The sequence below is a fragment of the Rutidosis leptorrhynchoides genome, chromosome 3, assembly GCF_046630445.1.
Source record: "Rutidosis leptorrhynchoides isolate AG116_Rl617_1_P2 chromosome 3, CSIRO_AGI_Rlap_v1, whole genome shotgun sequence".
NCBI lineage: Eukaryota > Viridiplantae > Streptophyta > Magnoliopsida > Asterales > Asteraceae > Rutidosis > Rutidosis leptorrhynchoides.
This window is the reverse complement of record NC_092335.1, coordinates 184,833,859-184,905,947: the sequence shown is the minus strand read 5'-3', so window position 1 is coordinate 184,905,947 and position 72,089 is coordinate 184,833,859. Positions and strand designations below refer to the sequence as shown.

At 34.7% G+C, this 72,089-nt stretch overlaps 1 protein-coding gene across 1 annotated transcript; it reads left to right on the top strand.

Annotated features, from left to right (window-relative positions):
* Positions 1-16,209: 16,209 nt before the first annotated feature.
* On the top strand, positions 16,210-26,914 carry LOC139897083 (uncharacterized). Its single transcript, XM_071879729.1, has 14 exons — positions 16,210-16,526; positions 16,902-17,063; positions 17,156-17,221; positions 17,318-17,461; positions 17,596-17,709; positions 22,983-23,084; positions 23,185-23,370; positions 23,459-23,548; positions 23,626-23,760; positions 23,899-24,021; positions 24,121-24,206; positions 24,320-24,932; positions 25,027-25,104; positions 25,571-26,914. Exons 1-14 carry the CDS (start codon positions 16,284-16,286, stop codon positions 26,609-26,611), a joined length of 3,183 nt encoding a protein of 1,060 aa, XP_071735830.1. The 5' UTR covers positions 16,210-16,283; the 3' UTR covers positions 26,612-26,914.
* Positions 26,915-72,089: the final 45,175 nt, after the last annotated feature.

Sequence of the window (72,089 nt, the reverse complement as noted above, 5' to 3'; positions counted from 1 at the left end):
TTCTATGTTCTTGAAGTTATAAAGCTAACTTTTGTTCAAGATAAATGAGATCAAAGTTAACTAGTAACACTTGACCAATTTTAACCAACAAACATGAAATTAAAGTGCATAAAATGAAGTGATAAACTAAGTAAACAAGTAAAAGGTTCATGGTTTGTTCATACTTTTAAAGATTCAACCAAGGTTTGATCTTTAAGTAAAGTAAACTTTAAGTTTACTTCAAGAACTACAAGTATGAGTTACAACACAAGAACTTTCTTTCTTTAACAAGTATTGGAGATCATAAACTAAGAAGTTTATGTCTTGTGTGTTCTTGTTAGAACAAGATAGATGAAGAATCAAACTAATAAGTTTGCTTCTTAGAAGGTCATAAGTAAATAACAAAAACAACTAGTAATTACAAGTATTTAAACATTAAGCAAGAACAAGTAAACAACACAACAATTGATGATGATGTTTAAGGGTGTGAATGCCACGGTTTTGGCAAGAAGAAAAGAAGGAAGAGATGCTCAAGTTACTTACCAAAACTAGAGAGAAAAGAGAGAAAATGAAAGTAAGTCTTGTGTGTGTTTTTGAGAGAGGAATGCAAGTGTATGAGTGATGAGAAAAATGAACAAAATCACTCCATATGGAGCCCCCTAGCCCACGGTTCAGCTGCAACAAAAGAGGGAGGGCTTGGTTCATTGGTCACTAGCATGAAAGCCTTACAAAAGTTGGTTAAAAGTGGTGATTACATGGGGATTACATGCAAACTAGATTCCATGAGCCATAACTTAACTAGTTACAATTTAAATACTACTTACAAGTGGAAGGGTGGGCTAGTTGGTCCACTTAAAAGGTAGGGTGGGCTCATAAGCCCAATATCATGAGTCCATTTCACTAATAAAGCCCAAGTACAAATAATTAACAAATAAATCCAATTAAAGCCCAAGTAATTAACAAGTAATCTTTGTTAATTAAAATGATTATTAAAACTAATCATGAATGTAAATAATATCCTAAAAATATTATTCGTGAAGTTTCGTGTGTCACAAAGACGTTTCGGGCACTTAAAAGTCAAGTACGGGCAATCAAGGCAACATGTAAATGTAATAACATACATTTGTTTAATCACACGTATTAATAATAATAATTATTAATAAATAAATGTTGGAAAATCCAGGGTCGTTACATTACCCACCTGTTAAAGAAAATTACGTCCCGAATTTTTTAAGGAGTGTCCAATAATGGTACCGTATTCGAATAAGAAGGAGCGTATCATAGTTCCGTGAGACCCGTGGGCTCAGAAGTAAGTTATTTTCCTTGAAAGGTACTTCGATGTATGAAGGTGAGGATAGGTACATGCCGTTAATTAAGTCTCTTGTCCTAAGAGATCAACAAATTAATTTCGTTTCTGATTAACATGAGTATGTCATCTGAATGTACATCCACAAAAGGAAAGATGGTGTGTTTAGCCTTACAGGCATCTTCAGTGAGCTGGATGCGTGAAATGCATCATGAATGTTTCTAAACTCATTTAAAACATTGAGCGTTTATGTCGTAATAATAATCTGACAGGTAGGATGGAAAACATGGTGATCACAACCATGCGTTTTGAAGTCTGGATAGTGTTAGCCACGGATTGTACTAATCCCTTGATTTTGAAAGGAGGCCAGAGGCATAAATAACTCGATATTTAAGAACGTTTCATTTGAATAAGTGAATTGAAACTTTAGCTGAAAGTGACCAATCGGACTTGCAAGCCATAATTATTTATAGTGTCTTCAGAACGGTCTGAACGAACAATGAGGGATATCACCTAGTTTACCATACTGCAGGTGAACCTAACCTTGGATGAAATGAAAGCACAATTCCATAATGTAACTTCATCCTTTCAGTTATATGTTGAAGTTAGGGTTAACGTTAACTAGAGCAACATACAGTTGCAACCAATGAAGGAAGAAAATATATAGAGTATCCACATCAGTGTCGTAAATGTTTTAAGCAGTCCCCTCCCAAGGGGTAACAGGATTCATAGGTTCTCAAAGTTTCTTATGTTACATTTCCGAAAGAAAGTAGCACGTAAGGCGTGGTCGTTGAACGAGGGTGAACTCTTCGAGCGGTTCGTTCTGAATTTATCCGTGTACTTAAGGGGATGTGCGGATGAGATGATACGTGAACCCTTGGTCCTAACAAATGGTTTACTCCGAGTGAAAAGAATCTCCAAAAATGATTTTTGTGTCTCAACATACTGATTCATAGAGATGAAGTTTACGAGGGTGTTGTGTTTAGCCGTGAAATTTTGAGAGTAGGAACTCACCTAGTGCCTGTACTACGATGGGGTGACTACTGAGTGTACCCTGGAAAACTGGTTTATCGGCCTGCGTTTTTATCATGTCTAACTTTAAAAAGAACATTTTATGGGTGCTGAGATTTTCTTAACAAATTTTATAAAACCGCCATCCAAAGTGGCTCAAGAGTTTTTTTTAACAAGATCTTAATAGTAAGTTTCATCCCTATCAGGGGGCGAGAAAAAGTGTGATCCATACGTGGTGTAGTCTAATACGAAAACCTTTAATAAAATCAACCAAGGGAGTGTTGAAGATCAAACCTTTGAACGCTTGTTGTGACAACGTAAACGGAACGAAGTTCCTAGTAAATTTAGATGTAGGTACAACGTGTACCATTTTGCACCAAAACCATTTGACTTAAGTTGAATAACTCGGTAAAGGACCGGGTTTTAAATAATTCGCAGATATAACTTAGTATCAAAATAAGTAAGTATAAATTTATACACATATGATTTTACAAATCGTATAAGTGACCGAAAAGTTTTTAGTATTTTCATTGTCTGTAAATCTTGTGAGGACCGCACAATTAAACAACGTGTAAAGATTTTTGATAAACATAGTTTTTCGTATTTCAAAGGTTACGAGTTGAAAAGATTTGAGTGAAAAAGCTTGGAATCCTTGGGTGACCAGTTACTAGGTAATGAAAACTAATGATATAAATGCAGTTTTGGTAATTATCAGGATACAAGTCTTTGGGCCAAAAATATTTACGTGCGAAGCCGTTGCTAAAAAGTGAGGTACGAAGGATAGAACACGAGGATGAGAAGTTAATCGCTTCTTGAATTTGCAAAATGCCAAACAGGTCGTGACTAATAATGAAGTCAGAATACCGATGGTGTTAATGTTACTAAATGAGAGTTTCTTGGAATGAGTTAGGACTTAGAGTTATGTAAGGAAGAGCATTGTTCTAACTGGTGTGGTGAAATAAATCCATGGGGTAACGCAATAGTTTTGAATGGTTTATGTGGATGTCCGAAGGCCTTGCATGACGTGGTAGTCAGTGACTTTATCACATATACATGAATCTCTCGATTTCGACGGTTATAAAGCCTTTATGATGACTTGGATACGGATAAGCAACAAAAATTTTATATAATAAGCAACGAAGGTTTTATAAAAATCGTTTATGGTGACAATGTAAGAGAAGGAATGAAGTTCTTAGTAAATTAGGGTTATGTACAACACGTACCGTTCAAAGTATAATATCCTTTGAATAAAAGATTTGATTTGTAAAAGTGAAGGTGAAGTTTCATATGTACTTGTCAAAAATAATTACTCATTTACTTTATTTTATATAACAGATACGATTTCAAAAAAAAAAAATTTTGCATGAATGGCAAACAAAATAAATTTATTTTTATAAACCTTTGAGAGGATAGCACAGTAAAATAATGTGTGTAAAGTTTTGGCAAACAAAATTTCATATTTCGGAGGTTACAAGTTGGAAAAGATTGATGAGAATCGAGTAAAAGACTTTTGAAAATTTCGAGTGATATTTGAGGTAATAAAAACCATTGAATTTATATGTGTTTGACGACTATTAGTAGGGCATAAGTCCTTTGACCAAAAATGCTTAAGTGTGAAGTTGTTGCTTATAAGTGAGATACGAATGGGAGGGTATGAGGATAAGAGTTAACCTCTCATTGATTTTAGGAAAATTTCAAACTGGTACGACTAATATCGAAGTAAGAAGGATGATGTTGTGGTTATCGTCGAATAAGAAGTTCCTCGTAATAAGTTAGAATTTAGAGTTGCGTAAGAATGAGTATCAAATGAGATTCTCGGGAAATCTTCAATATAGAATTTGAATTGTTGAAGTGACGGAATACAATTCCTTTAAGTATCGTTGTGCCAGTTTGTCCATTGTATCGGTTTCTTTCATGGCTAGAAAGTGAGCAGTTTGGCGAGATGGTCAGTAATAACCCAGATAGTGCCCTAACCGCATACCATCTCTGGTAGTTTAGTGATGAATTTCTTCCCATTTCCATTGTGGGATTTCGGGTGGTTGTCATGTAACTAATAAGGTTCAGTTTTCGGGCCATCTCTCTTCCCAATAGTTTCACCATTCTTGCGAGGTATACAAATAAATTCTTCCCATTATGAATAAATTCCGCTTTCATCCTTGAAAGTCAGTTCGTTCCAACTATTTCATCAAAGCTTCCTAGCTCGATGAGTATTAGGTAAATCTTAAAGTTCATCCCAAATCAAATCTTACTGTACTACTGTGAAAAATTCTATCAATCTTCTCAAATAACATATGCCGGTACGTAGGTAACTAATCCTTTTCAACTACCACATTAAAACTCCCAAGTTTAGTTAATATGATGTCATCTCCAAATGACCCACCTGTTAATTCTTAAAGTACTACCTTAAATTATTCCTCTATGTTTCTCAACTTACTATTTGCTTGTCCTATAGAATATTTAACCCTCATGGTTGGTATTGGCTTATTAGTCATAACACTAAGGTTCTAGTCTTAAGGTTTCTATCGCTCCAGTATTAAACAACCTTAAGACAATGACACGTTGTGATGAAACGTACCCCAACTAAAATCAGGATCCATTCAAGTCTCCATAACGATTGTTTTACCGTAGGTAATTTTTAAAGTTTTTCCTATATGAGAACTTTTCCTCAAATATCCAGGGTGTCGGTACCTATAACAAATTTTCGGGTTTTCAATTCTGCAAACAAGGCCCTTCTTGTACAGTATATAGGCTACGTGGTTATTCTTTCCCTATTTTTAACAGGCTATAATGCGTATGCTCAAATGATTCCTAACAAAATTTTCCCTGGATCACCCCATATTCCTTATGTAGTAACATTGGAACTTCTGCATGATTTACTTCAATATAATCATGCTGGCCTGGCGTCATTATATTGTAATAAATTGTACGTTCATTCCAATATCAATCCATATGGTTAATGTAACGTGATCACTTCCAATTATACATAATTTCATCTAACGGTGCTTTATCTGTGCCATCAAAATAGAATCGACATACCTAATCTCGCAGTTTCTCGATGTGGGTGCATAGGTTCCGTAGACCATGTATTAATGCTTAAGTGTCCCAAAGTTTCTTCAAAGGTTCGGATTCAGGTAACGTTGTTAGGTTCCTTCTAAATATTCAATCCGGGTCTTACGTCGGGTTGTACGTGTAGCAAGTAGTAATACGATGTGTTTGAGCATCAGTAGAAGGTACTATGACCTTGTGAAAGGAGATGTCCTCCCGACTTATCCAATGTCTAGGGGTGGTAGGGACTTAAGTGCAGAAGTGTCGTTAGATCGTTGAGCAGTCGTGAAGAATGAAAGAGTTAAGTGACGGTCATGAGAGCGTACAGTGTATGTGTCAACTGAACAATCTTCTAGATTGCGTGAAGTAATGTTTCGATCTCTGGAACGGTGGAATAGTAGTAACAGGTGGATTGCACTACTAGTTCTTAGGGTTAGACGAGTGGGAAAGTAGTTCAGGAAAACATCTGAACCGGGAAGGATAATTTCTCCAAGTCGGTATAACGAATAGTAGATAGGTAGCAAGAGCGTAATCAGGCATAACAACTACAGCGGCCTAGATCATTTACAGTAGCACGTGGCATGGCAATAGTAACAGTATTATACCGAGGTAACATGCTAAAGGCAGATAGTAGCATGTAGTAATATAACACAGTAGCATGCAATCGAAAGCGAATAATAGCATGCAGTAGTGAAATCACATAGTAGCATACAGCATATAGCAGTAAAAGTAAGCAGCAGCATGCAGTAAGTTCAGCGGAAACAAGGAAACTAGCAAGTTGTAGATTAGTCTTATTAGTGAATCCTACTCGGGTCGGTCTTAGACTCACTAATGCAACCTAATTCCCTACAACCAACGCTCTGATACCAAATGTGATGCCCCGAACTAAATCAACATGTTTGGACCATCAACAACAGGATCATTACAAGGTTAAGTACTATATGCGATTTTAAAAAGAGTTTGCGCATTCATTAATAAAAGTGATGTCATAACTAACATCAAATGTTTTACAACCCAAAAGAATGCCTCACTAAGTAGAAGCAAATAATAAGTGTATGTGACCCCAAATGGTAGTTACAATCATGGTTCCAAAGTACTAAAGTTTGAATGCAAGGTAAAGTAGTTCATGCGGTGACAACTCTAAGCAGCGGGTGTCTACAGCACAACTAGTACACAGCGGAAGCTAACCTCAAACACCTGAGAAATACATGCTTAAAAATGTCAACACAAAGGTTGGCGAGCTATAGTTTAAGTATAACAGTAATGTAAGTAGGCCACGAGATTTCAGTGCTACAGAGAGCGTTTCAAATAGTAATCCAAATCAGTATGTTTAAGTATATGCTCAACCGTGGGCACCCGGTAACTAACTTAACGTTTAATAATATATCACCCCCTGAAAGTACACTTGGTAAGTGCGTATGTTTACGAAGTATTAAACACTCGTTAAATGCTAGCGCTACTAGCCCGAGTGGGGATGTCAAACCCTATGGATCCATATCTAAGATTCGCGTTCACCGGTTCAAAAATCAATGACTAAACGTTACCGAGATAAAGGGAATGTTTCTGCCGTTATATAACTCACACATATATAAGTTTAAGTACTCGTGCCTAGTATGTAAAACATAAAATATGCATGTATTCTCAGTTCCCAAAATAAGTTAAAGTAAAAAGGGAATGCTATAAATCACAATGATAATGTAGTCGTAAAGTTGGTTCGGAAAAGGTGTGCAAGTAATCGGTCCGAAAGTCCTCAACCTAAGTCAAATAGTACTAAGTCAGTAAATCATCTTAATAGGTTTAAAAGTATGTAAATAAGGTCTTAAGGGTCATCATCATTCATCATCAAACATAAGGCGTAAAGTAAGTTTCATTCATGAAAGTAGTTTAAAACAAAGGCTGACTTCGATCAGTCACCACGGCCTCTACCCTTACTGAATTAAGGTGAGACCAGTAGCCATGGCTCCGCATATGAGTCTGTTAAGTGTGGTAAAATTTACAGAAGCAAACTCGTCTTCGTTTGACCGTGGCGACGGTCTAAGTGCGAGTAGGTCAGAAATTTCTGCACAACGTTAAAGGACATAGTGACGATCGGAGGGCCATAAATCCTAAACCGTAACTCGGATTAAGACGAGTCCTATATGAAAAGTTATCTACTCGAAAAGATCTATTTGAAAATAATAATCATAACAGCCCAGGTCTACTGGTATGTTACAGAAACAGAAAAACAGTAAGCAGGAGACAGAAAATAGGAAAATAATGGATTCCGGTGAGTTTGGTGCTTGATGTTCATCATGGTTCTCATCCTTGATGCCTATAGCTTCAAGTGTACAACTCATTGACGTGTTTACATCATCTTGACCATGGTTTGACCATCATAACCCAAGTACAAGTCTAAGTAAAGTTATTAAGTTAAATCATAAGTACTAACACTTGAATCTTTACTTTAGTGAAACCATAAGTTACAAAACTTTGATTATCAACTAGTAAAGTGTATGTAACCTTTAAAGCTCTTGTTTATGACAAAAATAAGAAGACCATAAGCTATATAACTTAGATCTTACAAAAGTATTTGAAGTTATAACTAGTAAGTTAAACTTCTATGTTCTTGAAGTTATAAAGTTAACTTTTGTTCAAGATAAATGAGATCAAAGTTAACTAGTAACACTTGGCCAATTTTAACCAACAAACATGAAATTAAAGTGCATAAAATGAAGTGATAAACTAAGTAAACAAGTAAAAGGTTCATGTTTTGTTCATACTTTTAAAGACTCAACCAAGGTTTGATCTTTAAGTAAAGTAAACTTTAAGTTTACTTCAAGAACTACAAGTATGAGTTACAACACAAGAACTTTCTTTCTTTAACAAGTATTGGAGATCATAAACTAAGAAGTTTATGTCTTGTGTGTTCTTGTTAGAACAAGATAGATGAAGAATCAAACTAATAAGTTTGCTTCTTAGAAGGTCATAAGTAAATAACAAAAACAACTAGTAATTACAAGTATTTAAACATTAAGCAAGAACAAGTAAACAACACAACAATTGATGATGATGTTTAAAGGTGTGAATGCCACGGTTTTGGCAAGAAGAAAAGAAGGAAGAGATGCTCAAGTTACTTACCAAAACTAGAGAGAAAAGAGAGAAAATGAAAGCAAGTCTTGTGTGTGTTTTTGAGAGAGGAATGCAAGTGTATGAGTGATGAGAAAAATGAACAAAATCACTCCATATGGAGCCCCCAGCCCACGGTTCAGCTGCAACAAAAGAGGGAGGGCTTGGTTCATTGGTCACTAGCATGAAAGCCTTACAAAAGTGGGTTAAAAGTGGTGATTACATGGGGATTACATGCAAACTAGATTCCATGAGCCATAACTTAACTAGTTACAATTTAAATACTACTTACAAGTGGAAGGGTGGGCTAGTTGGTCCACTTAAAAGGTAGGGTGGGCTCATAAGCCCAATATCATGAGTCCATTTCACTAATAAAGCCCAAGTACAAATAATTAACAAATAAATCCAATTAAAGCTCAAGTAATTAACAAGTAACCTTTGTTAATTAAAATATTATTAAAACTAATCATGAATGCAAATAATATCCTAAAAATATTATTCGTGAAGTTTCGTGTGTCACAAAGACGTTTCGGGCACTTAAAAGTCAAGTACGGGCAATCAAGGCAACATGTAAATGTAATAACATACATTTGTTTAATCACACGTATTAATAATAATAATTATTAATAAATAAATGTTGGAAAATCCAGGGTCGTTACAATTATGAACATAATGCAAACTATTATTATAAATATTATCATCAAAATAAGTATTATTATTAAGTAATATGATTATTAATAATATCATTATTAATGAGATTTCTATTATTATTATAAGTACTAGTATTAACAAAATCATTATTCGTATTAATATTATTAAAGTTATTATTATTATTAGTAAATCATTATTATTATCAAAACTATTTTTTTTAAACAAATAAATATTCGGTGCATAAAATATACTTATTACGTATACTATAATTATAATAATATTTTACATAACTATATATATAAAACCTATTAATATTATTTATATAAATACTTACATATAACAAACTATTGATTTTTAAATATAACACTAAACAATTATATATATAAATATGAATATATTAATATAACTATATAAATATTAATCATTATGAATATATACACAAATTAAACATACATAATATATAAATTAAAGATATAATAAATTTATACATATATTGTTCGATTTCAACTATGAATATTAATAAATATACAAATGATATAGATTCGTGAATCCGAGGCCAACCCTGCATTGTTCAGTTTGTCTAATGTCGTCATATGTATTTTTACTACAAAATACATTAGGTGAGTTTCATTATTCCCTTTTTAAATATTTTCGCAATATATATTTTTGGGACTGAGAATACATGCGCTGTTTTTTATAAATGTTTTACGAAATAGACACAAGTAATCGAAACTACATTATATGGTTGAAGGATCGAAATTGAATATGCCCCTTGTTATTAAGTCTGGTAATCTAAGAATTAGGGAACAGACACCCTAATTGACGCGAACTCTAAAGATAGATCTATCGGGCCCAACAAGCCCCATCCAAAGTACCGGATGCTTTAGTACTTCGAAATTTATATCATGTCCGAAGGAGGATCCCGGAATGATGGGGATATTCTTATATGCATATTGTGAATGTCGGTTACCAGGTGTTCAATCCATATGAATGATATTTTTGTCTCTATGCATGGGACGTATGTTTATGAGAAATGGAAATATGAAATCTTGTGGTCTATTAAAATGATGGAAATGATTATTTATGTTAAACTAATGAACTCACCAACCTTTTGGTTGACACTTTAAAGCATGTTTATTCTCAGGTACGAAAGAAATCTTCCGCTGTGAAATTGCTCATTTTAAAGATATTACTTGGAGTCATTCATGACATATTTCAAAAGACGTTGCATTCGAGTTGTTGAGTTCATCAAGATTATTATTAAGTCAATTATAGTTAGATATATTATAAAATGATATGCATGTCGTCAATTTTTGATGTAACGAAAGATTGTCTTTTCAAAAACGAATGCAATGTTTGTAAAATGTATCATATAGAGGTCAAGTACCTCGCGATGTAATCAACTATTGTGAATCATTTACAATCGATATGGACTTCGTCCGGATGGATTAGGACGGGGTATGACAACAGGATTGCCACTAGGCGCTTTAACTAGCGATTCTTTCCCTGAACTACCCGCGATAGTATTAACGTTTGCCTGCGTACTACTTGACAAGGCATTTTGCAAATCATTAACCAACGCATCATCATTAACGGAACTTCCTGTTTGTTTCATGTTAGCTGCCATTTTCAACGATCAAATCAGCTAATACGCTTCAGCGACTTCCTGTAAATCATCGGAACAATACACGATTTTAATTAAACCAAGCAATTGATTGTTTGACAGCACAAAATAAAAAATTTCAAGTTTAATTTGTAAAACGTGTCCCACGGATGGCGCCAATTGATCAATCCTATATCAAGTTATTACTTGATTAAGGATTGAGTGCAATGAGATTATGGAGGATGAGATGTTTGATGATTATTTTGGGCCCCGATGATCGTCTTTCACCTTAAAAACCAGGTGATCAACCACCCCGACCCGGTCTTGATTGTCAATTAGCATAATTCACCTTAGCGCAATGTAGAAATCCCTTGGGCAAAATCACAAGTGAAAATCACAAAGGCTCGAGTAAATGGCAGAGAATCAATAACCTATAAATGAGAGACCAAACTCTCTATTTATAGTATTCGAAATATCCGCGGTCTGCGGTTTACTTAACTATCCGCAGAAACTTAGCGGAATAAACCGCAGTCTTTTATTAACGCAGAAGCTGATCCGCAATCTTTACTTTTCAGCGAACATTCCATAACTTTGGATTGTAGTTCGCACAATTCTGCTTTTTGGTTATAGCAAATAAAATATACATATACAATGCTATGTATATGATCAAATACTATATAAGCTTGATTTTCATAGAAAAATGGAGATCTTAACCGATACACAAATGAGGAAAAACGGACGGCTCGAAACAAATAAACGTCACAAGTCGACTATGACTCAAATCGAGCCAAATCACTACCACGCCATAAAATCATAAAAGGGACAATCATAACACACTAAACAATCGATAAAGTACAATCGAAAATGTAAACTACTAATCTAAAAGCAATCCAGCTAAAAACGAACGAACAAAGCACAAAGCACAAGTGTTTTGTAAACACATTAATCTTTGAAAAAATTACGCCGTTGGTCACTAATGTTTACTCCAAATTTCATATTAACCACTAATGTTTGTTTTGAACATGGTTGATCACCCAAGTTTGTAAAAGCTTCATTGTTGATCACCCATTCAAAATTCTGTCATAAAAAGCCCGTTAGTTAGTTCACATGTTTTACACGTGAGGGTATAATCATCCAATCGCTTTCAATTTTGGTTTACCACGTTTGAAACCCTACGCTGGCCACTTTTTCTACCCATTCTTTTAGTCGACTGAGTAAACCCTAAACTCGTATCTGATGGCGAATCGAGAAGATGAAGACAACGATTATCAAGAGTATGATATATCATAAACAAAAGGTAAGATTATAATTTGTTTAGCCGTTAATTTCTACAGCTGATTTCACCATATTTGAATTTTAGATCAATGAATTTAAAACGTCAAACCTAAAATTGTATTTTTTTTGCAGTTGGACAACTTCAGTTAGTAGACGAAGATACTGATTGTGAAGATAATTATTACACTTTTGAGGAAGATAAGCACATGGAAGATGTTGATGTGGATATGCAAGAATTTGATTTCAACATTGATACAGATGTGGAGTTCATGGGCACTGCAAAACAAATTGTAATTATACAAAATGACCAACAATTTGTGAATTTATAAGTGTGTAACAATGATGATTTCGAGAGTGGGTCAGATTATGATGATGATATTGATGGATTGAGAAAAAAGAAAATTAAAGAGCTTAAGAAACAACTAAAACAACAGCAGGTTAGCAATACTTGTTTTTCACTTGGTCAAGAATTTGGTTCCAAAGCTGATGTTACAGAGTACTTTAAGGTTCATGCTGTTGAGACTAGGAGACAGCTTGTTTTAACACATAATGACAAAAAACGGATTAAGGGTAGATGTTTAGGAGTGCCAAAGAAAAAATTGTTGGTTAGTGATGTCGGGTCTGTTAAGTTAGATGATAAAGATAAGGCACATTCAAGTAGAGAATGTTTGGTAAGTGATGTTGTTAAAGACAAAGGTGATACCAATAAAGAAAAGGGAAAATTTCAATGTCCATGGGTTTTACACGTCTCCAAAGAAGAAAATTCAGAAACATGGATTGTGAGAACTTTAAAGGATGAACATGAATGTGGAGAATCTAGATTTATCAAACAATGTACCTACGACTACCTAGCTACACAACTTGTTGAACAACTACCATCTGATCCCATAATGCCAACTAAAGCAGTCAAACATCAGCTCGAATCAAAATTTGATGTGAATGTCTCAAAAAGCAAAGCATATAGAGCATTAAAAAAAGCACTTGCAGATATTCAAGGGGATTATCAAAATCAGTATGGGAAATTGAGGGATTACTTGGAAGAATTGAAGAGGTCAAATCCTGGTACAACCACCAGAGTTGAAACTGAACAGTGTGACCCAACGTTACCAACTAGAGTTTTTAAGCGTGTATACATCTGTTTGGGACCATTGAAGAAGGGTTTCCAAGCTTTAGGAAGGGATTTAATTGGGTTAGATGGTGCATTCATGAAACAACCTGCTGTAGGTCAATTGCTAACTGCTGTTGCCTTAGATTCTAATAATGGCATATATCCGGTTGCTTATGCTTTGGTCGAACAAGAACATTTCAACTCATGGGACTGGTTCTTAGAATGTTTGGGTGATGATTTAGGTCTTGACATTCGTTCAAACTTCACTTTCATAAGTGATAGACAAAAGGTATGCGATATTAATTCATACTTTACTTTCATAGATATTGCAAGTTTGATAAAATTATTGATTTCATCATATTTGACAGGGTTTAATTAAAGCAATTGAAACTCGGTTCCCATCTGCTGAGCATAGATATTGCTTGAGGCATTTACATGAAAATATGAAGAAGAAGAAGTGGAATGGACTAGCATATAAACAACATCTTTGGAAGTGTGCAACTGCAACCACAGTTCCTGAGTTTGAAAAGTGTATGAGTGAGTTGAAAGAGTTTAATGATAGTTGCTACAAGTACTTGGTAGACATTTCTCCGCATAGCTGGGCAAGAAGCCACTTTACAGGTAATTTTTTTTATTTTTTAATTTTTTTTGTATTTTACTATTTGCAGGTTTAAAAGTAATCAGTCTGCAGGTTTAATTAATTAATTTTTTTTATTTATTTATTTTTTTTTTCAGGTAGGGCTATAACTGATGTGCTACTAAACAACATGTGTGAAATACTTAACAGATGGCTAGTTGAAGGAAGGGATAAACCTATCATAACATCATTAGAGTATGTCAGAGAATACCTGATGAAAAGAATAGTGACAGTGATCAATAAAATTTCAAATTGTGAAGGTCCATTAACTCCAACAGCAACTAAGGTGTTTGAAAAAATTAAAAGAGATGCTGGTAAATGTACTGTCTTGTGGAGTGGTAGTCATAAATACCAAGTGAATGGTCCACACAATGATCAATGCGTGGTTGACATGGAACACAAAGTGTGTGCATGTAGGAGATGGGAGCTCACTGGCATGCCTTGTATGCATGCAGTTGCTGTATTAAACATAATGGAATATGAAGGAGAAAAAATTGGTGCATTAGAATCATGGGTCAATCCTGTTCATTGGTTATCCATATGGAAAAAGACTTACAATTATACAATTGATCCATTGAATGGAAGCTCCAAGTGGCCAAAGTCAACAATACCAACCACCCTCCTACCACCTAATAAAGTTGCTACCACTGGTCGACCTAAAAAGAACAGGATTAAGGGTTTTGATGAGAATGAAAGTTTGAACCAAGGTGGAAAATTGTCTAAGAAAGGTAAGAGTAATAGATGTGGTAAGTGTAGAGGATTTGGGCATAATGTAAGGAGATGCCCAAACCAGGGTACTGTTGGTGGTTCTAAAAGAAAGTAAGAATCAAGTGAAAGTGGTGCTAAGAAGAAAGCTAAGGAGTGATTGATGGAAGTGGAAGTGGAAGTGGAAGTTTTTTTTTTTTTTTTTTTTTTTGAAGTACTGTTATGTATGTATGCAATGATGGTGAACAATTAGTTTAAGTCTTTTTTTTGCTGTTTTTGGTATGTATGTATGCAATGAAGGTGAACAATCACTTTAAGTCTGTTATTTGGTGATTGTGCTTTGCATACACTTTTTGGTGAACAATCATTTTAAGTAATGATATATGGTAATGTTTATCTTTATTTGAGTTTGTATTCAAGTTGCATACTTTATTGACCATACTGAAAGATGCATACTTTAAGACCATGTTTTGACCTCATAACCACCTCATGACCTTTATTGGCCATATTGAAAGACCATTTTGACTGAATTTCATACCCATTTTGACAAACATGTTAAAGTCTTATTTTGGTGTTATGTATGCAATGTTAATACCTGCTGTTAAGAACATGTGTTACAAACTTCATACTAACTTTAACAAACTGCATACTATAAGACCATTTTGACTGCATACTAACTTTACAAACTGCATACTAACCTTAACAGACTACTAACATAAACATATCATTATAAGAAAACAAATAACAGATCATTTCAATGCAATAAGAAAACAAATAACTGCCATTTCATTGCAATAAGATACTTGATACAACCTTGACTAAAAGCATACAACATGGTTCATCAATACAACATGGTTCAAACACCACAAACTGCACTATAATTTTTTTTTTTCCCACAGTGCTTCATACAAACAACTTGAACAAACAAAAAATACAAATCATAATTAACCCAATTATAATTAACTTCATCTTCTTAACTTCTTTTTCCAATCTGTTCTTAGCCCTCAATAATCCGGGTATTATGGCGACAGCTCGATCACCCATTGGAGGATCTGCCCAATCAATAAAGCTTCGATTACATAACTGCAAAAAAAATACAGATAAAAGCAATTAGTGCTCGTTTTGGGTACAATTGCACGATTTAACAAAAATAGGGTTAGGAAAAATTACCTTGTTGGGGCACGAATAAAACCTTCTACCAGGATTTGTGTCGGTCCAAGTTGTAACCTTTACTGCTCGTGCTCCACACCAACAATCGGCCATTAAAATTTTGATGGGGTGTTACGAATTGAACTAGGGTTCTATGTGTGAGATACTGTGCGTGAGAAAGGGGAATTAGATCTTGACGAGGCAGATGACAAACTTCGTATAAATAAGAGAAAAATTGAAAGCGATTGGACGATTATACCCTCATGTGTAAAACACGTGATCTAACTAACGGGCTTTTTATGACAGAATTTTGAATGGATGATCAACAATGAAACTTTTACAAACTTGAGTGATCAATCATGTTCAAAACAAACATTAGTGGTTAATATGAAATTTGGAGACAGCGTAATTTTTTCTTAATCTTTTACCATTCCCCATGTTCATGTATACTAAAACCCAAATTGTTGGTTTCATAAACAATGTATAACGACAATCAAAACACGTATAAAACGACTCACTTTTAGCATATAAGAACAACCACAGCGTGCGGCCCACAAACCCCTTTATTCTCACTTTCCCTCCGACCGCCATCCCGTTTCAAAATCCCCCAATTTTTTTATTCCCCTAAAATTAAAAACCACTCTCTAAAATTAACAAACAGCTCACCCTCGACCCTTTACACCCAAACACACCACCCCCGTAACCGGCGATGAGATTTTTCAGCAAAGCAAGTTCCGATGAATCACCGGCCTCATCGTCAGCAGCATCTCCTTCATCTCTTAATTCCACCGCCGGTCCGGCGAGAGCTATCCGTCTTGTTTACTGTGACGAAAAAGGAAAGTTCCAGATGGATCCAGAAGCCGTTTCTATTCTTCAACTTGTTAAAGAACCTGTAGGTGTTGTTTCGGTCTGCGGTCGTGCTCGTCAGGGCAAGAGTTTTATACTGAATCAGGTAGTTTTTGTGCTTTAATTGTGTACGGAAGGGTTAGGGTTTATTAAATTTATAATCTACGGTGTAACTGACAGTTAATTATGTGCGTGTTACGTTAATCGTATACCGAAGGACTAGGGTTACAGCTGTGATCATTTCATAACACGCTGCTTAGTTTGAGTACAATGCTATATAGAATATCATTAATTTAAAGCTTGGTGCACACTTTAGATAGTCATTTTGAAGAGCTAGGGTTTTAGGTGTTATCATTGCTAATGAACTTATTTATTTTGAATATGATGCCATGTATTATTAATGATGATTCATTTTGATTGGTGGAAATGGAATAGATATATGTTTGTGTTTATATTAATGTTTGTTAGTTTTTCGTTATAGCTTCTCGGAAGGAGTAGTGGGTTTCAAGTGGCATCGACTCATCGTCCATGTACGAAAGGGCTTTGGATGTGGAGTACTCCTATAAAGACCACAGCTCTCGATGGAACAGAATACAACCTTTTACTCTTAGATAGTGAAGGGATAGATGCATACGATCAAACGGTTGGCTTTCAGTTCTGCGAGTTTTAGTATAACAAACGTCAGCTGTCTCTTTACTTATTTTTCTCACATTATTTTACATTGGCATATAACAGGGGACATACAGCACACAAATCTTCTCCCTAGCTATCCTGTTGTCAAGCATGTTTATATACAACCAGGTTGATGCATGATGATTTTTTTTCCTCCCCAAATCGACTACCAATTCGTTGGTATTTCACTATTTTTTTTTTTTATTAATCTAATTGTTATGTCAGATGGGAGGTATTGACGAGGCTGCACTTGACCGCCTCTCTCTTGTAACTGAAATGACTAAGCATATACGTGTGAGAGCCTCAGGTGGAAAGACTTCAGCTACTGAGCTTGGCCAGTTCTCACCTGTTTTTGTCTGGCTTTTAAGGGTAAGTTCCCATGGGATTATTTTTTATTCTTGTTATGTACATTAGGGGTCACTATAGTTCAATAATTACACGTATTTGTTTACAGTCACTAACTACTATTGTTTTGGATTCTCTTACAATATTCCGACTTGCAGGACTTCTATTTGGACTTAGCTGAGGATAACAGGAAAATAACACCTCGTGACTACCTAGAGATTGCTTTGAGGCCTGTTCATGGTGGTGTAAGAGATGTTGCTGCCAAGAATGAGGTTACCCAATAAACTCAAAAAACCATAACTAATAATAGAAGTATCATATTTTCTTGTCCTAAACAATAATAAATTTAGTGAAATGAACTATTACGATATACATATTGCGTGTAGCATGTTTTGTTGCAAACGTTTTTTTAACTATTGTTGGACCAATCTTGACATAAAGTAATAGTTAGAGGTTTATTTTGTGAAATTATATCTCAAATGGATTTGAGGAGGTGGAACGTGTGAACGGATAACAAGGGGGCTAGCCGTCATAGTTTTCAATTTTGCTTCTTCCTTGACTATTCTAATTTATTCTAGACTTGATTATCCTAGATTATTCTAGACTTGCTTAATGGACAAGTTTAATCAACTATAAATAGGGATAGTTGCTTTATGTAATAACATGATTGCAATAAGAGTTTTTCTATAATTGGAGAAGGATTTCCAATAAGTTCTTGTTCTTAAATTTTACTATTCTGTCTTATAATCTGGTACCAAATTTCTTCAATTGGTATTAGAGCTAAGTTACAAAAGGGATCGTGTTGTTGATCAAAAGGACTAGATGAATCACCAGATTCTAAGACAGAAAAATACGAGCGTCGATCGAAGACCAGATTCATGGGGGATATTATCAATACCTTGGATGCAATCAAGGATACCAGCCATCTTACGTTCCAGTGCCCTATCCTAACTGCGACCAATTATCCCATCTGGTCGCTTAGGATCAAAGCGATTTTTAAGGCACATGGAATCTGGGAATCAATTGAACCTGGAACTGATGTCGATCACAAAAAGGATAATGCTGCAATCGCTTATCTGTATCAGTCTTTACCTGAAGACTTGATTCTTCAAGTTGCAGGTTGCACCCATGCGAAGGAAATCTGGGATGCAATCAAGACCCGTCACCTTGGAGTTGAACGAGTAATGGAGGCTAGGCTTCAAACTCTTAAAGCTGAATTTGAAGCAGCAAGGATGAAAGATAGCGAAAAAATTGATGATTTTGCAGCAAAATTTTCTGGAATTGCCTCAAAATCATCTGCACTTGAAACCGTCATTGAGGAAACCACGTTGGTGAGAAAAATATTAACTGTCATACCAGAAAAATTCTTAAATATGGCTGCCACTATCGAACAACTGGTTGATCTCAAAACGGTGAAATTCCAAGAAGTTGTAGGTAGGCTAAAAGCTTACGAAGAACGAACCAGTCTAAAGACTACAAATAACAGCCATGACCAACTTCTGTTGTCCTATGAAGGATGAGACTCAAGAAAGAAAAGGGAAAACAGCTTTGGTCGAGGTCGAGGGAATGGCCAAGACACCCGGGTTAGGGGCCGAGGTCGTGGACAGTTTGGTGGTTGAGGAAGGGGTTCAGGCCGCGGACAAAACTTTTTTGCTGGTAGACAAACAACTGAAAACTTAACTAAAGATCGATCCAAGGTGCAGTGTTTTCGATGTGATGCATTTGGACACTTCTCATCGGATTGTCCAACACGAAAGAAAAGAGAACAAGCAAATTTGACTCAAGCTAGATCAACCGAACTACCAGTGCCTAATGATGACAGACCTGCACTATTGATATCCGTAGCCAATCAAAGAAGCGAGAAGGAAGTAATTCATCTAAGTGAAAAGAAGGTTTTTCCAGCAAAGTATGAGTCACATGATGGTGGAGAAAACATGTGGTACTTAGATACTGGAGCAACAAACCACATGACAGGAAACAAAGGACTGTTTTCAAAACTTGATACGGATATTGGTGGTACAGTGAGATTTGGGGATAACTCGTGTGTAGATATAGAAGGAAGAGGATCTATTCTTTTAACATGTAAGAATGGTGAGCAACGTTTGTTGACCGACATACTTTATATCCGATACTTAAAGACTAACATATTTAGTCTTGGGCAAGCTGAAGAAGGGGGTTATGTAATCTTGATCAAACATGGTTTCTTGTATATGTTTGAGGTAGATGGATCGCTGCTAATGAAGGTTCAAAGGTCTCCTAATCGGCTATATAAAATTAATCTCGAGGTTGGGACACCAATCTGTTTACATGCCAAGATTGATGATCCAGCATGGTTGTGGCATGCCCGTCTCGGTCATGTGAACTTTGATACAATAAAGCGGCTAGGGACCAACAATCTAGTTGATGGAGTGCCGGTTATTGATCACCCTACACAGATGTGCGAAGCATGTTTAGCAGGGAAACATTCACGACAAAGTTTTCCTGTCCAGACGACTTTTAGAGCCCAAAATCCACTAGAACAGGTTTATGCAGACCTGTTCGGACCCATATCCCCTGCCACCAAAGCGGGAAACAAGTATATTCTGCTAATTGTTGATGATCACAGCAGGTTTATGTGGTCTTTCATGTTAAAAACCAAAGGAGAGGCGTTTGAGCAATTCAAGAAATTCAAGGCGATTGCTGAAAATCAATATGGAAGGAAAATAAATGTCCTTAGAACTGATCGGGGAGGAGAATTTACATCCAACGAGTTCAATCAGTACTGTGATTATGCTGGAATCACAAGACAGTTGACTGCACCTTACACGCCACAGCAGAATGGTATCGTTGAAAGGCGAAATCGAACAGTGATGAGCACAACAAGGAGTATTCTTAAAGCAATGGATATGCCACAAAGTTTCTGGGCTGAAGCAGTACATCACTCGGTTTATGTTCTAAACAGGTTGTCCATAAAGATTCTGAAAAATCAAACACCATATGAGGCTTTAAAAGGAAGAAGACCAAATCTTGATCATTTACGGGTGTTTGGATGTTTTGGATATGTGAAAGTACCTTCAGATCAATTAAAAAAACTTGATGACAGAAGTATTCCTATGGTTTATTTAGGAACTGAACCAGGAACTAAGGCACATCGTATGTGTGATCCCGAGAAGATGAAAATAGTAATCAGTCGAGATGTGGAATTTGATGAAGCACGCAAATGGGATTGGCATTCCGGAGTAGAATACAATCAAGAACCTAATCACAAAGGAGAATTCGTGATACATATAAACCCCGGTGAAGTTGTCTCAGCTGATCAAAATTCCGAAAATGGGCTTACTGAACCAGACAGCCCAAGTAGCTCATATAGCCCACAAAGCAGCAACTCCTCAAGTCAAGGAAGATCGACCAATGAGGAAAGCATAACCCATTCTGATGTTAGCAGTCTTGAAACAACAGTAAAACAACGAGGACCTATGCTGTCTCGTCTCCCGACAGATACAGTCAATGAGTCAGATCCATCTATGGCAGAAGAGGAGACATATGATGATACACCACCACGAAGTTGGAAAAATCAAAATGATATATATGATTTTCTTCTTACTGAAGGAGAACCAACAAATTTCAAGGAAGCTACAAGACATAAAGAATGGAAGCAAGCTATGGAAGGTGAAATAGCTTCCATTGAAAGGAATAATACTTGGAGTTAATGGATCTACCCTCAAGGACAACGACCTATTGGACTAAAATGGGTATACAAAATTAAAAAGGATGCAAAAGGAAATGTCACACGACATAAAGCACGGCTAGTTGCCAAAGGCTACATCCAGACACATGGTGTAGACTTTGACGAGGTATTCGCACCCGTAGCTAGACTTGAGACTGTTAGACTTATTCTAGCTTTGGCAGCCCAAAGAGGGTGGGATGTTCATCACCTAGATGTTAAAACAGCATTTCTACACGGTGACCTCAAGGAAGAAGTCTTCGTATCTCAACCGAAATGTTTTGTGATAAAGGGGAAGGAACAAAAGGTGTACAGACTGTCAAAGGCTCTCTATGGCCTGAAGCAAGCCCCACGTGCTTGGAATACAAAATTAGATGGAGTTCTAAAGGAATATGGATTTCAAAGGTGTAAGCTTGAACAAGCTGTATACATAAAAAGAACACAAGAAGGATCACTTTTGGTAGGAATTTATGTTGATGATTTGATTGTAACAGGTAATAACCCGGAGAAAATTAAACAATTCAAAAGGCAAATGGAAGATAAATTCGAGATGAGTGATCTGGGCTTACTTTTTTATTATCTCGGACTCGAAGTAATACAAGGCATAGATGGAATAAAAATTCATCAATCAAGATATGCTAAAAGAATCTTAGAGGAAGCAGGAATGTGGGAGTGCAATTCCACCAAATATCCAACGGGACCAGGTCTGAAGTTGATGAAAGATGATGGCAGCACATGTGTTGATGCAACTGAATACCGAAAAACAATTGGATGCCTTCGGTATTTAACTCATACACGGCCAGATCTTGCATACTCGGTGGGATATGCAAGTAGGTATATGCAAACTCCTAAAACTACTCATCTTCAAGCTGTTAAGCAAATTCTCAGGTACTTGAAAGGTACAGTAGACCTGGGTATTCACTATCGAAGGAATGGTAGCAATAACCTACTTGGATTTAGCGACAGCAGCTTCTCGGTGGACCCAGATGATGGAAAGAGTACTACTGGATTAGTGTTCTACTTTGATGATGGACCTATTGCTTGGAATTCACAAAAACAACAAATAGTGGCCTTATCATCTTGCGAAGCAGAATTTATGGCTGCTACTGCAGCAGCTTGTCAAGCAATATGGTTAAGGGGACTCTTAGCTGAAATAACTGGAAGAAAAGAAGAACAAGTTGTGATCAAAGTTGATAATAAGTCAGCAATATCATTGATGAAAAATCCGGTATTTCATGGAAGAAGTAAGCATATCAACACACGGTATCATTTCATTCGAGAGTGTGTTGAAAACGAGAAGATTAAAGTTGAACACATCAGTGGAGATCAACAACGGGCTGATATTCTTACAAAAGCATTGCCGAAGTTAAAGTTTGCTGAAATGAGAGAGATTTTTGGGGTTCAAAGGATTGAAGACTCAAAGAAATAAATGATGACTCAAGGTCAAGATTGGGGGGTGATTGTTGGACCAATCTCGACATAAAGTAATAGTTAGAGGTTTATTTTGTGAAATTATATCTCAAATGGATTTGAGGAGGTGGAACGTGTGAACGGATAACAAGTGGGCTAGCCGTCATAGTTTTCAATTTTGCTTCTTCCTTGACTATTTTAATTTATTCTAGACTTGATTATCCTAGATTATTCTAGACTTGCTTAATGGACAAGTTTAATCAACTATAAATAGGGATAGTTGCTTTATGTAATAACATGATTGTAATAAGAGTTTTTCTATAATTGGAGAAGGATTTCCAATAAGTTCTTGTTCTTAAATTTTACTATTCTGTCTTATAATCTGGTACCAATTTTCTTCAACTATCTTATGATTCACCTAATATTTTCTAGATTCGAGAATCCATCCGAGCTCTTTTCCCGGACAGAGACTGTTTTACTCTTGTTAGACCTTTGAATGATGAAAATGAGCTCCAACGACTCGATCAGATCTCGGTAGGTGATCCCTTTTGCTTATCAGTATTCTAAGTTTCTGCAGAAGTAACTTTTTGCTTAATTAATGCTTTTATATGTTGATTTTGTATGTGATGCGTAGTTGGACAAGATGAGGCCAGAGTTTAAATCTGGACTGGAGGCTTTAACAAGGTTTGTGTTCGAGAGGACTAGACCAAAGCAAGTCGGGGCCACGGTTATGACTGGACCAATCTTTGCTCGTATCACTCAGTCTTTTATAGATGCACTTAATAATGGTGCGGTGCCTACTATAACCTCTTCATGGCAGGTTAGTTTTTTAAGCAATACCATTTCCTTTTTATCATTATTGGCTTGATGTTAGTATAAAATTAGGTCTTAACTACTTATTTTTATAGAGTGTTGAAGAAGCAGAGTGTGAACGAGCATATGATTCAGCAACTGAACTCTATGTGTCCATCTTTGACCGTACAAAGCCACCTGAGGAAGTATGATTAGTTACCTTTTGTCATTTTATTAACTAGTGGATGACTGTTTAGATAATCTGACCTTCAATTCATCGTAGGCTGCTATGCTAGAAGCACACGAAGAGGCTGTTCAAAAGGCGGTGGCAACTTTTAATGATATTGCTGTCGGAACTGGCTCTGCAAGGCAAAAATATGAAAAGCGCCTTCGTTTGTTTTTGAAGAAGGCTTTTGAGGTAGTTTTTGTGCCATGCTCTTTTAATTTTGTAATTTTCTGGTCAATACCACGTATATCAATGAAAGGATACGTATAATTTATTTTGGAATTTCTGCTTAGGATTCAATTTTGTGCTTACTGGCTTAAGTTATTGCAGGATTTTAAAAGGAATGCTTTTAGGGAGGCTTACTTGCAGTGTTCGAATGCCATACAGAGCATGGAGAAGGAACTAAGAACTACTTGTCAGGCTTCTTCAACAAAGTTAGATGATGTTCTTAAGGTACTGTTACACTGTTTCTCTTTTAATGAATGGAAAATGTTATGATTTTTGTTACTAGAAGGTTGAGATAACAGTTCATTGTTAACTTATGTTGTTCAGGTTCTTGATCGGCTTGTATCAAAATATGAAGCAACCTCACATGGTCCGGAAAAGTGGCAGAAACTAACTATATTCTTACGCCAAAGGTTTGTTTTTTATAGTAAAAAAAGCGGTGGAAGCCAATCCTCTATCTTGTCAAGGATCAAACTAACTATTCTTTGATTTTTAACATTAAGTTTTTGTTTTTAAACCTTTATAGTTTGGAAGGACCAATCCTCGTTCTTGTCAAGAAACAAATTGATCATATCGTGTCAGAGAAAAGTTCCCTCCATTTAAAATGCCGCTCAATTGAAGATAAAATGGGTCTCCTCAGCAAACAGTTAGAAGCCAGCGACAACTACAAATCTGATTACTTAAAGCGCTACGAAGATGCTATAAATGACAAAAATAAGCTCACACAAGATTATATGAACCGTATAACAAATCTTCAGAAAAACTCTAGCTCATTGGATGAAAGATGTTCTAGCTTATCAAAGACAGTTGAAGCCACTAAACACGAATCTCTTGAGTGGAAAAGAAAATATGAACTTTCTTTATCGAAGCAGAAAGCTATGGAAGACCAGGCTGGTTCAGAAGTAGCAAATTTGAAGTCGAGAACCAGTGCAGCTGAAGCTCGGTTAGCCGCTGCACGAGAACAAACCATGTCGGCTCAAGAGGAGGCGGAAGAATGGAAACGTAAATATGATGTTGCTGTTAGAGAAGCTAAGAGTACGCTTGAGAAGGCTGCTGCTGTGCAAGACCTATCGAGTAAACAAACGCAACAACGGGAAGATGTTCTTAGAGCAGAATTTGCTGGTACATTGTCTGATAAGGTGTTGTATATTTTCAGTCCCACGTGGTTTTGTTATTGTTCTTTTGTTCTTGGTTTGAATCGTGATTTTTATTTCCTCGTAACTAACATTGCAGGAGGCTGAGTTAAAAGACAGGGCATCTAAGCTTGAAAATGCTGAGCAGCGTCTAACGACTTTGAGCTTGCAACTGAAGGTGAGATTTTTCACTCATGCTCTACTAGAAGTGGCAGAATGGTTAAGATGGGTAACAGGTGAAAATGGGCGATTTTTAGTATGTGACCGTGTGGTAACAGGTCCTGCTTGCTTGACCCAAAATCATATCCACTTTATTTGCAATTTAATACTGTCAGATGGTATTGCACAACAAAATTTATATTATTTTTTCAAAGATCTAGTTTTCAAAATAAACTGATAAAGTATTATTCTTTACAAATGCTTTTTCGGTGACTTAAGGATCCTTTAGAGGGAACACATAATCCGTATTGATTTATCTTTAGGTAAATGGGTCAAAATTTCCACTCTTATCTGTTAACAAACATGCTTTAAAATTGCCACTACTTGTAACAAACATCAAACTTCATTTCCCATTACATTCAAGATATGCTACACGTTTGTGAATATTGTGCTGACTAATGACGCTTACAATAATATATTTCCAGACTGCAGAGTCAAAGATAAATAATTACGATGTGGATATATCTTCTTTGAGAAGTCAAATTAAGGAGCTTGTGGAAAGGTTAGAAAGTGCAAACGCCAAAGCTCAATCTTACGAAAGAGAAGCCAAAATTCTTGAGCAAGAAAAACTTCATTTAGAACAGAAATACCGATCCGAGTTTGACCGATTTGAAGAAGTCCAAACAAGATGTAAACACGCTGAACAGGAAACCAAAAGAGCAACTCAGTTAGCCGACACTGCCCGGGCAGAAGCTGTTACTGCCCAAAAAGAAAAAAATGAGATCCAACGCTTAGCTGGCGAACGGTTAACCGAAATCACTCGTGCCGAGAGACGAATCGAGAATCTGGAAAGGCAAACGAAAGATTTAGCCGAAGAAGTGGAAACGTATCGGTTAGCTGAAAAAGATGCGGTTTCTAAAGTCAAAATGTTGGAGTCTAGGGTCGGTGAAAGGGAGAAAGAGATTGAAAAGTTGTTAGAATCAAACAACGAACAACGGGCTAGTACTGTACAAGTCCTTGAAGCCCTTGTGGAGACAGAACGGGCAGCTCGGGCAGAAGCTAGTAATCGTGCTGAAGCACTTTCACTTCAGCTGCAAGCTACTCAAGGGAAGCTTGACTTGCTTCAGCAACAAATGACAACTGTCCGTCTTAACGAATCTGCATTGGATGGTAAGCTGAAAACTGCTTCTCATGGAAAACGGGTCAGGGTTGAAGAAACGGGTACGGATACTGTTCAAGATATGGATGTTGACGAAAGAGGAAGTAGGCTGAATAAGAGGACTAGGAGTGCAACGAGCCCGTTGAAGAATTTCGTTACAGAAGATGGTGGTTCTGGGTTTAGAGATGATGAAGATAACAGCCAAGGTCAACAAGTCAACACGGAAGATTATACAAAGTTTACTATGAGGAAACTTAGGCAAGAGCTCACAGAACATAGTTTTGGTGAGGAGTTGCTTCAACTGAGGAATCCGAGCAAGAAAGACCTCGTGGCTCTTTATGAGAAATGCGTTCTCAAGAAACTGTGAATTCCCAAATTTGACTAATTGTGGTGAAGCGTTATTGTAGTCTAGTTACGTTGTGCGTGTGTAGAGAAACATAGGCGATATGAGTTTCTTTTGGTTTTGCTTATAACGTATAGTAGTTTAATCAAATTGTGGTGAATGATGAAGTTCGGTGTGCTTTTACGTACATCAAACTACTCAAACTCGGTTTATGTGCAGTGTCAATTTTCGATTTGGTGTGCTGGTTTGGTTTTAAGTGTGGTGTTAACTTGTAAGTTTAAGATTTGCCACCAACAGTTTGTCTATGTTTGTTGTCTTCTTTCTTTCTATTTTCTTTTCCTTTTTTATGTCCAAACAAGTACAGTTGATAGTTTTTCTAAGTATTTGGCAGTTAGTCAGTTACTGTATATTTATATCATCAGGAAAAAAATTAACACATTTTTTTAAAAGTTTTTTAAGTGACGGTTTTCCGATTAAAACCTCATCCTATATCCTTTCAATTGAAACCTTAGCGAAGATCTTAACTACGACTAACTAATAGAGATCAAAAGCAACAAGATGATTTTGATTCTTGTTTTTTGTTTTAGGAAGGAAACACTATTCTATTGTTCTCCTCGAGAAATAAGGTTATGGTAATTGATTGATAAAAAATGAAAATATAAATTAGGATATGTGTTGTAAATTTAGTAGTTAAATATGGATGGTAATTAGTCAAATATGGATAGTAAAATTTGTACTATATATATGTGCATAATGTAAGTTACAAAAACATACATATACATTAAATACATCACACCTCTCTTCAACCTCTTTCTCTCCTATATCTTCTACAACACATCTCTCTTTTATTGGTTCTTTCAATTTGAATATATTGAACCAGGCCACTAAAGGTAGTTATAAGCCTACTGAAATATAACACGTTATCAGCACGAAGTGCTCCGTATAATCAAGGTTTATCTAAGCAAGCACACGTCACTAATCAAGGTAAGAAATTATCTAACTTTTATTAACTTCACTAACATTTATATTTATGTTATTTAAGTTATATATGGTCGGTTATACCGCCTGAATTATATTTCTGTAATCTAACTTTTATTAACTTCACTAACATTTATATTTATGTTATTTAAGTTATACATGGTCGGTTATACCGCCTGAATTATATTTCTGTAATCTAACTTTCATTAACTTCACTAACATTTATATTTATGTTATTTAAGTTATATATGGTCGGTTATACCGCCTGAATTATATTTTCTGTAATCTAACTCTTATTAACTTCACTAACATTTATATTTATGTTAATAAGACCTCATGATTGTACGCAACACGTCATTTGACAACACGGTACTTTATGTACGCAACACGTCATTTGACAACACGGTACCATGGGTCGAGATTAATTCCGATCAATACGAATACGATGGGGTCTTTATATGTTTTCTAACATTTATGATTACTTATGCAATTAATCATTATTTATTTCATGCATACTAATGTTTATTCTTAAAAGTAAATCTTAAAAGTTAAAATAAGAAAAAATAGTTTGTATTTTTATTAAAAGTAAATCTTAAAAGTTAAAATAAGAAAAAGTAGTTTGTATTTTTATTAAAAATTAAAATAAGAAAAAGTAGTTTGTATTTTTATTAAAAGTAAATCTTAAAAGTTAAAATAAGAAAAAGTAGTTTGTATTTTTATTAAAAGTAAATCTTAAAAGTTAAAATAAGAAAAGTAGTTTGTATTTTTATTAAAAGTAAATCTTAAAAGTTAAAATAAGAAAAAGTAGTTTGTATTTTTATTAAAAGTAAATCTTAAAAGTTAAAATAAGAAGAAAAAAAATCTTGTCCTTTATATTACTCATACGCGTTTTGATATAGTGACTTTATTCGTTAACGTCAACTAACGACGTTACAACGGTCATATATACATAATGGTTGTTAACGTCAACTGACGACGTTACAACAACTATATTTTTCAAATATAAAATAAACATCTCCGTTTTCACATTTTCACAAATCAATCTTCATTTTTCAGATTACTACTCTCAAAAAGTTTTTGTAAAAATGATTCACACAAGGATGATTTTTCCAATTGTATTAGTCATATTAACTATCATCATTGTTGCTAATATACCACCGGGTGAACCTATATTCTATCCTGCCCTTGTAGTTTTATTATTTGTAATCATACCATTATTCTGTTGTTTGCTACTTATGAATTTAAAATGATTCTAATTTCATTTTATTATTTGTCTATGAATAGAAGTTGATTATGATTATGATTTATGTTATTCATCTTTTTGATAATAGAAAATGTCGAATTTGAAAAGGCTTAAATTTGCTCATTTAGAACAAGTGGGAACAACTACTTAACATGGGTTATGAATGTAGAAAAACATCTCGAATCAAACGGTATTTTAGAAACCCTGAATGAAAATAACAATTATTCCGAACAAGAGAAAGCAATAGTAAGTATTTTTCTTAGCAAACATATTGACGAGTCCTTAGAATCTACATATTATATGATCGAAAATCCAAGTGTAGTATGGAAAATACTCAAAGATAGATACGATATTAATTATCAAAAAAAAAAAAAAAAAAAAAACGGTGATCCATGAAAGAATAAAATTAAAGATATTAGTAGACGCTCTTATAAGAATTCCGGAGATTCTTATTAATGATCTGGTAACGTGGATCATCAGTCTAGTATTTCTTGAATACATGAACATCTTGTTTAGCTCTACAAATAAGTTCCAAAAGAAAAGAAAACGAGAGTGAATCTGTTGACAAATCTTGATTAAATTAACCCTGAGCTACCTTTGAGACTTGAATGGTTTGAATTTTCTAAGATGCCTAGTTTTTTTATGTATCACTCATAAATAAATGGTTTTAGACCATAACGCATATGTTTTATTAAGTGTTATCTTTTATGTACTTCAGATTATAACTTGTTTGCAGCTAATATAATTTGATTATCTTGCTGAAATATAACTCATTATTTGCTTATCTTATTTGAAGTTTTAGTATGAATCCTGCAGAAATACAACATCAATTAAATGGTAAAGACCTATGTATTGCAGATAGTAGTAACATACACACTATGATCAAATCTAAGAAATATTTCATTAATTTAAATCAAATGAAGGAATTATAAATACTATATCAGCTCTTGCAAACTTGATATAAGAAACGAAAAAGGCAAATTTTCATATTACCAAATGGTACGAATTTTTTGGTAAACAATGTCTTGTTTTCTCCCAAATCAAAGAGAAATTTGTTAAGTTACTCTGATATATATCATAATGGATATGATTATCAGTCAATGATAATCGAAAATGAGAAATATCTATGTAGCACCGAAAAGCGCATAGGATTAAAAGCGCATATGATAAAAAGCGCATATGATGAAAAGCGCAGCGCATATGATTAAAAGCGCATATGATAAAAAGCGCATATGATGAAAAGCGCATCGCATATAATGAAAAGTGCATATGACGAAAAGCGCAGCACATATGATTAAAAGCGCATATGGTGAAAATGATATATGATGAAAAGCACATATGGTGATTAATGAAAATCACATATGGTGATTAATGAAAAGCACATATAGTGATTAATGAAAAGCACATATAGTGATTAATGAAAATCACATATGGCGATTAATGAAAAGCACATTGAGAAATAATCACCAATGTTTCTTGAAAGAATTCAAAGGTATATATATGGACCAATTCATCCATCATGTGGACCATTTTTCTAATAGACGCATCTAACGCATGGTCTCATGTTTGTGTGTTATCAAGCCATAATATGGCATTTGCAAAGTTTCTTGCACAAATTATTAAATTAAGAACACATTATTCTGATTACACCATTAAAAGAATGAGACTTGATAATGCTGGTGAGTTATCATCTCAAGCTTTTAATGATTATTATATGTCTACAAGGATTGTTGTTGAACATCCAGTTGCTCATGTGCATACAGAAAATTGGTTTAGCTGAATCAATAGATAAACGCTTACAGCTAATAACTAGACAATTAGAAATGAGTACAAAACTCTCAATATTTATATGGGGACATGTAAATTTACATGATGTGACATTAATTCGCATTAAATCAAGTGCAAGTTATAAATATTCTCCATTACCAACTTAATTTTGGTGGAGACCAAATATTTTCCATCTTAGAACATTTGGTTGTGCAGTGTATTTTTAATTGAACAACCACAACAAATGGTTCCTCAAAGAAGGATTGAAATATATGTTAGATATGAAACATCTTCAATCATAAGATATATTGAACCCATGACGGGTGATGTTTTTACAGCAAGTTTTGTCGATTGTCACTTTAATGAAACATTGTTCCCTATATTAGGGGGAGAAATGAAATATAAATAAAATGATGTTTCATGGTGTGAACATCAATTAAGGAATATTGATCATCGCACAAAAGAATGCGAAAAGAAAGTTCAAATATAATGCATATGCAAGAACTTGCAAATTAATTACTTTATGCATTTAAAGATACAAAAAATAAGTGACTAAATCATATATACCAGCAGTAAATGCTTCAGCTAGAATTGAAATTACAAAAGCTGGCAATAATGTCACTCATGAGTCTTTGCTACGGCAGAAACGTGAGAGACCAATTGGTTCCAAAGATAAAAATCCTCGAAAAAGAAAATCAGCTGATAATGAGGTAAAAGAAAGTGTTCAACAAGAACCACAAATCAATACTCCTTCTGCAGAGGATATTGATAAATGTAAATACATAAATTGCAATAAATTATGCAATATTATGAAACTGAAATGAAATGAAAAATCTTGATGAGATATTTTCATATAATGTTACAATGACATCATGAATAAAGATGATGATCTGGAACCAAAATCTGTCATTGAATATCAAAATAGACGTGATTGAACTCAACAGAAAGGAGCAATACGAGATGAATTAGAATCGCTCAATAAAAGAAAAGTTTTTGGATCAATCGTTATCACTTTTAAAGATGTGAAACAATGGGATACAAATGAATTTTTATCCGAAAATAAATGTGCAAATGAAGTTACAAGGCAAAACTAGACTTGTAACTCAAGATTTCCCACAAAGACCAGAAATGAATTAGGAGAAAAACTTATCCTCCTATAATGAATATAATTACTTATTAGATACTTAATCAACCTGGTAGTTATTTAAATGCATCTCATGGATGTTGTTACTGTAGTGACCCGAACTTTTCCATGTTTATATATATTAATTGAGATTGATATTTACATGATTAAATGTTTCCAACATGTTAAGCAATCAAACTTGTTAAGACTTGATTAATTAAAATATGTTTCATATAGACAATTGACCACCCAAGTTGACCGGTAATTCACGAACGTTAAAACTTGTAAAAACTATACGATGACATATATATGGTTATATATATAGTTAACATATTTTTATTATAAGTATGTATCTCATTAGGTATTTTAACAATGAGTTATATACATAAAAATGAGACTATTAATTTAAGAAACTCGAAAACGATATATATAACGATTATCGTTATAACAACGTCTTACTAGGTACATATGAATCATATTAAGATATTGATACACTTGGTTAATTATGTTAAATGATAAGTAAATATATTATTAAGTATATTAACAATGAAATACATATGTAAAAATAAGACTACTAACTTAATGATTTCGAAACGAGACATATATGTAACGATTATCGTTGTAACGACATTTAACTGTATATACATCATACTAAGATATATTATATATCATAATATCATGATAATATAAAAATTTAACATCTCATTTGTTATAATAAACAATGGGTTAACAACATTCAACAAGATCGTTAACCTAAAGGTTTCAAAACAACATTTACATGTAACGACTAACGATGACTTAACGACTCAGTTAAAATGTATATACATGTAGTGTTTTAATATGTATTCATACACTTTTTAAAGACTTCAAGACACTTATCAAACTACTTCTACTTAACAAAAATACTTACAATTACATCCTCGTTCAGTTTCATCAACAATTCTACTCGTATGCACCCGTATTCGTACTCGTACAATACACAGCTTTTAGATGTATGTACTATTGGTATATACACTTCAATGATCAGCTCTTAGAAGCCCATGTGAGTCACCTAACACATGTGGGAACCATCATTTGGCAACTAGCATGAAATATCTCATAAAATTACAAAAATATGAGTAATCATTCATGACTTATTTACATGAAAACAAAATTACATATCCTTTATATCTAATCCATACACCAACGACCAAAAACACCTACAAACACTTTCATTCTTCAATTTTCTTCATCTAATTGATCTCTCTCAAGTTCTATCTTCAAGTTCAAAGTGTTCTTCATATATTCTACAAGTTCTAGTTACATAAAATCAAGAATACTTTCAAGTTTGCTAGCTCACTCCCAATCTTGTAAGGTGATCATCTAACCTCAAGAAATCTTTGTTTCTTACAGTAGGTTATCATTCTAATACAAGGTAATAATCATATTCAAACTTTGGTTCAATTTCTATAACTATAACAATCTTATTTCAAGTGATGATCTTACTTGAACTTGTTTTCGTGTCATGATTCTGCTTCAAGAACTTCGAGCCATCCAAGGATCCGTTGAAGCTAGATCCATTTTTCTCTTTTCCAGTAGGTTTATCCAAGGAACTTAAGGTAGTAATGATGTTCATAACATCATTCGATTCATACATATAAAGCTATCTTATTCGAAGGTTTAAACTTGTAATCACTAGAACATAGTTTAGTTAATTCTAAACTTGTTCGCAAACAAAAGTTAATCCTTCTAACTTGACTTTTAAAATCAACTAAACACATGTTCTATATCTATATGATATGCTAACTTAATGATTTAAAACCTGGAAACACGAAAAACACCGTAAAACCGGATTTACGCCGTCGTAGTAACACCGCGGGCTGTTTTGGGTTAGTTAATTAAAAACTATGATAAACTTTGATTTAAAAGTTGTTATTCTGAGAAAATGATTTTTATTATGAACATGAAACTATATCCAAAAATTATGGTTAAACTCAAAGTGGAAGTATGTTTTTTAAAATGGTCATCTAGACGTCGTTCTTTCGACTGAAATGACTACCTTTACAAAAATGACTTGTAACTTATTTTTCCGACTATAAACCTATACTTTTTCTGTTTAGATTCATAAAATAGAGTTCAATATGAAACCATAGCAATTTGATTCACTCAAAACGGATTTAAAATGAAGAAGTTATGGGTAAAACAAGATTGGATAATTTTTCTCATTTTAGCTACGTGAAAATTGGTAACAAATCTATTCCAACCATAACTTAATCAACTTGTATTGTATATTATGTAATCTTGAGATACCATAGACACGTATACAATGTTTCGACCTATCATGTCGACACATCTATATATATTTCGGAACAACCATAGACACTCTATATGTGAATGTTGGAGTTAGCTATACAGGGTTGAGGTTGATTCCAAAATATATATAGTTTGAGTTGTGATCAATACTGAGATACGTATACACTGGGTCGTGGATTGATTCAAGATAATATTTATCGATTTATTTCTGTACATCTAACTGTGGACAACTAGTTGTAGGTTACTAACAAGGACAGCTGACTTAATAAATTTAAAATATCAAAATATATTAAAAGTGTTGTAAATATATTTTGAACATACTTTGATATATATGTATATATTGTTATAGGTTCGTGAATCAACCAGTGGCCAAGTCTTACTTCCCGACGAAGTAAAAATCTGTGAAAGTGAGTTATAGTCCCACTTTTAAAATCTAATATTTTTGGGATGAGAATACATGCAGGTTTTATAAATGATTTACAAAATAGACACAAGTACGTGAAACTACATTCTATGGTTGAATTATCGAAATCGAATATGCCCTTTTTATTAAGTCTGGTAATCTAAGAATTAGGGAACAGACACCCTAATTGACGCGAATCCTAAAGATAGATCAATTGGGCCTAACAAACCCCATCCAAAGTACCGGATGCTTTAGTACTTCGAAATTTATATCATATCCGAAGGGTGTCTCGGAATGATGGGGATATTCTTATATATGCATTTTGTTAATGTCGGTTACCAGGTGTTCACCATATGAATAATTTTTATCTCTATGTATGGGATGTGTATTGAAATATGAAATCTTGTGGTCTATTGTTACGATTTGATACATATAGGTTAAACCTATAACTCACCAACATTTTTGTTGACGTTTAAAGCATGTTTATTCTCAGGTGAATACTAAGAGCTTCCGCTGTTGCATACTAAAATAAGGACAAGATTTGGAGTCCATGTTTGTATGATATTGTGTAAAAACTGCATTCAAGAAACTGATTTCGATGTAACATATTTGTATTGTAAACCATTATGTAATGGTCGTGTGTAAACAGGATATTTTAGATTATCATTATTTGATAATCTACGTAAAGCTTTTTAAACCTTTATTTATGAAATAAAGGTTATGGTTTGTTTTAAAAATGAATGCAGTCTTTGAAAAACGTCTCATATAGAGGTCAAAACCTCGCAACGAAATCAATTAATATGGAACGTTTTTAATCAATAAGAACGGGACATTTCAGTTGGTATCAGAGCGTTGGTCTTAGAGAACCAGAAAATTTGCATTAGTGTGTCTTATCGAGTTTGTTAGGATGCATTAGTGAGTCTGGACTTCGACCGTGTTTTCTTTAAAAATGATTGCTTAACATTTTTGTTGGAAACTATATATTTTTAACATATGAATATTATGTGATATATTAATCTCTTAACGTGTTTGATATTATGTGATAGATGTCTACCTCTAGAACAAGTCCCATTGACTCACCTAATAATAATGAAGAGTCAAATGTAAATTGGAATGATTCGTGGACTGATTCACAAGTTCCCGAAGAGGAACCGGAAGAAGAGTCGGAACCGGAAGAAGAATCGGAACCGGAAGAAGAATCGGAACCGGAAGAAGAATCGGAACCGGAAGAAGAAATAGAACCGGTGGGGGAAATAATAAAACGGTTAAGTAAAAGAGAATCCTCAACCAACCGACCAAGGTTAATTATGGTCAATGGTGTTTCCGCCAAGGAAGCAAAATATTGGGAGGATTACCAATTCTCCGATGAATCGGATTCCGACGAGAATTCCGATGATGTTATAGAAATTACCCCAACTGAATTTAAAAAGGCAAAAGAAAATAATAAGGGAAAGGGCATAAAAATAGAGAAATCTAATTCCAACCCCGATGAACTTTATATGTATCGTCAACCCCCGAAGTCCTTAAGTTGTAACAATGACCCGGGAACCTCTAAACCACCAGGTTTTTCTAAACCAATGTGGACAACGACGGCTCGTATTAGGGGAACATCATATATCCCTAGAAACTTGGAAAAACGAACCAAAACCGAAGAAGAAGAAACAAGCGAGTCGGAATAAGATAGTTGTATTCGTGTGGTGTAATATATGTAATATAGTGTGCTTATGCTTTATGATATATGTAAAAATTGCTTGTATTAATAAGTATTTTTTTTTATGAATCTAACTCTTGTCTATTTTATAGTATAAAAACACAAAATGGATAGACAACCCAATATTTTAAGAGACCTATCCGGAGACATGATTGATGAAATCTTGTCTAGAGTCGGTCAGAATTCTTCGGCACAACTATTTAAGGCGAGATCAGTTTGTAAGACATTCGAAGAACGTTCCAAGAATGCCTTGGTTTATAAAAGGCTTTCGTTCGAAAGATGGGGGATATCACATTGGGAAATCCATAAGTTACGATGTGTTTACTTTGACGCATATATTGCGGGGAACCCAAATGCTATTTTACGCAATGGGTTAAGAAATTATTTTGACTCAATATATCCGAATATTGGACTTCTTGATTTAGAAAAAGCTGCTAACATGCAACATAAAGAAGCATGTTATGCTTACGGATTAGTAATGTTCGCTTCTCACCAAAGTGAGAACAAGAACATCGGGCTACAACTATTAAACAAAACGTTCCCACAAGTGACGGAGTCGGTAATTGGGGTAAGAAATGAGGTTTTTAGATTGTTACGGGACTGTTGGACATTACGTAACCCTCGTCCCTTTGACGACGTTACAACACGCTGTCTTATCAACGGCCATAAAGGTTATGTTCCACAAGACCAAGGATGGGAAGTAATCCTAGTAAAACCAGAATGCATGACTTGTTTCTGGACGTATGAATTACGTGTCTTTATTGCCTTTGCTGAACGACTTGTGTACTAGCTAGAATTATCTTCACAACCATCTTGTATCAAATTTATTGTGTGCTATATTTCATGCTATATGTAAAATAAGCAGTATTGTAAGTTTGTAAAATATTGTGTAAAAGTTTGAACGCGAAATATTATTATAATTAGTTTTTCATATAGAATTGTAGTAGTTGAATTGTATATTAGCTACTAAGTATGAACTTAACGGGTAGGTACTACCCGAATTTAAACTTATAAAACGCTAATATGAAGAAAAAGCTTTTATAAATGAGTTCATATTATGTTACGAAATACTATTAACTACTATTAATATTCTGTATGATTAACTTGTTCCATTTGACTATTTTGAAGGAAATGACACCGACTACTCGACACACCGTGAATATGAATGAAGAGGAATTCCGTACTTTTCTAGCTTCAAACATAGCCGCAGTACAGGCTGCACTACATACCAACAATAACCTTGGATCTAGCAGTACAGGAAATCGTGTAGGATGCACCTACAAAGAATTCACTGCCTGCAAACCTTTGGAATTTGATGGAACCGAAGGACCGATCGGATTGAAACGGTGGACCGAGAAGGTCGAATCGGTGTTTGCCATAAGTAAGTGTACTGAAGAGGACAAAGTGAAGTACGCTACGCATACCTTCACAGGTTCTGTGTTAACATGGTGGAATACCTATCTAGAGCAAGTGGGACAAGACGATGCGTACGCACTACCGTGGTCAGCATTTAAGCACTTGATGAACGAGAAGTACCGTCCCAGAACCGAGGTCAATAAGCTCAAGACAGAACTTAGAGGGTTACGAACCCAAGGATTTGATATTACCACATACGAAAGACGATTCACAGAATTGTGCCTATTGTGTCCGGGAGCGTTCGAAGATGAGGAAGAGAAGATCGACGCGTTTGTGAAAGGATTACCGGAAAGAATCCAAGAAGATATAAGTTCACACGAGCCCGCCTCCATACAACAGGCATGTAGAATGGCTCACAAACTAGTGAACCAGATTGAAGAAAGAATTAAAGAACAGACTGCTGAAGAGGCCAATGTGAAGCAAGTCAAAAGAAAGTGAGAGGAAAACGGTGATAAGAATCACCAATACAACAACAACAATAATCGCAACAATTATCCCAACAATCGCAACATCAATCGCAACTACAACAAATGGCCCAACAACAACAACAACAACAACAACAGCAACTACAACAATCATCCCAACAACAATAATAACCGCAACAGCAACAACAATCAGAAGCAGCTATGCCAAAGGTGTGAAAGGTATCACTCGGGGTTCTGCACCAAATTTTGCAACAAGTGTAAAAGAAATGGTCATAGCGCAGCGAAGTGTGAGGTCTACGGACCAGGGGTTAATAGAACGAAAGGAACAAATGGTGTCGGAACGAGTAATGGCGGAGCAAGTAGTGTCGGAGCAAGTTATGCCAATGTAGTTTGTTATAAATGTGGAAAACCGGGCCACATTATTAGAAATTGCCCGAACCAGGAGAACACGAATGGACAAGGCCGCGGAAGAGTTTTCAATATTAATGCGGCAGAGGCACAGGAAGACCCGGAGCTTGTTACGGGTACGTTTCTTATTGACAATAAATCTGCTTACGTTTTATTTGATTCGGGTGCGGATAGAAGCTATATGAGTAGAGATTTTTGTGCTAAATTAAGTTGTCCATTGACGCCTTTGGATAGTAAATTTTTACTCGAATTAGCAAATGGTAAATTAATTTCAGCAGATAATATATGTCGGAATCGAGAAATTAAACTAGTTAGCGAAACATTTAAGATTGACTTGATACCAGTAGAGTTAGGGAGTTTTGATGTGATAATCGGTATGGACTGGTTGAAAGAAGTGAAAGCAGAGATTGTTTGTTACAAAAATGCAATTCGCATTATACGAGAAAAAGGAAAACCCTTAATGGTGTACGGAGAAAAGGGCAACACGAAGCTACATCTTATTAGTAATTTGAAGGCACAAAAACTAATAAGAAAAGGTTGCTATGCTGTTTTAGCACACGTCGAGAAAGTACAAACTGAAGAAAAGAGCATCAATGATGTTCCCGTCGCAAAAGAATTTCCCGATGTATTTCCGAAAGAATTACCGGGATTACCCCCACATCGATCCGTTGAATTTCAAATAGATCTTGTACCAGGAGCTGCACCAATAGCTCGTGCTCCTTACAGACTCGCACCCAGCGAGATGAAAGAACTGCAAAGCCAATTACAAGAACTTTTAGAGCGTGGTTTCATTCGACCAAGCACATCACCGTGGGGAGCTCCTGTTTTGTTTGTCAAGAAGAAAGATGGTACATTCAGGTTGTGTATCGACTACCGAGAGTTGAACAAACTTACCATCAAGAACCGCTACCCACTACCGAGAATCGACGACTTATTTGATCAACTACAAGGCTCGTCTATTTATTCAAAGATTGACTTACGTTCCGGGTATCATCAAATGCGGGTGAAAGAAGATGATATTCCAAAGACTACTTTCAGAACACATTACGGTCATTACGAGTTTATGGTCATGCCGTTTGGTTTAACTAATGCACCAGCTGTGTTCATGGACCTTATGAACCGAGTGTGTGGACCATACCTTGACAAGTTTGTCATTGTTGTCATTGATGACATACTTATTTACTCAAAGAATGACCAAGAACACGGTGAACATTTGAGAAAGGTGTTAGAAGTATTGAGGAAGGAAGAATTGTACGCTAAGTTTTCAAAGTGTGCATTTTGGTTGGAAGAAGTTCAATTCCTCGGTCACATAGTGAACAAAGAAGGTATTAAGGTGGATCCGGCAAAGATAGAAACTGTTGAAAAGTGGGAAACCCCGAAAACTCCGAAACACATACGCCAGTTTTTAGGACTAGCTGGTTACTACAGAAGGTTCATCCAAGACTTTTCCAGAATAGCAAAACCCTTAACTGCATTAACGCATAAAGGGAAGAAATTTGAATGGAATGATGAACAAGAGAAAGCGTTTCAGTTATTGAAGAAAAAGCTAACTACGGCACCTATATTGTCATTGCCTGAAGGGAATGATGATTTTGTGATTTATTGTGACGCATCAAAGCAAGGTCTCGGTTGTGTATTAATGCAACGAACGAAGGTGATTGCTTATGCGTCTAGACAATTGAAGATTCACGAACAAAATTATACGACGCATGATTTGGAATTAGGCGCGGTTGTTTTTGCATTAAAGACTTGGAGGCACTACTTATATGGGGTCAAAAGTATTATATATACCGACCACAAAAGTCTTCAACACATATTTAATCAGAAACAACTGAATATGAGGCAGCGTAGGTGGATTGAATTGTTGAATGATTACGACTTTGAGATTCGTTACCACCCGGGGAAGGCAAATGTGGTAGCGGATGCCTTGAGCAGGAAGGACAGAGAACCCATTCGAGTAAAATCTATGAATATAATGATTCACAATAACCTTACTACCCAAATAAAGGAGGCGCAACAAGGAGTTTTAAAAGAGGGAAATTTAAAGGATGAAATACCCAAAGGATCGGAGAAACATCTTAATATTCGGGAAGACGGAACCCGGTATAGGGCTGAAAGGATTTGGGTACCAAAATTTGGAGATATGAGAGAAATGGTATTTAGAGAAGCTCATAAAACCAGATACTCAATACATCCTGGAACGGGGAAGATGTACAAGGATCTCAGGAAATATTTTTGGTGGCCAGGTATGAAAGCCGATGTTGCTAAATACGTAGGAGAATGTTTGACGTGTTCTAAGGTCAAAGCTGAGCATCAGAAACCATCAGGTCTACTTCAACAACCCGAAATCCCGGAATGGAAATGGGAAAACATTACCATGGATTTCATCACTAAATTACCAAGGACTGCAAGTGGTTTTGATACTATTTGGGTAATAGTTGATCGTCTCACCAAATCAGCACATTTCCTGCCAATAAGAGAAGATGACAAGATGGAGAAGTTAGCACGACTGTATTTGAAGGAAGTCGTCTCCAGACATGGAATACCAATCTCTATTATCTCTGATAGGGATGGTAGATTTATTTCAAGATTCTGGCAGACATTACAGCAAGCATTAGGAACTCGTCTAGACATGAGTACTGCCTATCATCCACAAACTGATGGGCAGAGCGAAAGGACGATACAAACGCTTGAAGACATGCTACGAGCATGTGTTATTGATTTCGGAAACAGTTGGGATCGACATCTACCGTTAGCAGAATTTTCCTACAACAACAGCTACCATTCAAGCATTGAGATGGTGCCGTTTGAAGCACTTTATGGTAGAAAGTGCAGGTCTCCGATTTGTTGGAGTGAAGTGGGGGATAGACAGATTACGGGTCCGGAGATTATACAAGAAACTACCGAGAAGATCATCCAAATTCAACAACGGTTGAAAACCGCCCAAAGTCGACAAAAGAGCTACGCTGACATTAAAAGAAAAGATATAGAATTTGAAATTGGAGAGATGGTCATGCTTAAAGTTGCACCTTGGAAAGGTGTTGTTCGATTTGGTAAACGAGGGAAATTAAATCCAAGGTATATTGGACCATTCAAGATTATTGATCGTGTCGGACCAGTAGCTTACCGACTAGAGTTACCTCAACAACTCGCGGCTGTACATAACACTTTCCACGTCTCAAATTTGAAGAAATGTTTTGCTAAAGAAGATCTCACTATTCCGTTAGATGAAATCCAAATCAACGAAAAACTTCAATTCATCGAAGAACCCGTCGAAATAATGGATCGTGAGGTTAAAAGACTTAAGCAAAACAAGATACCAATTGTTAAGGTTCGATGGAATGCTCGTAGAGGACCCGAGTTCACCTGGGAGCGTGAAGATCAGATGAAGTAGAAATACCCGCATCTATTTCCAGAAGATTCGTCAACACCTTCAACAGCTTAAAATTTCGGGATGAAATTTATTTAACGGGTAGGTACTGTAGTGACCCGAACTTTTCCAAGTTTATATATATTAATTGAGATTGATATTTACATGATTAAATGTTTCCAACATGTTAAGCAATCAAACTTGTTAAGACTTGATTAATTAAAATATGTTTCATATAGACAATTGACCACCCAAGTTGACCGGTGATTCACGAACGTTAAAACTTGTAAAAACTATACGATGACATATATATGGTTATATATATAGTTAACATGTTTTTATTATAAGTATGTATCTCATTAGGTATTTTAACAATGAGTTATATACATAAAAATGAGACTATTAATTTAAGAAACTCGAAAACGATATATATAACGATTATCGTTATAACAACGTCTTACTAGGTACATATGAATCATATTAAGATATTGATACACTTGGTTAATTATGTTAAATGATAAGTAAATATATTATTAAGTGTATTAACAATGAAATACATATGTAAAAATAAGACTACTAACTTAATGATTTCGAAACGAGACATATATGTAACGATTATCGTTGTAACGACATTTAACTGTATATACATCATACTAAGATATATTATATATCATAATATCATGATAATATAACAATTTAACATCTCATTTGTTATAATAAACAATGGGTTAACAACATTCAACAAGATCGTTAACCTAAAGGTTTCAAAACAACATTTACATGTAACGACTAACGATGACTTAACGACTCAGTTAAAATGTATATACATGTAGTGTTTTAATATGTATTCATACACTTTTTAAAGACTTCAAGACACTTATCAAACTACTTCTACTTAACAAAAATACTTACAATTACATCCTCGTTCAGTTTCATCAACAATTCTACTCGTATGCACCCGTATTCGTACTCGTATAATACACAGCTTTTAGATGTATGTACTATTGGTATATACACTTCAATGATCAGCTCTTAGCAGCCCATGTGAGTCACCTAACACATGTGGGAACCATCATTTGGCAACTAGCATGAAATATCTCATAAAATTACAAAAATATGAGTAATCATTCATGACTTATTTACATGAAAACAAAATTACATATCCTTTATATCTAATCCATACACCAACGACCAAAAACACCTACAAACACTTTCATTCTTCAATTTTCTTCATCTAATTGATCTCTCTCAAGTTCTATCTTCAAGTTCTAAGTGTTTTTCATATATTCTACAAGTTCTAGTTACATAAAATCAAGAATACTTTCAAGTTTGCTAGCTCACTCCCAATCTTGTAAGGTGATCATCCAACCTCAAGAAATCTTTGGTTCTTACAGTAGGTTATCATTCTAATACAAGGTAATAATCATATTCAAACTTTGGTTCAATTTCTATAACTATAACAATCTTATTTCAAGTGATGATCTTACTTGAACTTGTTTTCGTGTCATGATTCTGCTTCAAGAACTTCGAGCCATCCAAGGATCCGTTGAAGCTAGATCCATTTTTCTCTTTTCCAGTAGGTTTATCCAAGGAACTTAAGGTAGTAATGATGTTCATAACATCATTCGATTCATACATATAAAGCTATCTTATTCGAAGGTTTAAACTTGTAATCACTAGAACATAGTTTAGTTAATTCTAAACTTGTTCGCAAACAAAAGTTAATCCTTCTAACTTGACTTTTAAAATCAACTAAACACATGTTCTATATCTATATGATATGCTAACTTAATGATTTAAAACCTGGAAACACGAAAAACACCGTAAAACCGGATTTACGCCGTCGTAGTAACACCGCGGGCTGTTTTGGGTTAGTTAATTAAAAACTATGATAAACTTTGATTTAAAAGTTGTTATTCTGAGAAAATGATTTTTATTATGAACATGAAACTATATCCAAAAATTATGGTTAAACTCAAAGTGGAAGTATGTTTTCTAAAATGGTCATCTAGACGTCGTTCTTTCGACTGAAATGACTACCTTTACAAAAATGACTTGTAACTTATTTTTCCGACTATAAACCTATACTTTTTCTGTTTAGATTCATAAAATAGAGTTCAATATGAAACCATAGCAATTTGATTCACTCAAAACGGATTTAAAATGAAGAAGTTATGGGTAAAACAAGATTGGATAATTTTTCTCATTTTAGCTACGTGAAAATTGGTAACAAATCTATTCCAACCATAACTTAATCAACTTGTATTGTATATTATGTAATCTTGAGATACCATAGACACGTATACAATGTTTCGACCTATCATGTCGACACATCTATATATATTTCGGAACAACCATAGACACTCTATATGTGAATGTTGGAGTTAGCTATACAGGGTTGAGGTTGATTCCAAAATATATATAGTTTGAGTTGTGATCAATACTGAGATACGTATACACTGGGTCGTGGATTGATTCAAGATAATATTTATCGATTTATTTCTGTACATCTAACTGTGGACAACTAGTTGTAGGTTACTAACAAGGACAGCTGACTTAATAAATTTAAAATATCAAAATATATTAAAAGTGTTGTAAATATATTTTGAACATACTTTGATATATATGTATATATTGTTATAGGTTCGTGAATCAACCAGTGGCCAAGTCTTACTTCCCGACGAAGTAAAAATCTGTGAAAGTGAGTTATAGTCCCACTTTTAAAATCTAATATTTTTGGGATGAGAATACATGCAGGTTTTATAAATGATTTACAAAATAGACACAAGTACGTGAAACTACATTCTATGGTTGAATTATCGAAATCGAATATGCCCTTTTTATTAAGTCTGGTAATCTAAGAATTAGGGAACAGACACCCTAATTGACGCGAATCCTAAAGATAGATCTATTGGGCCTAACAAACCCCATCCAAAGTACCGGATGCTTTAGTACTTCGAAATTTATATCATATCCGAAGGGTGTCCCGGAATGATGGGGATATTCTTATATATGCATTTTGTTAATGTCGGTTACCAGGTGTTCACCATATGAATAATTTTTATCTCTATGTATGGGATGTGTATTGAAATATGAAATCTTGTGGTCTATTGTTACGATTTGATACATATAGGTTAAACCTATAACTCACCAACCTTTTTGTTGACGTTTAAAGCATGTTTATTCTCAGGTGAATACTAAGAGCTTCCGCTGTTGCATACTAAAATAAGGACAAGATTTGGAGTCCATGTTTGTATGATATTGTGTAAAAACTGCATTCAAGAAACTGATTTCGATGTAACATATTTGTATTGTAAACCATTATGTAATGGTCGTGTGTAAACAGGATATTTTAGATTATCATTATTTGATAATCTACGTAAAGCTTTTTAAACCTTTATTTATGAAATAAAGGTTATGGTTTGTTTTAAAAATGAATGCAGTCTTTGAAAAACGTCTCATATAGAGGTCAAAACCTCGCAACGAAATCAATTAATATGGAACGTTTTTAATCAATAAGAACGGGACATTTCAGTTACTACTTATCTGTATGGATCACTTAATAGTGATATATATATGAATATACCTGAAGGGTTAAGGTATCATAAGCATCTAATGCAAAACTCAAGGGAATATATTCCATTAAATCACAAAGATTTCTAAATGGGTTTATACAATCGGGCCGTATGTGGTATAATCGATTAAATTACTACTTGATAAGAAAAGGGTATACATATAAACTTATTTGCACGTGTGTTTTATAAAAACAATGTTCGGATATGTGATCATAGCTGTTTATATCAATTATCTTAAATAAAGAAATCTATGAAGCCATTCAACTTCTAAAGAAAGATTTTAAAATAAAAAAAAGCAAGTATTACGTTGATTTACATATTGAGCATATAACTAATGACTTACTTATACATCAAACAACTTATACCGAAAAGATTTTAAAATATTTTAATATGGACAAGACAAAAACCATTAAGTACTCATATGGTTGTTAGATCTTAATATTGATACTAATCCATTTCATCCTCTAGAAGATCATGAAGATCTTCTTGGTTCAGAAGTTCCATATTTTAGTGCAATTGGGGCTCTTATGTTGTAGTGACCCGAACTTTTCCATGTTTATATATATTAAATGAAATTTCTATTTACATGATTAAGTGTTTCCAACATGTTAAGCAATCAAACTTGTTAAGACTTGATTAATTGAAATAGGTTTCATATAGACAATTGACCACCCAAATTGACCGGTGATTCACGAACGTTAAAACTTGTAAAAACTATACGATGACATATATATGGTTATATGTATAGTTAACATGATTTTATTATAAGTATTTATCTCATTAGGTATTTTAACAATGAGTTATATACATAAAAAATGAGACTATTAATTTAAGAAACTCGAAAACGATATATATAACGATTATCGTTATAACAACGTCTTACTAGGTACATATGAATCATATTAAGATATTGATACACTTGGTTAATTATGTTAAATAATAATTAAATATATTATTAAGTGTATTAACAATGAAATACATATGTAAAAAATAAGACTACTAACTTAATGATTTCGAAACGAGACATATATGTAACGATTATCGTTGTAACGACATTTAACTGTATATATATCATACTAAGATATATTATATATCATAATATAATGATAATATAACAATTTAATATCTCATTTGTTATAATAAACAATGGGTTAACAACATTCAACAAGATCGTTAACCTAAAGGTTTCAAAACAACATTTACATGTAACGACTAACGATGACTTAACGACTCAGTTAAAATGTATATACATGTAGTGTTTTAATATGTATTCATACACTTTTGAAAGACTTCAAGACACTTGTCAAAATACTTCTACTTAACAAAAATGCTTACAATTACATCCTCGTTCAGTTTCATCAACAATTCTACTCGTATGCACCCGTATTCGTACTCGTACAATACACAGTTTTTAGATGTATGTACTATTGGTATATACACTCCAATGATCAGCTCTTAGCAGCCCATGTGAGTCACCTAACACATGTGGGAACCATCATTTGGCAACTAGCATGAAATATCTCATAAAATTACAAAAATATGAGTAATCATTCATGACTTATTTACATGAAAACAAAATTACATATCCTTTATATCTAATCCATACACCAACGACCAAAAACACCTACAAACACTTTCATTCTTCAATTTTCTTCATCTAATTGATCTCTCTCAAGTTCTATCTTCAAGTTCTAAGTGTTCTTCATAAATTCTACAAGTTCTAGTTACATAAAATCAAGAATACTTTCAAGTTTGCTGGCTCACTTCCAATCTTGTAAGGTGATCATCCAACCTCAAGAAATCTTTGTTTCTTACAGTAGGTTATCATTCTAATACAAGGTAATAATCATATTTAAACTTTGGTTCAATTTCTATAACTATAACAATCTTATTTCAAGTGATGATCTTACTTGAACTTGTTTTCGTGTCATGATTCTTCTTCAAGAACTTCGAGCCATCCAAGGATCCGTTGAAGCTAGATCCATTTTTCTCTTTTCCAGTAGGTTTATCCAAGGAACTTAAGGTAGTAATGATGTTCATAACATCATTCGATTCATACATATAAAACTATCTTATTCGAAGGTTTAAACTTGTAATCACTAGAACATAGTTTAGTTAATTCTAAACTTGTTCGCAAACAAAAGTTAATCCTTCTAACTTGACTTTTAAAATCAACTAAACACATGTTCTATATCTATATGATATGCTAACTTAATGATTTAAAACCTGGAGACACGAAAAACACCGTAAAACCGGATTTACGCCGTCGTAGTAACACCGCGGGCTGTTTTGGGTTAGTTAATTAAAAACTATGATAAACTTTGATTTAAAAGTTGTTATTCTGAGAAAATAATTTTTATTATGAACATGAAACTATATCCAAAAATTATGGTTAAACTCAAAGTGGAAGTATGTTTTCTAAAATGGTCATCTAGACGTCGTTCTTTCGACTGAAATGACTACCTTTACAAAAACGACTTGTAACTTATTTTTCCGACTATAAACCTATACTTTTTCTATTTAGATTCATAAAATAGAGTTCAATATGAAACCATATCAATTTGATTCACTCAAAACGGATCTAAAATGAAGAAGTTATGGGTAAAACAAGATTGGATAATTTTTCTCATTTTAGCTACGTGAAAATTGGTAACAAATATATTCCAACCATAACTTAATCAACTTTTATTGTATATTATGTAATCTTGAGATACCATAGACACGTATACAATGTTTCGACCTATCATGTCGACACATCTATATATATTTCGGAACAACCATAGACACTCTATATGTGAATGTTGGAGTTAGCTATACAGGGTTGAGGTTGATTCCAAAATATGTATAGTTTGAGTTGTGATCAATACTGAGATACGTATACACTGGGTCGTGGATTGATTCAAGATAATATTTATTGATTTATTTCTGTATATCTAACCGTGGACAACTAGTTGTAGGTTACTAACGAGGAAAGCTGACTTAATAAACTTAAAACATCAAAATATATTAAAAGTGTTGTAAATATATTTTGAACATACTTTGATATATATGTATATATTGTTATAGGTTCGTGAATCAACCAGTGGCCAAGTCTTACTTCCCGACGAAGTAAAAAATCTGTGAAAGTGAGTTATAGTCCCACTTTTAAAATCTAATATTTTTGGGATGAGAATACATGCAGGTTTTATAAATGATTTACAAAATAGACACAAGTACGTGAAATTACATTCTATGGTTGAATTATCGAAATCGAATATGCCCCTTTTTATTAAGTCTGGTAATCTAAGAATTAGGGAACAGACACCCTAATCGACGCGAATCCTAAAGATAGATCTATTGGGCCTAACAAACCCCATCCAAAGTACCGGATGCTTTAGTACTTCGAAATTTATATCATATCCGAAGGGTGTCCCGGAATGATGGGGATATTCTTATATATGCATCTTGTTAATGTCGGTTACCAGGTGTTCACCATATGAATGATTTTTATCTCTATGTATGGGATGTGTATTGAAATATGAAATCTTGTGGTCTATTATTATGATTTGATATATATAGGTTAAACCTATAACTCACCAACATTTTTGTTGACGTTTTAAGCATGTTTATTCTCAGGTGATTATTAAGAGCTTCCGCTGTCGCATACTCAAATAAGGACGAGATTTGGAGTCCATGCTTGTATGATATTGTGTAAAAACTGCATTCAAGAAACTTATTTTGTTGTAACATATTTGTATTGTAAACCATTATGTAATGGTCGTGTGTAAACAGGATATTTTAGATTATCATTATTTGATAATCTACGTAAAGCTTTTTAAACCTTTATTGATGAAATAAAGGTTATGGTTTGTTTTAAAATGAATGCAGTCTTTGAAAAACGTCTCATATAGAGGTCAAAACCTCGCAACGAAATCAATTAATATGGAACGTTTTTAATCAATAAGAACGGGACATTTCAGTTGGTATCAGAGCATTGGTCTTAGAGAACCAGAATTTTGCATTAGTGTGTCTTATCGAGTTTGTTAGGATGCATTAGTGAGTCTGGACTTCGACCGTGTTTACTTGAAAAATGATTGCTTAACAAATTTTGTTGGAAACTATATATTTTTAACATGTGAATATTATGTGATATATTAATCTCTTAACGTGTTTGATATTATGTGCTAGATGTCTACCTCTAGAACAAGTCCTATTGACTCACCTAATAATAATGAAGAGTCAAATGTAAATTGGAATGTTTCGTGGACTGATTCACAAGTTTCCGAAGAGGAACCGGAAGAAGAGTCGGAACCGGAAGAAGAATCGAAACCGGAAGAAGAATCGGAACCGAAAGAAGAAATAGAACCGGTGGGGGAAATAATAAAACGGTTAAGTAAAAGAGAATCCTCAACCAACCGACCAAGGTTAATTATGGTCAATGGTGTTTCCGCCAAGGAAGCAAAATATTGGGAGGATTACCAATTCTCCGATGAATCGGATTCCGACGAGAATTCCGATGATGTTATAGAAATTACCCCAACTGAATTTAAAAAGGCAAAAGAGAACAATAAGGGAAAGGGCATAAAAATAGAGAAATCTGATTCCAACCCCGATGAACTTTATATGTATCGTCAACACCCGTATTTCTTAAGTTGTAACAATAACCCGGGAACCTCTAAACCACCAGGTTTTTCTAAACCAATGTGGAAAATGACGACTCATATTAGGGGAACATCATATATCCCAAGAAACTTGTCAAAACGAACCAAAACTGAAGAAGAAGAAACGAGCGAGTCGGAATAAGATAGTTGTATTCGTGTGGTGTAATATATGTAATATAGTATGCTTATGCTTTATGATATATGTAAAAATTGCTTGTATTAATAAGTATTTTTTTTTATGAATCTAACTCTTGTCTATTTTACAGTATAAAAACACAAAATGGATAGACAACCCAATATTTTACGAGACCTACCCGGAGACTTGATTGATGAAATCTTGTCTAGAGTCGGTCAGAATTCTTCGGCACAACTATTTACGGTGAAATCAGTTTGTAAGACATTCGAAGAACGTTCCAAGAATGTCTTGGTTTATAAGAGACTTTCGTTTGAAAGATGGGGGATATCACATTGGGAAACCCATAAGTTACGATGTGTTTACTTTGACGCATATATTGCGGGGAACCCAAGTGCTATTTTACGCAACGGGTTAGAAATTATTTTGACTCAATGTATCCGAACATAGGACTTCATGATTTAGAAAAAGCGGCTAACATGCAACATAAAGAAGCATGTTATGCTTACGGGTTAGTAATGTTTGCCTCTCACCAAAGTGAGAACAAGAACATTGGGCTACAACTATTAAACAAAACGTTCCCACAAGTGACGGAGTCGGTAATTGGGGTAAGAAATGAGGTTTTTAGGTTATTACGAGACTGTTGGTCATTACGTAACCTTCGCCCTTTTGATGACGTTACAACACATTGTCATACTATCAGTCACAACGGTTACGTTCCACAAGACCAAGGATGGGAAGTGGTATTAGTAAAACCAGAATGCATGACTTGTTTCTGGACGTATGAATTACGTGTCTTTGTTGCCTTTGCTGAACGCCTTATTTATTAACTAGAATTATGTTCGCAACTACTTTGTATCAAAGTTTTATGTGCTATATTTCATGCTATATGTAAAATAGCGGTATTGTAAGTTTGCAAGTTATTGTATAAAGGTTTGAATATGATATATATTTTTTTGTGATTAGTTTTTCATATAGAATTGTAGTAGTTGAAATGGTATGTTAGCTACTAAGTATGAACTTAACGGGTAGGTACTACCCGAATTAAAGAGTATAAAATGCTAATATGAAGAAAGAGCTTTTATAAATAAGTTCATATTACGCTACGAAATACTATTGACTACTCTTGATATTCTATATGATTAACTCATTTCATTTGACTATTTTGAAGAAAATGGCACCGACTACTCGACACACCTTGAATATGAGTGAAGAGGAATTTCGTGCCTTTCTTGCTTCAAACATAGCCGCAGTACAGGCTGCGCTACATACCAATAATAACCTTGGATCTAGCAGTACAGGAAATCGTGTAGGATGCACCTACGAAGAATTCACTGCCTGCAAACCTTTGGAATTTGATGGAACCGAAGGACCGATAGGATTGAAACGGTGGACCGAGAAGGTCGAATCGGTGTTTGCCATAAGTAAGTGTACTGAAGAGGACAAAGTGAAGTACGCTACGCATACCTTCACAGGTTCTGCGTTAACATGGTGGAATACCTATCTAGAGCAAGTGGGACAAGATGATGCTTACCCCCTACCGTGGTCAGCATTCAAGCACTTGATGAACAAGAAGTACCGTCCCAGAACCGAGGTCAATAAGCTCAAGATAAAACTTAGAGGGTTACGAACCCAAGGATTTGATATTACCACGTACGAAAGACGATTCATAGAATTATGCCTATTGTGTCCGGGAGCGTTCGAAGATGAGGAAGAGAAGATCGACGCATTTGTAAAAGGATTACCGGAAAGAATCCAAGAAGATATAAGTTCACACGAACCCGCCTCCATACAACAGGCATGTAGAATGGCTCACAAACTAGTGAACCAGATTGAGGAAAGAATTAAAGAACAGACGACTGAAGAGGCCAATGTGAAGCAAGTCAAAAGAAATTGGGAAGAAAACGGTGATAAGAATCACCAATACAACAACAACGGCAATTACAACAATAATCGCAACAACTATCCCAACAATCGCAACATCAATCGCAACTACAACAAACGGCCCAACAACAACAACAACAACAACAACAACAACTATAACAATCATCCCAACAACAATAACAACCGCAACAACAACAATAATCAGAAGCAGCTATGCCAAAGGTGTGAAAAGTATCACTCGGGGTTCTGCACCAAATTTTGCAACAAGTGTAAAAGAAATGGTCATAGCGCGACGAAGTGTGAGGTCTACGGACCAGGGGATAACAGAACGAAAGGAATAAATGGTGTCGGAACGAGTAATGGTGGAGCAAGTAGTGTCCGAGCAAGTTATGCCAATGTAGTTTGTTATAAATGTGGAAAACCGGGCCACATTATTAGAAATTGCCCGAACCAGGAGAACACGAATGGACAAGGCCGCGGAAGAGTTTTCAATATTAATGCGGCAGAGGCACAAGAAGACCCGGAGCTTGTTACGGGTACATTTCTTATTGACAATAAATCTGCTTACGTTTTATTTGATTCGGGTGTGGATAGAAGCTATATGAGTAGAGATTTTTGTGCTAAATTAAGTTGTCCATTGATGCCTTTGGATAGTAAATTTTTACTCGAATTAGCAAATGGTAAATTAATTTCAGCAGATAATATATGTCGGAATCGAGAAATTAAACTGGTTAGCGAAACATTTAAGATTGATTTGATACCAGTAGAGTTAGGGAGTTTTGATGTGATAATCGGTATGGACTGGTTGAAAGAAGTGAAAGCAGAGATCGTTTGTTACAAAAATGCAATTCGCATTATACGAGAAAAAGGAAAACCCTTAATGGTGTACGGAGAAAAGGGCAACACGAAGCTACATCTTATTAGTAATTTGAAGGCACAAAAACTAATAAGAAAAGGTTGCTATGCTGTTCTAGCACACGTCGAGAAAGTACAAACTGAAGAAAAGAGCATCAATGATGTTCCCATTGCAAAAGAATTTCCCGATGTATTTCCGAAAGAATTACCGGGATTACCCCCACATCGATCCGTTGAATTTCAAATAGATCTTGTACCAGGAGCTGCACCAATAGCTCGTGCTCCTTACAGACTCGCACCCAGCGAGATGAAAGAACTGCAAAGCCAATTACAAGAACTTTTAGAGCGTGGTTTCATTCGACCAAGCACATCACCATGGGGAGCTCCTGTTTTGTTTGTCAAGAAGAAAGATGGTACATTCAGGTTGTGTATCGACTACCGAGAGTTGAACAAATTTACCATCAAGAACCGCTACCCACTACCGAGAATCGACGACTTATTTGATCAACTACAAGGCTCGTCTGTTTATTCTAAGATTGACTTACGTTCCGGGTATCATCAAATGCGGGTGAAAGAAGATGATATTCCAAAGACTGCTTTCAGAACACGTTACGGTCATTACGAGTTTATGGTCATGCTGTTTGGTTTAACTAATGCACCAGCTGTGTTCATGGACCTTATGAACCGAGTGTATGGACCATACCTTGACAAGTTTGTCATTGTTTTCATTGATGACATACTTATTTACTCAAAGAATGACCAAGAACACGGTGAACATTTGAGAAAGGTGTTAGAAGTATTGAGGAAGGAAGAATTGTACGCTAAGTTTTCAAAGTGTGCATTTTGGTTGGAAGAAGTTCAATTCCTCGGTCACATAGTGAACAAAGAAGGTATTAAGGTTTATCCGGCAAAGATAGAAACTGTTGAAAAGTGGGAAACCCCGAAAACTCCGAAACACATACGCCAGTTTTTAGGACTAGCTGGTTACTACAGAAGGTTCATCCAAGACTTTTCTAGAATAGCAAAACCCTTGACTGCATTAACGCATAAAGGGAAGAAATTTGAATGGAAGGATGAACAAGAGAAAGCGTTTCAGTTATTGAAGAAAAAGCTAACTACGGCACCTATATTGTCATTTCCTGAAGGGAATGATGATTTTGTGATTTATTGTGACGCATCAAAGCAAGGTCTCGGTTGTATATTAATGCAACGAACGAAGGTGATTACTTATGCGTCTAGACAATTGAAGATTCACGAACAAAATTATACGACGCATGATTTGGAATTAGGCGCGGTTGTTTTTGCATTAAAGACTTGGAGGCACTATTTATATGGGGTTAAAAGTAATATATATACCGACCATAAAAGTCTTCAATACATATTTAATCAGAAACAACTGAATATGAGGCAGCGTAGGTGGATTGAATTTTTGAATGATTACGACTTTGAGATTCGTTACCACCCGGGGAAGGCAAATGTGGTAGCCGACGCCTTGAGCAGGAAGGACAGAGAACCTGTTCGAGTAAAATCTATGAATATAATGATTCACAATAACCTTACTACTCAAATAAAGGAGGCGCAACAAGGAGTTTTAAAAGAGGAAAATTTAAAGGATGAAATACCCAAAGGATTGGAGAAGCATCTTAATATTCGGGAAGACGGAACCCGGTATAGGGCTGAAAGGATTGGGGTACCAAAATTTGGAGATATGAGAGAAATGGTACTTAGAGAAGCTCATAAAACCAGATACTCAATACATCCTGGAACGGGGAAGATGTACAAGGATCTTAAGAAACATTTTTGGTGGCCGGGTATGAAAGCCGATGTTGCTAAATACGTAGGGGAATGTTTGACGTGTTCTAAGGTCAAAGCGGAGCATCAGAAACCATCAGGTCTACTTCAACAACCCGAAATCCCGGAATGGAAATGGGAAAACATTACCATGGATTTCATCACTAAATTGCCAAGGACTGCAAGTGGTTTTGATACTATTTGGGTAATAGTTGATCGTCTCACCAAGTCAGCACACTTCCTGCCAATAAGAGAAGATGACAAGATGGAGAAGTTAGCACGACTGTATTTGAAGGAAGTCGTCTCCAGACATGGAATACCAATCTCTATTATCTCTTATAGGGATGACAGATTTATTTCAAGATTCTGGCAGACATTACAGCAAGCATTAGGAACTCGTCTAGACATGAGTACTGCCTATCATCCACAAACTGATGGGCAGATCGAAAGGACGATACAAACGCTTGAAGACATGCTACGAGCATGTGTTATTGATTTCAGAAACAGTTGGGATCGACATCTACCGTTAGCAGAATTTTTCTACAACAACAGCTACCATTCAAGCATTGAGATGGCACCGTTTGAAGCACTTTATGGTAGAAAGTGCAGGTCTCCGATTTGTTGGAGTGAAGTGGGGGATAGACAGATTACGGGTTCGGAGATAATACAAGAAACTACCGAGAAAATCATCCAAATTCAACAAAGATTGAAAACCGCCCAGAGTCGACAAAAGAGCTACGCGGACAGTAAAAGAAAAGATATAGAGTTTGAAATTGGAGAAATGGTCATGCTTAAGGTTTCACCTTGGAAAGGCGTTGTTCGATTTGGTAAACGGGGGAAACTAAATCCAAGGTACATTGTGAAATGTCCCGTTCTTATTGATTAAAAACGTTCCATATTAATTGATTTCGTTGCGAGGTTTTGACCTCTATATGAGACGTTTTTCAAAGACTGCATTCATTTTAAAACAAACCATAACCTTTATTTCATCAATAAAGGTTTAAAAAGCTTTACGTAGATTATCAAATAATGATAATCTAAAATATCCTGTTTACACACGACCATTACATAATGGTTTACAATACAAATATGTTACAACAAAATAAGTTTCTTGAATGCAGTTTTTACACAATATCATACAAGCATGGACTCCAAATCTCGTCCTTATTTAAGTATGCGACAGCGGAAGCTCTTAATAATTACCTGAGAATAAACATGCTTAAAACGTCAACAAAAATGTTGGTGAGTTATAGGTTTAACCTATATATATCAAATCATAATAATAGACCACAAGATTTCATATTTCAATACACATCCCATACATAGAGATAAAAATCATTCATATGGTGAACACCTGGTAACCGACATTAACAAGGTGCATATATAAGAATATCCCCATCATTCCGGGACACCCTTCGGATATGATATAAATTTCGAAGTACTAAAGCATCCGATACTTTGGATGGGGTTTGTTAGGCCCAATTGATCTATCTTTAGGATTCGCGTCAATTAGGGTGTCTGTTCCCTAATTCTTAGATTACCAGACTTAATAAAAAGGGGCATATTCGATTTCGATAATTCAACCATAGAATGTAGTTTCACGTACTTGTGTCTATTTTGTAAATCATTTATAAAACCTGCATGTATTCTCATCCCAAAAATATTAGATTTTAAAAGTGGGACTATAACTCACTTTCACAGATTTTTACTTCGTCGGGAAGTAAGACTTGGCCACTGGTTGATTCACGAACCTATAACAATATATACATATATATCAAAGTATGTTCAAAATATATTTACAACACTTTTAATATATTTTGATGTTTTAAGTTTATTAAGTCAGCTGTCCTCGTTAGTAACCTACAACTAGTTGTCCACAGTTAGATGTACAGAAATAAATCGATAAATATTATCTTGAATCAATCCACGACCCAGTGTATACGTATCTCAGTATTGATCACAACTCAAACTATATATATTTTGGAATCAACCTCAACCCTGTATAGCTAACTCCAACATTCACATATAGAGTGTCTATGGTTGTTCCGAAATATATATAGATGTGTCGACATGATAGGTCGAAACATTGTATACGTGTCTATGGTATCTCAAGATTACATAATATACAATACAAGTTGATTAAGTTATGGTTGGAATAGATTTGTTACCAATTTTCACGTAGCTAAAATGAGAAAAATTATCCAATCTTGTTTTACCCATAACTTCTTCATTTTAAATCCGTTTTGAGTGAATCAAATTGCTATGGTTTCATATTGAACTATATTTTATGAATCTAAACAGTAAAGTATAGGTTTATAGTTGGAAAAATAAGTTACAAGTCGTTTTTGTAAAGGTAGTCATTTCAGTCGAAAGAACGACGTCTAGATAACCATTTTAGAAAACATACTTCCACTTTGAGTTTAATCATAATTTTTGGATATAGTTTCATGTTCATAATAAAAATCATTTTCTCAGAATAACAACTTTAAAATCAAAGTTCATCATAGTTTTTAATTAACTAACCCAAAACAGCCCGCGGTGTTACTACGACGGCGTAAATCCGGTTTTACGGTGTTTTTCGTGTTTCCAGGTTTTAAATAATTAAGTTAGCATATAATATAGATATAGAACATGTGTTTAGTTGATTTTAAAAGTCAAGTTAGAAGGATTAACTTTTGTTTGCGAACAAGTTTAGAATTAACTAAACTATGTTCTAGTGATTACAAGTTTAAACCTTCGAATAAGATAGCTTTATATGTATGAATCGAATGATGTTATGAACATCATTACTACCTTAAGTTCCTTGGATAAACCTACTGGAAAATAGAAAAAAATGGATCTAGCTTCAATGGATCCTTGGATGGCTCGAAGTTCTTGAAGCAAAATCATGACACGAAAACAAGTTCAAGTAAGATCATCACTTGAAATAAGATTGTTATAGTTATAGAAATTGAACCAAAGTTTGAATATGATTATTACCTTGTATTAGAATGATAACCTACTATAAGAAACAAAGATTTCTTGAGGTTGGATGATCACCTTACAAGATTGGAAGTGAGCTAGCAAACTTGAAAGTATTCTTGATTTTATGAAACTAGAACTTTTGGAATTTATGAAGAACACTTAGAACTTGAAGATAGAACTTGAGAGAGATCAATTAGATGAAGAAAATTGAAGAATGAAAGTGTTTGTAGGTGTTTTTGGTCGTTGGTGTATGGATTAGATATAAAGGATATGTAATTTTGTTTTCATGTAAATAAGTCATGAATGATTACTCATATTTTTGTAATTTTATGAGATATTTCATGCTAGTTGCCAAATGATGGTTCCCACATGTGTTAGGTAACTCACATGGGCTGCTAAGAGCTGATCATTGGAGTGTATATACCAATAGTACATACATCTAAAAGCTGTGTATTGTACGAGTACGAATACGGGTGCATACGAGTAGAATTGTTGATGAAACTGAACGAGGATGTAATTGTAAGCATTTTTGTTAAGTAGAAGTATTTTGATAAGTGTATTGAAGTCTTTCAAAAGTGTATAAATACATATTAAAACACTACATGTATATACATTTTAACTGAGTCGTTAAGTCATCGTTAGTCGTTACATGTAAGTGTTGTTTTGAAACCTTTAGGTTAACGATCTTGTTAAATGTTGTTAACCCAATGTTTATAATATCAAATGAGATTTTAAATTATTATATTATCATGATATTATCATGTATGAATATCTCTTAATATGATATATATACATTAAATGTCTTTACAACGATAATCGTTACATATATGTCTCGTTTAAAAATCATTAAGTTAGTAGTCTTGTTTTTACATATGTAGTTCATTGTTAATATACTTAATGATATGTTTACTTATCATAGTATCATGTTAACTATATATATATCCATATATATGTCATCATATAGTTTTTACAAGTTTTAACGTTCGTGAATCACCGGTCAACTTGGGTGGTCAATTGTCTATATGAAACATATTTCAATTAATCAAGTCTTAACAAGTTTGATTGCTTAACATGTTGGAAACATTTAATCATATAAATATAAATCTCAATTAATATATATAAACATGGAAAAGTTCGGGTCACTACAGTACCTACCCGTTAAATAAATTTCGTCCCGAAATTTTAAGCTGTTGAAGGTATTGACGAATCTTCTGGAAATAGATGCGGGTATTTTTTCTTCATCTGATCTTCACGCTCCCAGGTGAACTCGGGTCCTCTACGAGCATTCCATCGAACCTTAACAATTGGTATCTTTTTTTGCTTAAGTCTTTTAACCTCACGATCCATTATTTCGACGGGTTCTTCGATGAATTGGAGTTTTTCGTTGATTTGGATTTCATCTAACGGAATAGTGAGATCTTCTTTAGCAAAACATTTCTTCAAATTCGAGACGTGGAAAGTGTTATGTACAGCCGCGAGTTGTTGAGGTAACTCAAGTCGGTAAGCTACTGGTCCGACACGATCAATAATCTTGAATGGTCCAATATACCTTGGATTTAATTTCCCTCGTTTACCAAATCGAACAACGCCTTTCCAAGGTGCAACTTTAAGCATGACCATCTCTCCAATTTCAAATTCTATATCTTTTCTTTTAATGTCAGCGTAGCTCTTTTGTCGACTTTGGGCGGTTTTCAACCGTTGTTGAATTTGGATGATCTTCTCGGTAGTTTCTTGTATAATCTCCGGACCCGTAATCTGTCTATCCCCCACTTCACTCCAACAAATCGGAGACCTGCACTTTCTACCATAAAGTGCTTCAAACGGCGCCATCTCAATGCTTGAATGGTAGCTGTTGTTGTAGGAAAATTCTGCTAATGGTAGATGTCGATCCCAACTGTTTCCGAAATCAATAACACATGCTCGTAGCATGTCTTCAAGCGTTTGTATCGTCCTTTCGCTCTGCCCATCAGTTTGTGGATGATAGGCAGTACTCATGTCTAGACGAGTTCCTAATGCTTGCTGTAATGTCTGCCAGAATCTTGAAATAAATCTGCCATCCCTATCAGAGATAATAGAGATTGGTATTCCATGTCTGGAGACGACTTCCTTCAAATACAGTCGTGCTAACTTCTCCATCTTGTCATCTTCTCTTATTGACAGGAAGTGTGCTGATTTGGTGAGACGATCAACTATTACCCAAATAGTATCAAAACCACTTGCGGTCCTTGGCAATTTAGTGATGAAATCCATGGTAATGTTTTCCCATTTCCATTCCGGGATTTCGGGTTGTTGAAGTAGACCTGATGGTTTCTGATGCTTAGCTTTGACCTTAGAACACGTCAAACATTCTCCTATGTATTTAGCAACATCGGCTTTCATACCCGGCCACCAAAAATGTTTCTTGAGATCCTTGTACATCTTCCCCGTTCCAGGATGTATTGAGTATCTGGTTTTATGAGCTTCTCTAAGTACCATTTCTCTCATATCTCCAAATTTTGGTACCCAAATCCTTTCAGCCCTATACCGAGTTCCGTCTTCTCGAATATTAAGATGCTTCTCCGATCCTTTGGGTATTTCATCCTTTAAATTTCCCTCTTTTAAAACTCCTTGTTGCGCCTCCTTTATTTGAGTAGTAAGGTTATTATGAATCATTATATTCATAGATTTTACTCGAATGGGTTCTCTGTCCTTCCTGATCAAGGCATCGGCTACCACATTTGCCTTCCCCGGGTGGTAACGAATCTCAAAGTCGTAATCATTCAACAATTCAATCCACCTACGCTGCCTCATATTCAGTTGTTTCTGATTAAATATGTGTTGAAGACTTTTGTGGTCGGTATATATAATACTTTTGACCCCATATAAGTAGTGCCTCCAAGTCTTTAATGCAAAAACAACCGCTCCTAATTCCAAATCATGCGTCGTATAATTTTGTTCGTGAATCTTCAATTGTTTAGACGCATAAGCAATCACCTTCGTTCGTTGCGTTAATACACAACCGAGACCTTGCTTTGATGCGTCACAATAAATCACAAAATCATCATTCCCTTCAGGCAATGACAATATAGGTGCCGTAGTTAGCTTTTTCTTCAATAACTGAAACGCTTTCTCTTGTTCATCATTGCATTCAAATTTCTTCCCTTTATGCGTTAATGCAGTCAAGGGTTTTGCTATTCTGGAAAAATCTTGGATGAACCTTCTGTAGTAACCAGCTAGTCCTAAAAACTGGCGTATGTGTTTCGGAGTTTTCGGGGTTTCCCACTTTTCAACAGTTTCTATCTTTGCCGGATCCACCTTAATACCTTCTTTGTTCACTATGTGACCGAGGAATTGAACTTCTTCCAACCAAAATGCACACTTTGAAAACTTAGCGTACAATTCTTCCTTCCTAAATACTTCTAACACCTTTCTCAAATGTTCACCGTGTTCTTGGTCATTCTTTGAGTAAATAAGTATGTCATCAATGAAAACAATGACAAACTTGTCAAGGTATGGTCCACACACTCGGTTCATAAGGTCCATGAACACAGCTGGTGCATTAGTTAAACCAAATGGCATGACCATAAACTCGTAATGACCGTAACGTGTTCTGAAAGCAGTCTTTGGAATATCATCTTCTTTCACCCGCATTTGATGATACCCGGAACGTAAGTCAATCTTTGAATAAACAGACGAGCCTTGTAGTTGATCAAATAAGTCGTCGATTCTCAGTAGTGGGTAGCGGTTCTTGATGGTAAGTTTGTTCAACTCTCGGTAGTCGATACACAACCTGAATGTACCATCTTTCTTCTTGACAAACAAAACAGGAGCTCCCCACGGTGATGTGCTTGGTCGAATGAAACCACGCTCTAAAAGTTCTTGTAATTGGCTTTGTAGTTCTTTCATCTCGCTGGGTGCGAGTCTGTAAGGAGCACGAGCTATTGGTGCAGCTCCTGGTACAAGATCTATTTGAAATTCAACGGATCGATGTGGGGGTAATCCCGGTAATTCTTTCGGAAATACATCAGGAAATTCTTTTGCGACGGGAACATCATTGATGCTCTTTTCTTCAGTTTGTACTTTCTCGACGTGTGCTAGAACAGCATAGCAACCTTTTCTTATTAGTTTTTGTGCCTTCAAATTACTAATAAGATGTAGCTTCGTGTTGCCCTTTTCTCCGTACACCATTAAGGGTTTTCCTTTTTCTCGTATAATGCGAATTGCATTTTTGTAACAAACGATCTCTGCTTTCACTTCTTTTAACCAGTCCATACCGATTATCACATCAAAACTCCCTAACTCTACTGGTATCAAATCAATCTTAAATGTTCCTTTAACCAGTTTAATTTCTCGATTCCGACATATATTATCTGGTGAAATTAATTTACCATTTGCTAATTCGAGTAAAAATTTACTATCCAAAGGCGTCAATGGACAACTTAATTTAGCACAAAAATCTCTACTCATATAGCTTCTATCCACACCCGAATCAAATAAAATGTAAGCAGATTTATTGTCAATAAGAAACGTACCCGTAACAAGCTCCGGGTCTTCTTGTGCCTCTGCCGCATTAATATTGAAAACTCTTCCGCGGCCTTGTCCATTCGTGTTCTCCTGGTTCGGGCAATTTCTAATAATGTGGCCCGGTTTTCCACATTTATAACAAACTACATTGGCATAACTTGCTCCGACACTACTTGCTCCGCTATTACTCGTTCCGACACCATTTGTTCCTTTCGTTCTATTAACCCCTGGTCCGTAGACCTCACACTTCACCGCGCTATGACCATTTCTTTTACACTTGTTGCAAAATTTGGTGCAGAACCCCGAGTGATTCTTTTCACACCTTTGGCATAGCTGCTTCTGATTGTTGTTGTTGTTGCGGTTATTATTGTTGTTGGGATGATTGTTGTAGTTGCTGTTTTTGTTGTTGTTGGGCCGTTTGTTGTAGTTGCGATTGATGTTGCGATTGTTGGGATAATTGTTGCGATTATTGTTGTAATTGCTGTTGTTGTTGTATTGGTGATTCTTATCACCGTTTTCCTCCCACTTTCTTTTGACTTGCTTCACATTGGCCTCTTCAGCAGTCTGTTCTTTAATTCTTTCTTCAATTTGGTTCACAAGTTTGTGAGCCATTCTACATGCCTGTTGTATGGAGGCGGGCTCGTGTGAACTTATATCTTCTTGGATTCTTTCCGGTAATCCTTTCACAAACGCGTCGATCTTCTCTTCCTCATCTTCGAATGCTCCCGGACACAATAGGCACAATTCTGTGAATCGTCTTTCGTACGTGGTAATATCAAATCCTTGGGTTCGTAACCCTCTAAGTTCTGTCTTGAGCTTATTGACCTCGATTCTGGGACGGTACTTCTCGTTCATCAAGTGCTTGAATGCTGACCACGGTAGTGCGTACGCATCGTCTTGTCCCACTTGCTCTAGATAGGTATTCCACCATGTTAACGCAGAACCTGTGAAGGTATGCGTAGCGTACTTTACTTTGTCCTCTTCAGTACACTTACTTATGGCAAACACCGATTCGACCTTCTCAGTCCACCGTTTCAATCCGATCGGTCCTTCGGTTCCATCAAATTCCAAAGATTTGCAGGCAGTGAATTCTTTGTAGGTGCATCCTACACGATTTCCTGTACTGCTAGATCCAAGGTTATTGTTGGTATGTAGCGCAGCCTGTACTGCGGCTATGTTTGAAGCTAGAAAAGTACGGAATTCCTCTTCATTCATATTCACGGTGTGTCGAGTAGTCGGTGCCATTTCCTTCAAAATAGTTAAATGGAACAAGCTAATCATACAGAATATTAAGAGTAGTTAATAGTATTTCGTAGCATAATATGAACTCATTTATAAAAGCTTTTTCTTCATATTAGCGTTTTATAAGTTTAAATTCGGGTAGTACCTACCCGTTAAGTTCATACTTAGTAGCTAATATACAATTCAACTACTACAATTCTATATGAAAAACTGATTATAATAATATTTCGCGTTCAAACTTTTACACAACATTTTACAAACTTACAATACCGCTTATTTTACATATAGCATGAAATATAGCACACAATAAATTTGATACAAGATGGTTGTGAAGATAATTCTAGCTAGTACACAAGTCGTTCAGCAAAGGCAATAAAGACACGTAATTCATACGTCCAGAAACAAGTCATGCATTCTGGTTTTACTAGGACTACTTCCCATCCTTGGTCTTGTGGAACATAACCGTTATGGCCGTTGATAAGACAGCGTGTTGTAACGTCGTCAAAGGGACGAGGGTTACGTAATGTCCAACAGTCCCGCAACAATCTAAAAACCTCATTTCTTACCCCAATTACCGACTCCGTCACTTGTGGGAACGTTTTGTTTAATAGTTGTAGCCCGATGTTCTTGTTCTCACTTTGGTGAGAAGCGAACATTACTAATCCGTAAGCATAACATGCTTCTTTATGTTGCATGTTAGCCGCTTTTTCTAAATCACGAAGTCCAATATTCGGATATATTGAGTCAAAATAATTTCTTAACCCGTTGCGTAAAATAGCATTTGGGTTCCCCGCAATATATGCGTCAAAGTAAACACATCGTAATTTATGGGTTTCCCAATGTGATATCCCCCATCTTTCAAACGAAAGTCTCTTATAAACCAAGACATTCTTGGAACGTTCTTCGAATGTCTTACAAACTGATCTCGCCTTAAATAGTTGTGCCGAGGAATTCTGACCGACTCTAGACAAGATTTCATCAATCATGTCTCCGTGTAGGTCTCTTAAAATATTGGGTTGTCTATCCATTTTGTGTTTTTAAACTGTAAAATAGACAAGAGTTAGATTCATAAAAAAAATACTTATTAATACAAGCAATTTTTACATATATCATAAAGCATAAGCACACTATATTACATATATTACACCACACGAATACAACTATCTTATTCCGACTCGCTCGTTTCTTCTTCTTTGGTTTTGGTTCGTTTTGCCAGGTTTCTAGGGATATATGATGTTCCCCTAATACGAGCCGTAATTTTCCACATTGGTTTAGAAAAACCTGGTGGTTTAGAGGTTCCCGGGTCATTGTTACAACTTAAGGACTTCGGGGGTTGATGATACATATAAAGTTCATCGGGGTTGGAATTAGATTTCTCTATTTTTATGCCCTTTCCCTTATTATTTTCTTTTGCCTTTTTAAATTCAGTTGGGGTAATTTCTATAACATCATCGGAATTCTCGTCGGAATCCGATTCATCAGAGAATTGGTAATCCTCCCAATATTTTGCTTCCTTGGCGGAAACACCATTTACCATAATTAACCTTGGTCGGTTGGTTGAGGATTTTCTTTTACTTAACCGTTTTATTATTTCCCCCACCGGTTCTATTTCTTCATCCGGTTCCTCCTCTTCCGGTTCTGATTCTTCTTCCGGTTCTGATTCTTCTTCCGGTTCCGACTCTTCTTCCGGTTCCTCTTCGGAAACTTGTGAATCAGTCCACGAATCATTCCAATTTACATTTGACTCTTCATTATTATTAGGTGAGTCAATGGGACTTGTTCTAGAGGTAGACATCTATCACATAATATCAAACGCGTTAAGAGATTAATATATCACATAATATTCATATGTTAAAAATATATAGTTTCCAACAAAATTTGTTAAGCAATCATTTTTCAAGTAAACACGGTCGAAGTCCAGACTCACTAATGCATCCTAACAAACTCGATAAGACACACTAATGCAAAATTCTGGTTCTCTAAGACCAACGCTCGGATACCAACTGAAATGTCCCGTTCTTATTGATTAAAAACGTTCCATATTAATTGATTTCGTTGCGAGGTTTTGACCTCTATATGAGACGTTTTTCAAAGACTGCATTCATTTTAAAACAAACCATAACCTTTATTTCATCAATAAAGGTTTAAAAAGCTTTACGTAGATTATCAAATAATGATAATCTAAAATATCCTGTTTACACACGACCATTACATAATGGTTTACAATACAAATATGTTACAACAAAATAAGTTTCTTGAATGCAGTTTTTACACAATATCATACAAGCATGGACTCCAAATCTCGTCCTTATTTAAGTATGCGACAGCGGAAGCTCTTAATAATCACCTGAGAATAAACATGCTTAAAACGTCAACAAAAATGTTGGTGAGTTATAGGTTTAACCTATATATATCAAATCATAATAATAGACCACAAGATTTCATATTTCAATACACATCCCATACATAGAGATAAAAATCATTCATATGGTGAACACCTGGTAACCGACATTAACAAGATGCATATATAAGAATATCCCCATCATTCCGGGACACCCTTCGGATATGATATAAATTTCGAAGTACTAAAGCATCCGGTACTTTGGATGGGGTTTGTTAGGCCCAATAGATCTATCTTTAGGATTCGCGTCAATTAGGGTGTCTGTTCCCTAATTCTTAGATTACCAGACTTAATAAAAAGGGGCATATTCGATTTCGATAATTCAACCATAGAATGTAGTTTCACGTACTTGTGTCTATTTTGTAAATCATTTATAAAACCTGCATGTATTCTCATCCCAAAAATATTAGATTTTAAAAGTGGGACTATAACTCACTTTCACAGATTTTTACTTCGTCGGGAAGTAAGACTTGGCCACTGGTTGATTCACGAACCTATAACAATATATACATATATATATCAAAGTATGTTCAAAATATATTTACAACACTTTTAATATATTTTGATGTTTTAAGTTTATTAAGTCAGCTGTCCTCGTTAGTAACCTACAACTAGTTGTCCACAGTTAGATGTACAGAAATAAATCGATAAATATTATCTTGAATCAATCCACGACCCAGTGTATACGTATCTCAGTATTGATCACAACTCAAACTATATATATTTTGGAATCAACCTCAACCCTGTATAGCTAACTCCAACATTCACATATAGAGTGTCTATGGTTGTTCCGAAATATATATAGATGTGTCGACATGATAGGTCGAAACATTGTATACGTGTCTATGGTATCTCAAGATTACATAATATACAATACAAGTTGATTAAGTTATGGTTGGAATAGATTTGTTACCAATTTTCACGTAGCTAAAATGAGAAAAATTATCCAATCTTGTTTTACCCATAACTTCTTCATTTTAAATCCGTTTTGAGTGAATCAAATTGCTATGGTTTCATATTGAACTATATTTTATGAATCTAAACAGAAAAGTATAAGTTTATAGTCGAAAAAATAAGTTACAAGTCATTTTTGTAAAGGTAGTCATTTCAGTCGAAAGAACGACGTCTAGATGACCATTTTAGAAAACATACTTCCACTTTGAGTTTAATCATAATTTTTGGATATAGTTTCATGTTCATAATAAAAATCATTTTCTCAGAATAACAACTTTAAAATCAAAGTTCATCATAGTTTTTAATTAACTAACCCAAAACAGCCCGCGGTGTTACTACGACGGCGTAAATCCGGTTTTACGGTGTTTTTCGTGTTTCCAGGTTTTAAATCATTAAGTTAGCATATCATATAGATATAGAACATGTGTTTAGTTGATTTTAAAATTCAAGTTAGAAGGATTAACTTTTGTTTGCGAACAAGTTTAGAATTAACTAAACTATGTTCTAGTGATTACAAGTTTAAACCTTCGAATAAGATAGCTTTATATGTATGAATCGAATGATGTTATGAACATCATTACTACCTTAAGTTCCTTGGATAAACCTACTGGAAAAGAGAAAAAAATGGATCTAGCTTCAATGGATCCTTGGATGGCTCGAAGTTCTTGAAGCAAAATCATGACACGAAAACAAGTTCAAGTAAGATCATCACTTGAAATAAGATTGTTATAGTTATAGAAATTGAACCAAAGTTTGAATATGATTATTACCTTGTATTAGAATGATAACCTACTTTAAGAAACAAAGATTTCTTGAGGTTGGATGATCACCTTACAAGATTGGAAGTGAGCTAGCAAACTTGAAAGTATTCTTGATTTTATGAAACTAGAACTTTTGGAATTTATGAAGAACACTTAGAACTTGAAGATAGAACTTGAGAGAGATCAATTAGATGAAGAAAATTGAAGAATTAAAGTGTTTGTAGGTGTTTTTGGTCGTTGGTGTATGGATTAGATATAAAGGATATGTAATTTTATTTTCATGTAAATAAGTCATGAATGATTACTCATATTTTTGTAATTTTATGAGATATTTCATGCTAGTTGCCAAATGATGGTTCCCACATGTGTTAAGTGAATCACATGGGCTGCTAAGATCTGATCATTGGAGTGTATATACCAATAGTACATACATCTAAAAGCTGTGTATTGTACGAGTACGAATACGGGTGCATACGAGTAGAATTGTTGATGAAACTGAACGAGGATGTAATTGTAAGCATTTTTGTTAAGTAGAAGTATTTTGATAAGTGTCTTGAAGTCTTTCAAAAGTGTATAAATACATATTAAAACACTACATGTATATACATTTTAACTGAGTCGTTAAGTCATCGTTAGTCGTTACATGTAAGTGTTGTTTTGAAACCTTTAGGTTAACGATCTTGTTAAATGTTGTTAACCCAATGTTTATAATATCAAATGAGATTTTAAATTATTATATTATCATGATATTATCATGTATGAATATCTCTTAATATGATATATATACATTAAATGTCTTTACAACGATAATCGTTACATATATGTCTCGTTTAAAAATCATTAAGTTAGTAGTCTTGTTTTTACATATGTAGTTCATTGTTAATATACTTAATGATATGTTTACTTATCATAGTATCATGTTAACTATATATATATCCATATATATGTCATCATATAGTTTTTACAAGTTTTAACGTTCGTGAATCACCGGTCAACTTGGGTGGTCAATTGTCTATATGAAACATATTTCAATTAATCAAGTCTTAACAAGTTTGATTGCTTAACATGTTGGAAAAATTTAATCATATAAATATCAATCTCAATTAATATATATAAACATGGAAAAGTTCGGGTCACTACACATTGGACCATTCAAGATTATAGATCGTGTCGGACCAGTAGCTTACTAACTGGAGCTTCCTCAACAACTCGCGACTGTACATAACACTTTCCACGTCTCAAATTTGAAGAAATGTTTTGCTAAAGAAGATCTCACTATTCCGTTGGACAAAATCCAAATCAATGAAAAACTTCAATTCATTGAAGAACCCGTCGAAATAATGGATCGTGAGGTTAAGAGACTTAAACAAAACAAGATACCGATTGTTAAGGTTCGATGGAATGCTCGTAGAGGACCCGAGTTCACCTGGGAGCATGAAGATCAGATGAAGAAGAAATACCCGCATCTATTTCTAGAAGATTCGTCAACACTTTCAACAGCTTAAAATTTCGGGACGAAATTTATTTAACGGGTAGGTACTGTAGTGACCCGAACTTTTCCATGTTTATATATATTAAATGAAATTGCTATTTACATGATTAAGTGTTTCCAACATATTAAGCAATCAAACTTGTTAAGACTTGATTAATTGAAATAGGTTTCATATAGACAATTGACCACCCAAATTGACCGGTGATTCACGAACGTTAAAACTTGTAAAAACTATACGATGACATATATATGGTTATATGTATAGTTAACATGATTTTATTATAAGTATTTATCTCATTAGGTATTTTAACAATGAGTTATATACATAAAAAATGAGACTATTAATTTAAGAAACTCGAAAACGATATATATAACGATTATCGTTATAACAACGTCTTACTAGGTACATATGAATCATATTAAGATATTGATACACTTGGTTAATTATGTTAAATGATAAGTAAATATATTATTAAGTGTATTAACAATGAAATACATATGTAAAAAATAAGACTACTAACTTAATGATTTCGAAACGAGATATATATGTAACGATTATCGTTGTAACGACATTTAACTGTATATATATATCATACTAAGATATATTATATATCATAATATCATGATAATATAACAATTTAACATCTCATTTGTTATAATAAACAATGGGTTAACAACATTCAACAAGATCGTTAACCTAAAGGTTTCAAAACAACATTTACATGTAACGACTAACGATGACTTAACGACTCAGTTAAAATGTATATACATGTAGTGTTTTAATATGTATTCATACACTTTTGAAAGACTTCAAGACACTTGTCAAAATACTTCTACTTAACAAAAATGCTTACAATTACATCCTCGTTCAGTTTCATCAACAATTCTACTCGTATGCACCCGTATTCGTACTCGTACAATACACAGCTTTTAGATGTATGTACTATTGGTATATACACTCCAATTATCAGCTCTTAGCAGCCCATGTGAGTCACCTAACACATGTGGGAACCATCATTTGGCAACTAGCATGAAATATCTCATAAAATTACAAAAATATGAGTAATCATTCATGACTTATTTACATGAAAACAAAATTACATATCCTTTATATCTAATCCATACACCAACGACCAAAAACACCTACAAACACTTTCATTCTTCAATTTTCTTCATCTAATTGATCTCTCTCAAGTTCTATCTTCAAGTTCTAAGCGTTCTTCATAAATTCTACAAGTTCTAGTTACATAAAATCAAGAATACTTTCAAGTTTGCTAGCTCACTTCCAATCTTGTAAGGTGATCATCCAACCTCAAGAAATCTTTGTTTCTTACAGTAGGTTATCATTCTAATACAAGGTAATAATCATATTCAAACTTTGGTTCAATTTCTATAACTATAACAATCTTATTTCAAGTGATGATCTTACTTGAACTTGTTTTCGTGTCATGATTCTTCTTCAAGAACTTCGAGCCATCCAAGGATCCGTTGAAGCTAGATCCATTTTTCTCTTTTCCAGTAGGTTTATCCAAGGAACTTAAGGTAGTAATGATGTTCATAACATCATTCGATTCATACATATAAAGCTATCTTATTCGAAGGTTTAAACTTGTAATCACTAGAACATAGTTTAGTTAATTCTAAACTTGTTCGCAAACAAAAGTTAATACTTCTAACTTGACTTTTAAAATCAACTAAACACATGTTCTATATCTATATGATATGCTAACTTAATGATTTAAAACCTGGAGACACGAAAAACACCGTAAAACCGGATTTACGCCGTCGTAGTAACACCGCGGGCTGTTTTGGGTTAGTTAATTAAAAACTATGATAAACTTTGATTTAAAAGTTGTTATTATGAGAAAATGATTTTTATTATGAACATGAAACTATATCCAAAAATTATGGTTAAACTCAAAGTGGAAGTATGTTTTCTAAAATGGTCATCTAGACGTCGTTCTTTCGACTGAAATGACTACCTTTACAAAAACGACTTGTAACTTATTTTTCCGACTATAAACCTATACTTTTTCTGTTTAGATTCATAAAATAGAGTTCAATATGAAACTATAGCAATTTGATTCACTCAAAACGGATTTAAAATGAAGAAGTTATGGGTAAAACAAGATTGGATAATTTTTCTCATTTTAGCTACGTGAAAATTGGTAACAAATATATTCCAACCATAACTTAATCAACTTGTATTGTATATTATGTAATCTTGAGATACCATAGACACGTATACAATGTTTCGACCTATCATGTCGACACATCTATATATATTTCGGAACAACCATAGACACTCTATATGTGAATGTTGGAGTTAGCTATACAGGGTTGAGGTTGATTCCAAAATATGTATAGTTTGAGTTGTGATCAATACTGAGATACGTATACACTGGGTCGTGGATTGATTCAAGATAATATTTATCGATTTATTTCTGTATATCTAACCGTGGACAACTAGTTGTAGGTTACTAACGAGGAAAGCTGACTTAATAAACTTAAAACATCAAAATATATTAAAAGTGTTGTAAATATATTTTGAACATACTTTGATATATATGTATATATTGTTATAGGTTCGTGAATCAACCAGTGGCCAAGTCTTACTTCCCGACGAAGTAAAAAATCTGTGAAAGTGAGTTATAGTCCCACTTTTAAAATCTAATATTTTTGGGATGAGAATACATGCAGGTTTTATAAATGATTTACAAAATAGACACAAGTACGTGAAACTACATTCTATGGTTGAATTATCGAAATCGAATATGCCCCTTTTTATTAAGTCTGGTAATCTAAGAATTAGGGAACAGACACCCTAATTGACGCGAATCCTAAAGATAGATCTATTGGGCCTAACAAACCCCATCCAAAGTACCGGATGCTTTAGTACTTCGAAATTTATATCATATCCGAAGGGTGTCTCGGAATGATGGGGATATTCTTATATATGCATCTTGTTAATGTTGGTTACCAGGTGTTCACCATATGAATGATTTTTATCTCTATGTATGGGATGTGTATTGAAATATGAAATCTTGTGGTCTATTATTATGATTTGATATATATAGGTTAAACCTATAACTCACCAACATTTTTGTTGATGTTTTAAGCATGTTTATTCTCAGGTGATTATTAAGAGCTTCCGCTGTCGCATACTTAAAT

Excerpts from the sequence above, each read along its gene's own strand:
- LOC139897083 (XM_071879729.1), top strand. The coding sequence starts at position 16,284 with ATGAGATTTTTCAGCAAAGCAAGTTCCGATGAATCACCGGCCTCATCG. Across the intron at positions 24,933-25,026 it reads CTGGTACATTGTCTGATAAG|GAGGCTGAGTTAAAAGACAG; the intron begins GTGTTGTATATT and ends CTAACATTGCAG. Across the intron at positions 25,105-25,570 it reads CTTTGAGCTTGCAACTGAAG|ACTGCAGAGTCAAAGATAAA; the intron begins GTGAGATTTTTC and ends ATATATTTCCAG.